The 72,089-nt window shown below is 44.1% G+C and overlaps 1 protein-coding gene across 1 annotated transcript; it reads left to right on the forward strand.

The window, feature by feature from the left end:
* The first annotated feature begins 34,675 nt into the window (after positions 1 to 34,675).
* Positions 34,676 to 37,374, forward strand: LOC125513845 (transcription factor LAF1-like). Its single transcript, XM_048679052.1, has 3 exons — positions 34,676 to 34,971; positions 35,198 to 35,327; positions 36,463 to 37,374. The coding sequence occupies exons 1-3, from the start codon at positions 34,836 to 34,838 to the stop codon at positions 37,058 to 37,060; spliced, it is 864 nt and encodes a 287-aa protein (XP_048535009.1). The 5' UTR covers positions 34,676 to 34,835; the 3' UTR covers positions 37,061 to 37,374.
* Positions 37,375 to 72,089: the final 34,715 nt, after the last annotated feature.

The raw sequence follows: 72,089 nt of genomic DNA on the forward strand, positions 1-72,089 counted from the left end.
TGGCCCCAATTGCACATGCAATTTCTTTGCTGAAAGCTTGCAGCGAGACGGATAAGGTGATGGTATATAGGACTTGGATACTCATTGCCTTGGCAACAGTCCTATGCCCACGCACTGCGAATATGATAAACTTGAGTACCTGGTAGTGGTGTCCCGGATTGGAGTAACTCATCACGACGTCTCCTAGCCAAGTGGGCTGGGCCAGTGACCCCCATGTTGGTTCACCAATGGGCCACATTGAGGCGGTCCGTGCCATATAAAAGGAAGGCTCCCGAAGACTTGACATATACTCTAAGACATTTGATGTTGTCTACTACATGTTCTCCTTGTACGTAACCGACTAGGTTGTAACCCCCCCCCCCCAGCACCTATATAAACCGAGGGGTAGGGTTCATATACGACACACAACGAACTCGCGGTAGATCACCTACACTTTGTATGCTATCCCAAATCAATACAAATACGAGCATCTCTAAGGAGAGCCAGACTTCCTTAAAATCCCATGACGTTGTTACTATTGTGTCGAGACTACTAGTTCGGGATCCCCTACCCAAGATCAGTTGGATTTAACTCCATCACCCGGCTTCCCTTCTAGACTTGGCTTCGATGGGTGATCGCTTGGGATGAGCACTTTTTGGCAGCAACCATTGAGGAGGTTGCAGTGTTCCTAGAGAATAAGTGAAATCATGCAACTTTGAAAAAAAACCTTCGGAGTTTCAGATTAGCTCGTGTTTGCCTACGCTAGTGGTGTGCATCATTTTCATGCTGAAAAATAGTTGTTCCTTTTGTTGCAAGCACCGTATATATGGTATATCTCACGCCCCTATTGCCTAATACTAGTTTTGATCTATGCTTTTTTGTCGCAGGTCAACTACATGGATCATCTTGATATCCTGGCTGGCCTTCCAGAGCTTGTTATAAATTATTCCATGTCGAGGATCCATGATGTATGTTAAAAGGATTTTATTTGGGTGGATAGAGTTGATAAGAACAAGTTGACTTTAACCCAGTCCTTTAATACGTCTCCAACGTATCTATAATTTTTTTATTGTTTCATGCTATTATATTATCAATCTTGGATACTTTATATGATTTTTTGTGCTATTTTATATCATATTTTGGGACTAACCTATTAACCCAGTGCCTAGTGCGAGTTGCTCTTTTCTACTTGTTTTTTATTATCAAAAAATTGGTACCAAACGTAGTCCAAACGCTACAAAACTTTTTGATAATTTTTTCTGGACAAGAGAGACCCTAGAAACTTGGGAGGAGACCACACGATGATCGAGGAGATGGCAAGGCAATAAGGCGCGCCCTGTTACCTTGTGAGCCCCACGAGGCTCCATTTGGCCTAATTCCACTTCTATAAATTGTCAAATATTGGGAAACCAAAGGAGAGCCATCTGAAACCCTTTTTCCGCCACCGCAAGCTTCTATTCTTCTGCGATCCCATGTGGAGGCCTTTTCCGGTACTCTGCCGAAGGGGGAATCTATCACGAAGGCTTTGTACATCATCCTTGTTGCCTTCTGATGATGCATGAGTAGTTCACCACAGACCTACAAGTCCATAGCTAGTAGCTAGATGGCTTCTTCTCTCTCTTTGATCTTCAATACCAGGTTCGCCTTGATCTTCTTGGAGTTCTATCCAATGTAATCTTATTTTGCGGTGTGTTTATTAGGATCCGATGAATTGTGGGTCTCATTATTCGTTAAAAGTAATGGAGTCTTTTCTGAACTTTGTTATGCAGGATTTTTATAGCTTTGTATTTCTCTCTGATCTATTCGTTTGATTTTGCCAACTAGATTGATTTATATTTAGTGCGAGAGGTGCTCTATGATGGGTTCAATCTTGCGGTGCTCTATATCCCAGTGATGGAAGGGGACAAGACACATATTTGTATTTTTTCCATTAAGGATAAAACGACGGGGTTTATTCATATGACTGGGTTTACTTTGTCTACAACATTTCATCTTACTTAAGGTGTTACTCCATTTTTCATGAACTTAATACCATAGATGCATGCTGGATAGCGGTCGATTGGTGGAGTAATAGTAGTAGATGCAGGCAGGATTCAGTCTACTTGTCTCGGACATGATGCCTATATACATGATCATTGCTGTGAATACGTCATAACTATGTGCTTTTCTATCAATTTCCCAACAGTAATTTGGTCACCCACCATATGCTATGTGTTCGAGAGAGAAGCCTCTAGTGAAAACTATGCCCCCCTGGTCTACCTTTATCATATCATAAAATCCAAAATACATTTACTGCAATTTTACTACTTTTATTTTACTTTGCAATTTATCCATCTACCTATACAATATTTAATTCTTGCAAGTAATGAGTTCAAGGGGATTGACAACCCTCTTGCCCGCGTTGGGTGCAAGTATTTGCTTTTGTGTGTGCAGGTGTTGTTCATGAGGTTTTGCGTGATTCTCCTATTGTTTAGATAAACCTTGGTTCTCACTGAGGGAAATACTTATCTCTACTGTACTACATCTCCCCTCCTCTTCGAGGAAAATCCCAACGCAGCTCACAAGTAGCAAGAAAAAATTCTAGCATCGTTGCCAGGGAGACATCATCAAAACCTATCAACTACCTATAAAAAACTATCATCTACTTGCTCTACTTTTTATTTGTCTTTTTATTTACCTTTGCCTCTCATTTTCATCTCCTCCACTTCTCATAAAAATACAAAAACACAAAAATATTTGCTTTACTAGTTTGTTTGCTTGTTTGCTTGCTTTGTAGCTATGTCTCAAGAAAGTACCAAATTGTGTGAATTTTCAAAAACTAATAATAATAATTTTATTAGTACTCCAATTTCTCCTCCCTCCACTAGTGCGGAGTCATATGATATTAATGTCGCTTTGCTAAATCTTGTTATGAAAGAACAATTTTCTGGAAATCCTAATGAGGATGTTGCATCCAGTCTTAATATTTTCATTGAATTATGTGATATGAAAAAATAAAAACATGTAGAGAATGATATTTTAATGTTGAAATTACTTCCTTTCTCGCTAGGAGATCGTGCTAAAACTTGGTTTTCATCCTTACCTCGAAATAGTATTGATTCATGGGATATGTATAAGGATGCTTTTATTGCCAAGTATTTTCCTCCCACTAAGATTATTTCTCTTAGAAATCAAATTATGAACTTTAAGCAACTTGATCATGAACATGTTGCACAATCTTGGAAGAGAATGAAATTAATGATTAGCGATTGTCCATCTCATGGTTTAAGATTATGGATGATTATACAAAATTTCTATGCGGGACTAAACTTTGTTTCTAGAAATCTTCTAGACTCAGATGCAGGTGGTACTTTTATGGAAATCACATTGGGAGAACCTACAAAATTCCATGATAATATAATGGCAAATTACTCCCAATGGCACACCGAACGAGCTCCAACGGGTAAGAAGGTAAACTCTGTTGAAGAAATTACTGCTTTGAGTGATAAAATGGATGTTGTTATGAAAATGATTTCTAGTAAAAATGCTCATGTTGATCCTAATGATGTGCCATTATCTACTTCGATTGAGCAAAATAATGATGCTATTGATGTGAATTTTGTCTTTAGAAATAATTTCAACAACAATGCTTATAGAGGTCATTTTAATCCTAAACCATATCCCGGAAACTCCTCTAATAATTATGGTAATTCATATAGAAATTCTTATAATAGTAATAATAATAATAGGATACCTACAGATCTTGACAAAAGCATTAAAGAATTCATTAGTTCTCAAAAGATTTTCAGTACTATGGTAGAAGAAAATTTGAATGAATTAAGTTGATGATATGGCTAGAAACATGGATGGAATTGGTCATGATGTGGAAACTCTTAAATCTAAAATTTTGCCACCTAATCATGATATTAATGAGTCTATTAAATTTATCTATGTCTCCATTAATGAAATTAAAGAGAGAATCGCTAGGTAAAGAGCTAAGCAAGAATTCCTAGAAAAGGCTATTCCAACCGGTTTTTACCGTAATCATGATGCAGATATTAAAATGAATGGTGTCTCGCCAATTGAATATTTGTTTAGTAATGTAAAACTCAATGAAAAAGGGACTGGAGATGAGTCAACTTTAGCTAGAAGGCATCCCAATCGTTTGGAGGGTGATGATTTTAATGATAAAAATAATAAAAGTGGGTTTGGAGAGGTCAAGACTTTAACTAGTGATGTGCCCACTACTTTGGATTAGAAGGCATTTAATTATGATAGTTCTTTAATTGGGTGTATTTCCTTGTTTCAATCCATGATAAATTACCCAATGCTTACGAACAAATAAAGCTTTCACTAAACATATTGTAGAAGCTATGATGAAGCTTATGAAGAAAAGCTAGAGTTGGGGGCTTCAATACCTAGAAAATTGCATGATGAATGGGTACCTAATATTAAAGTAACGATTAAATATTATGAATGTAATGCATTATATGATATAGGTGCTCGTGTTTCAACTATACCAAAATCTTTATGTGATGTGCTAGGCCTTGTTGATATGGATGAATGTTCCCTTAATTTGCACTTAGAGGATTCAACTATTAAGAAACCATTTGGTAGAATAAATGATGTGCTCATACTTTCTAATAGAAATTATGTACCTACGGATTTCATTGTGCTGGATATTGAATGCAATCTGTCTTGTCCTATAATACTTGGTAGGCCCTTCCTACGAACCAAAGGTGCTATTATTGATATGAAGGAAGGAAATATAAGATTAAGATTTTCATTAAATAAAGGGATGGAATACTTACCTAGAAAGAGAATTACGCTGGTGCGCGTCGGTGCTATACAAACGATTTTAACCCCTTTCCACGACGGCATTCGGAACCGTCGCCTAGTGAGTGACGGCGATAGGGGGTCCTTCCCACACGACCCAAAAACTGTCGGGGATATTCCCTCCTGGCACACACGCTCGGCAAAATGAGGTCGTGGGCAACCGGCGAGCGCTCAAATATGGAAATACGTACAGTAGAGCTAAAAATACAATTATATATACAGATGTTTTCGGTCGCAAGTACATCCCACACAGTTAGTCCCCGCTAAACATTTTCGTTCATATGTACATCCCACACAGTCGCTCCAAGGAAAACGTTTCCGTTCACAGGTACATCACACACAATTTTTCCCGTTAAATCATTTGCGATAGCGTTGCCACTACGCATGATATTAACAATTTTATTGTTTGCGTTATTGAATGCATCACACACGGTGCGTAGAAGAAACTGTGTGGCAAAGGTTGTCCATCACACACAGTTTTTATGTGGTAAATGTTTGCGCAAGGTGGCCTAATGCAAACAGTTTTCAAGAGGATGTCGTGTGTGTAGTGGAGATTGATCGCACACGTACTAGATCCTAGAAACGTTTCTGATCTCTATGTCTATCGTAGACGTTTCGCTTTCGCAAACCGCGTGCAGTGTGATCCCTAATTAATCCCTAATTTAAAATTCACATGTTTTGAATTTGAAAGTAGGCAATCACTTATTTCATATCCAACCATGTTTATTACAAATGTAGGTTCAACCACGAATGCATAATTCGATGCATAGGTACATATATTAAAGAACTACAGAAGCACCAAGTAAAGAATGATGAACCACAGCTGTAGTGAAGACTGTAAAGAGAGAGGCGAAAGAGATTCTGGTCGCTGGAGAAGGTGAAGCAGAATGCCCATATTGTGCCCTCCTCCATGTGTAATGCGCGCACGACTCTAGGCCAACCCCTTGTGATGGCTGCTCGTCCATCCTTCACTGTCTTCATTACGACTCCTCGATGCTCATTGTAGTCTGGATGAAATACTTTAACCTTCATTGCGTGTCCACCAATCATGTACTTTGCAAGGTAATCTTGAGTGAACTACTTCGAGAACCACTACGAAAAAAAAGAATCATACATTGTTGGCTAACAGCTCATTATGGGCAGTAAAAGGAGAAGGCTGCAGAGTTTGTAGTTGCCATCCCACAGCTCACTGTTGTGTTGGATAGAGCATAAACAAATAATTTGCTTGCCACCATTCGTATCTTTTTGCTAATAATCCTTATCAGTTTCCTCACTTGATGCTTGTTCATGAATATGTCATTGCCCCATACGCAAAAAGGGTCGATGCGTGGACCCTTGCCAAGGGCATATGTACCTACAAGCAACAAGTCAATATTAGAAGCTAACAAGTGTCTAGGCCTGGATCTATATGCACTACATTATGGAATGACGAGGGGAGTACAAGCCAAGGGATGAAGCTAATCTCGGCGGAAAATGGTGGCCACTCCTGTTGTTGTCCTGCATAAGTAGTGGAAAGGCATGATAAGTACAACAACCTTAACATCAAACAAATATAGCAAAGGTAAACAACATCATCTTCAAATGATAGATTGAATGTGTTGGTTTCATCATGCTATTAAAGCAGATATAAAATGGAAGGCAATGTTACCAACAGCAGGCTTAACAGCCATCAAATATTGTAGTTCAAACTGGTATTGTTGAAAATGAATAGAACATAGGTAATGCTTAAACATCACACTGGATAAATGTGTAAAACTGAAATAAAGGGCATGTGTTAACTACACCAGGAATAACTGGAACCAAATATAGCCGTTCAAACTGGTATTGATGTAGTCGAGCGGCACCGTTCCGACTTGCACATAATGAACAACACATTGTGAATGACTGAAATAAACAAGGCATAAATGACCAGTATAACAACCAAATATCGACATCAAAAACTTGATAGAGTCTCACTACAACCAACCTACCAAGAAAATACAGATAAACAGGGCATATGCTTGAAAACTGGACAAATGCTCACTACAACCAACCTAACAAGCAAATACAGATAAACAAGGCATTTGCTTGATAACTGGACAGATGCTAAAAAAGCAACCTAACAACCAAATACAGATAAACAAGGCATCTGCTTGATAACTAGACAGATGCTCACTGGAACAAAACTAAGAACCAAATACATATAAACAAGGCATCTGCTCGATAACTAGAAAAATGCTCACTCCAACCAACCTAACAACCAAATACAGATAAACGAGGCATCTACTCACTATAAACAACCAAATATAGCCATTCGTGAAACTGAAGTGGACAATTCATACTTAAACATCACATAGCCCTATTGAATAATACATTTTTGCATAACTGAAATAATTAAACACGGCACAGTTAAAGCACCGCACGACAAATTCTACTACAACAAAGGGTACGGGTTGGCAAGCTAGAAAAGGTAAGATTTGTTGATAGAATGTTGCCTCACATTTCATGGACGGGATCCTTCCAGTTGGAAGAGCACAGACCCATGGTGCACTCTCTGATGTCACGGATGGGCTGTTTCACCTTGGAAGAACCTTCCTGGGTACCCTCCTCGTGGTCGTGGTCGATGAGATCTGAGTTGGCAATCAAGGATCTCAAGCCGCCGCCGTAGAACGTGTCCTTCAGAAATGACAAAATGGGCTCGATGGCGTATAAAGCTCACAAATCCTTGACCGCTTGGCGGAGGAGATCAGCGGCAGGGCCGTCGAAGAGATCGACGGCGGTTGAACCAGAGGGGTTGGGGATGGACCACTTTACCTGTGACATGGCCCACGTGAAGTTGTCGCTGTGGATGAGCTTGATGTCGTAGCCAACTTTCCCGAGATACAGTAATATGCTAGCTCACTGACATGAAGCCTTCGGCATGGCAACGTAGTCAACGTCTTCGCCGGATTCCGTGGCGATGTGTTGCTCCGGGATCGATAGGTCGGGACGAACGGCGGCCACCTCGCCAACATCCGCCGGAGGGCCATGATAAACCTCTTCTTGGCCGAACGCTCGTCGGGCTCCCCGGGATACGTGGTCGAGCTTAGGCTGTGACACTCTGGAGCAGGGGATGTGGATCTGGCGGGGAGGGACACCGCATGCCTCATCTAAAAACTCGGGGGAGTGGGGCGACGGTATGGGAATCGCTAGGTAACCTGAACTTTATTATCTAAGCTAGGAGGAACGGGCAGACCGGCAGGGGTTGGCGGCGGCGCCAGCAGCGGCCGCGAGCTAGGGTTGGGGGGGGGGGGGGGGGGGGGGGGGACTGTGGAGGAGGATGTTTGAGGATACGCCGCGGCTACTGAAAATTTAGTATTGGTGGGTGAGATGGTGGTGGACGAGGGAGGGCGACGGTTCAAATGCCTCGGCTACTGTAATTTTACTATAAGGTTGGTGTTGGAGGAGTGTGGGCGGCGGTTGAAGTACGGCGGCTACTAAAATTTGGGTAAAGGAATTGATGCGGGGCTGCCCAAGATCGCACATGGTCCAATAACAATATGCGTGTATGATAATAAGGAAAAGTGGCCCGGAACCGCCGATTTTTGCAACGGTCAAGGTGGGTAGTTTGTTTTTATATTTCTAGCTAGTTGGTCTATCGCACACGGTTCGTCCTAATTTCCAAGTAAACTTACCCGCATTTAGCTTGCACAGATGGTGGTTTTACAATGGACTTGCATCACACACAGTTAAGCCAGTACCTCCACCCTTTGCTCGCGCTTGCGCGGTCGTGGTGATTTTACAACGCACTTGCATCGCACACGGTTGAGCCAGTACCTCCACCTTTGCTCACACTTGCATAGACGTGGTGATTCACAGCACACTTGTATAGCACACGGTTAAGATATTATACCCGTGTCTGTTGAGCGTCATCGGAGTCTTTGCAGCAAAAAATAACGTTAGAGAGGGTCAAAAGACAGCCACATTAGCATGTGGCCCAAATATATATGAGTGAAAAGGGTGGTCTACGATGTTCAAAATTCCAATGAACAACTTTGACCGCGTGGGCCCACGGTTGGGCGCGTCGTCGAAGATCGATGAGAGGGGCCAGAAGTCAAGAACCACCTAGAAGTGGCCAAATATATGTAGGAATATTGGGGATGTTTAAAACTTTAAATACACAATGCATAACTTTGGTGGCACCTGCCTCGCAAACCTGGAAGCACCCTTGGATATATATATATATATATATATATATATCTGTGTGTGTGTATGTATATATATAATGACATAATGTCGTACCTAGCTAGGGTGCTTGGCCCACCACCTCCCACTTCGTGTCAGCGGGGTGGATGCACGTAATGATCGATACTTTGGTCATACATGCATGTCGCCATGACCTACCATAAGACGGACCAATGAATCTATCGTTTTGTCAAACGACAGCTGGTGTTGTCGATAAACCGCTTGGGCCAATAGATTGAACCATCATAAAAATTGCACGAGAGGGACCACAAAACCAGCACCTCTTGCATGCGGCCCAAAATGATGTACGTTGGGAAGGGGTGATGTGTGTTTTCAATATAGAATAATGTACAATTTAGATGTGGTGCCTACCTCTCGATACAGACAACAACCATGAAGGCAAGGTAGTTAAGGACGAGATACGCAGGGTATGATGTAGGTTGAACCCAGCAATTCGAGCCTGCGGGAGGGAATCCTGACAACGCATGAGCTCGAGCTTTGGTTGAGCGACATGTGACGGTGACCGGCCCTAACACGAACTAGGAGGAATCCATTCATGGCCAACACATACCCCTCATTATCGGTCAAAGGGGTGATATATATACATTCGGGGAGCCCACAGATATGTGTGTCATCACAAAAAACCGCACAAGGGAGATGTGGTCGATCAGAAGACCCCGTATACACTACATGTGCCCCGAAAATATGTATGGGTACGGTGGTGTGTGATGTGTTTAAATCCCAAATGCACAACTTCGATGGGCCACCAACTACATTACAAACCGAACACCATACCCGACTCCAAGCCTGGTTCTATACGTACGATGTCAGTTTCCCAACTTCGAGGCGGCGGGGGGGGGGGGGGGGGGGGGGGGGTCATCCCACGCATGCGCTCAAACTTTATTTGGTCTAGCATGGGACACATCTATATCTATACCCCTATATAGTGTGCGAATAACTTTGAAAGTTGGTCGTTGGATGAAGCCAATCCGATGGTATGGAGATGGCAAATCCAAGCACTACTGGCCATTGGATATCATCTACATTCCACCATATTCTACCACATGTACAATCTAGAAGACTCCATGGTTGAACTTAAGCATAATGCACAAACCTCAAAACACAAGCACTTCTCCTTTGTTCTCTAGAACCTTCCATATCTTAATTGCCCAAACTTTTTTTCTAAATGAATTCTCACTTTTGTATTTACTTTATGCTTTACAATGCACAATTCCATGAATCTTAAAATAGATTTTTTTATAAAACTAATTGATTTTGGATGAGATGAACTATAAGAATTAAACGAACATCTACATCATGCATATATGACTCAAAGCTTACATGCTATAGTGTGGTATTTATTCATAATTTGGTTACCAAATCTCATGCGTGCAATGCACGTATATCTTACTAGTATCAATAGGAAACAATCATGGTCAAATCCTTGTCGTTGTTGGGTCAAAGGGATAGATTGTGTCGGCCCCCCTAATTGTCGGTAAAGGATAGTATATATACCTCGGGGAGCCCATAGATATGTGCCGCGTCTATAAGCCGCACAAGGGAGACATGCTCAAGAAGAACACCTTGCCCCCTATACCATGCATGCAACTTGAAAAAGGTTTATATAATCACCATGACAAGTCAAGTCAGTCTTTCTTTAATTTTTTAGAGGAAAAAATAACCCAAGAAACATAGTAGGTTTATATAATCGCCATGACAGGTCAAGTCAATCATTCTTTAATTTTTAGAGCAAAAAATAACCCATAAAAACATAGTCTACAAATTAGCAAAACAAGGATCCCAAGGTTTATATAATTGCCATGATAGGTCACTATAGAGATATAATATATCTCTATAATGACCGTGTCATGGCATTTAAATGAAGCTTGAGATATCCAACTTCCCACCGGGTCACCCATCCTTGGACTACTCCAGCCCGAGCATGCTTAACTTCTGCGTTCTATTTGACTAGGCTAGCGGATGGGAAGCCGACCCTTGCTGATAAGAATTGCCTCCTTGCCATTAAGGTGTATCACGATGGTCACCCTATGGGACCTACTCCCTCCTATCACACACATTTGTGCGTTTAGAAACTATGTGGGATATTTACATGGCCGGTGTGTCGCCTCTAGCCTTCTATGAGCACTGACACTGGTAGCGGGAAAACGATGGGAGAAGAGGCGGGAAACCGATGAGAGGAGTGGCAAGAAACGGTAGCCTGTTTAGAAAACCTAGTAGAGAAGGAAGCGTGAGCTAGCACAACACATGCGCATAGTGCTTACCCATGTACTGCATGTGATGTCGAAAGGGCTCAGAATTGTTGTTCGATCTGGGAGCATCCAACGGTGCACACATACGATCCATGGGGTTTGGGTTCTGGCCAATAAGAATGCACGACTCAGATCGCGCGCGCAGCAGGGGGAGGGGCATCGGCCACGGTTTGGTAGGCACACGGCTTTCATAAGTGAACCGTGTGCTATTTGAAAACATTTCGTGAGAAGAATCTCGGTTTTTAATTCCCCGTAAATCCAAAACTAACCCGAAAATAATGAAACCTGGCATGGTGTCACGACATGGCACATATATGTCGATGAATTTTTTTCGTCCATTTTGGCGCAAGTTTTATTACAAGCCCCTTACAAATCGGAGCTTCTCTCAAAGAAGCCTCGTGGTTCCGATAGGGAAACGTGTCCCCTTGTGGGCGAAACGTAATCACTGCCTCTTTTCGCCTTGTATTTTCTTCCACGGGCAACATGGAACGACAAGATATCCGTGCTGAAATTTAAACTTATGCAGGGTTTGTTTGGCCTTTTTATACACTAATTGAGTTTCCTAGGCATTTAATGTTCATAATTCAAATCTGAACTTCAAATACATGCTCTGGTTCACCAAAATGGCTAGAAAATTTATACATGTGTCCTTGGGTGCATGTTTAGGTCCGATGCCAGGAATGGGAACGAATTACAACCGTACCCGCGTCCTGGCTCGTCCTCAAACATTTGGAATCTCGGTTTTTAAATCCCCGTAAATCCTAAACTCACCAGAAAGTCATCAAAGGTGGCATGAGGTCACGTCATGGCACATATATGTCGTGGTAAAACATTGTCCAATTTCGGCCAAGCTTTATTACAAACCTCTTACAAACCGGAGCTTCTCTCAAAGAAGGCTCGTGGTTTCGATAGGGAAAAGTGTTCCCCTTGTGGGCGAAATGTAATCACTGCCTCTTTCCGCCTTGTATTTTCTTCCACGGGCAACATGGAACGCATGATATCCATGCTAAAATTTAAACTTATTTAGGGTTCGTTTGGCCTTTTTATACACTAATTGTGTTTCCTAGGCATTTAATGTCCATAATTCAAATCTAAACTTCAAATACATGATCCATTTCACCAAAATGGCTAGAAAAATTATACATGTGTCCTTGGGTGCATGTTTAGGTCCCATGCCAGGAATGGGAACGAATTACAACCGTACTGGTGTCCTGGCTCGTCCTTAAACATTTCGAATCTCGGTTTTTAAATCCCCATAAATCCAAAACTCATCAGAAAGTCATCAAAGGTGGTCGTGTCACGTCATGGCACATATATGTCGTGGTAAAAACATTGCCAATTTGGGCCAAGCTTTATTACAAACCTCTTACAAATCGGAGCATGTCGCAAGAACCCTCGTGGTTTCGATAGGGAAACGTGTCCCCTTGTGGGCGAAACAATAATCACTCCCTCTTCTAGCCTCGTATTTTCTTCTACACATGACACGGAACAACGGGGGATTCACGCTGAACTCTGAAATTATTCAGGATTCGTTTGACCTTTTTTGTTCATTAATTGAGTTTTCTAGGCATTTAATATCCATAATTCAAATCCGAACTACAAATACATGCTCATGTGCACCAAAATGGCTAGAAGAACGTACATGTTTCCTTGGGGTGCATGTTTAGGTCCCATGGAATGAATGGGAACGAATTCAACCGTCTCGCCGTCCTGGCTTGGCCACAAACATTGCGAATTTTAGTTTTTAAATCTATATAAATCCAAAACTCACCAGGAAATCATGAAACTTGGCATGGTATCACTACATGATACATATAATTGTCCAATTTGGGCGAAGCTATATTACAGGCCTCTTACAAACTGGAGCCTGTCGCAACCCTCGTGGTTCCGGTAGGGAAACATGGCCCTCTTGTGGGAAAAACGATAATCGATGCCTCTTCTCGACTTGAACTTTGTTTTCTACAGGCAACATAGAATAACAGGAGTGTCAGGCTGAAATTTGAAACTATTCAGGGTTCGTTTGGCCATTGTATATATTACTAATTACTAAGTTTCTACGCATTTAATGTAGTCCATAAGTCAAATTTGAACTAGAAGCACATGCTCCAGTGAAGCAAAATGGGTGGGAAATCATACATGTGTCATTGGGTGCATGTTTAAGTCTCATTTAAGGAATGGGAATTAATTACAAATTTGTCGTCGTCCTGAAACATTGATAATCTCGGTTTTTAAATCCTAGTAAATCAAAAACTCACCCCAAAAACATGAAACTTGGCATGGTTTCCTGACATGGCACATATATGTCGTGGTAAAAAATCGTCCAGTTTGAGAAGAGGCGCACACATTAGTAGCCAACGAATCCCTTTTTGAAAGAAAAAGCTAACACGTTAATATCACAAACGATTGTATTATACTAACCGTGTCAAAATTTAACCATACTCGGGGGCGTGTGTGCAGCTGTTTGATTAGACGGGATGAGCATGAGAAGTCCGCCGTGCAGGCTCGACAAGACGTGTGCGAGCAGTCCGCCGTGCAGGATCGACGGGACGCGTGCATCCTGTCCACCTCGCAGGCTCGACAGGACACGTGCGAGCAGCAAGGCCGCCCATGCCCACCGGGAAGCGAGATCTTTGACCTCCATGCACCAGCCGCCGCCCGCCTTGCTCACAACTTCTCCATTAATGGGTTAATTAAAGCACCTGGACGGAGGGTGTTTTCTTGTGATCCCATGGCAGCATTTGTTTTGTTCGTGTTTTCAACTCGTATTCCACCCTAATTTAAATTGCCACACAGATAATACGATCACAAATAAAATGGCAACGGATAATACGACGACAAATTTACAATGACGCAGATAATAATTGTATTACATATTCCAGATAATTTAAAATGCCACATGCGGCAAAGCTCGGAAGACACGGGGGCAAGAGAAGGAGGAAATTGCAGACAACGATCTGGGTCGCTACTGTCTCTAGTCGTTGATGGATCGCCGGGCAACGACATCCTCCAGCTCCTTCTTTAATTCCTCATGAATTTGCTTGAAAGCAGCCACAGATTCCTCCACCTCCTGCTCGCGCTCGATCCGGAGCTTCCTCCAGTCACCCATATGTTCCTCGGCGACCGCTGTTAGCGTCATCCCCGAGGCACTGCTCTGCTCATGCAGCATCTTCCAGCCGGCGGCCTCCTCCTCCTTCTCGGAGAGCGCCTTGAGGAGCTTCGCATTGGCACCCATGAGTTGCTCAATGAGGTCGGTCGCCTGGTCAACTGAGGCATCGCTGATCATGAGCAGTTTCATCAAGCCGTCGACCAGCTCCTGCTGCATAGTGACGCCAGCAAGAATGTCGTCGTCGCCGACGAAGGACTTTAGGTACGTCGGCTCGTCGTGATGGCCAACGCCGCGAATGTGCTTGTGAGAGCCCTCATGTGCCCGTGAGAACTCGTTCGAGGGCTCCGCGGTGCGCCAGGACATCTCTGCTGTGGCAGCGGCTGCGGCTTCACGGCGGGACCTCTCTAGTGCTTCCGCAGCCTTGGTCTTTGCTGCCTGGTTATATGTTGATACGTCTCCATCGTATCTACTTTTCCAAACACTTTTGCCCTTGTTTTGGACTCTAACTTGCATGATTTGGATGGAACTAACCCGGACTGACGTTGTTTTCAGCAGAATTGCCATGGTGTTATTTAGGTGCAGAAATTAAAGTTCTCAGAATGACCTGAAACTCCACGGAGATTATTTTTGGAAATAATAAAAAATACTGGCAAAAGATCAAGGCCAGGGGGCCCACACCCTAGCCACGAGGGTGGGGGTGCGCCTGCCCCCCTGGGCACGCCCCCTGCCTCGTGGGCCCCCTAGAGCTCCTCCGACCTCAACTCCAACTCTATATGTTCGTGTTCGGAGAGAAAAAAATAAGGGAGAAGGATTCATCGCGTTTTACAATACGGAGCCGCCGCCAAGCCCTAAACTCTCTCGGGAGGACTGATCTGGAGTCCGTTCGGGGCTCCGGAGAGGGGAATCCGTCGCCATCGTCATCATCAAGCCATCTCTAAGTTCAGGTCTTGAGTGATATCCTCCCCTCCGCGGGTATCCGGTTTGGAGGGATCGGGAATCCAGACGTAGCTAGTCCTTAAGATAGATGAAGGGTCTCCGCACTGTCCCTCTACCACAGCAACGTGATGGGTGGCTTGGGGAGAGTTAATCTCTCTCAGATCAGGTTTAGGCCCAATCTGGTCATAATCTGTAGCGACTCCCAGGGCGGCGATGCGATCCAAGAGCTCGTTTATTGAGGAGAGCTCCATTGGATCTAACTTCTCGGCGAGTTCCGAGCTGACATGAAGATTGTTTTCGATGGCTCGAGGGGTCATCGTCGGCGCAGAAGCCGAATAGGCGGTCATAAAAAAACCACCTAGCCGGAGGGTTTGGCCGACAGCCAAAGCTCCCTTAGCAACGGTGCCGTCTTTAAAGACGGGGCGAGGCATCCTTCCTGATGGCGACGACACAGAGGAACTCTCAATGAAAGCACCAATGTTGGTGTCAAAACCGGCGGATCTTGGGTAGGGGGTCCCGAACTATGCGTCTAGGCCGGATGGTAATAGGAGGCAAGGGACACGAAGTTTTACCCAGGTTCGGGCCCTCTCGATGGAGGTAAAACCCTACGTGATGCTTGATTAATATTGATGATGTGGGTAGTAAAAGAGTAGATCTACCACGAGATCGGAGAGGCTAAACCCTAGAAGCTAGCCTATGGTATGATTGTTGTTCTGTATGTTGTCCTACGGACTAAAACCCTCCGGTTTATATAGACACCGGAGAGGGTTAGGGTTACACAAAGTCGGTTACAATAGTAGGAGATCTACATATCTGTATCACCAAGCTTGCCTTCCACGCCAAGGAAAGTCCCTTCTGGACACGGGACGAAGTCTTCAATCTTGTATCTTCATAGTCCAGGAGTCCGGCCGAAGGTATAGTCCGGCCATCCGGACACCCCCTAATCCCCTCAATGAGACCTAAGCGTTATTGTGAATATGGTTAGTTCATAATCTTTGCTGAAAACTTGAATGCTGGCTTTACATATTTACAACAACAAGAGCAAACAGAGTTTGTAAAAGTTTTTCTTTATCACTTTCAGTTTGTCAACTTAATTGCTTGAGGACAAGCAAAGGTTTAAGCTTGGGGGAGTTGATACGTTTCCAAACACTTTGGCCCTTGTTTTGGACTCTAACTTGCATGATTTGGATGGAACTAACCTGGACTGACGTTGTTTACAGCAGAATTGCCATGGTGTTATTTAGGTGCAGAAACAAAAGTTCTCATAATGACCTGAAACTCCATGGAGATTATTTTTGGAAATAATAAAAAATACTGGCAAAAGATCAAGGCCAGGGGGCCCACACCCTAGCCACGAGGGTGGGGGTGCGCCTACCCCCCCTGGGCATGCCCCCTGCCTCGTGGGCCCCCTAGAGCTACTCCGACCTCAACTCCAACTCTATATATTCGTGTTCGGAGAGAAAAAAATAAGGGAGAAGGATTCATCGCATTTTACGATACGGAGCCGCCGCCAAGCCCTAAACTCTCTCGGGAGGGCTTATCTGGAGTCCGTTCGGGGCTCCGAAGAGGGGAATCCGTCGCCATCGTCATCATCAACCATCCTCCATCAGCAATTTCATGATGCTCACCGCTGTGCGTGAGTAATTCCATCGTAGGCTTGTTGGACGGTGATGGGTTGGATGAGATTTATCATGTAATCGAGTTAGTTTTGTTAGGGTTTGATCCCTAGTATCCACTATGTTCTGAGATTGATGTTGCTATGACTTTGCTATGCTTAATGCTTGTCACTAGGACCCAAGTTCCATGATTTCAGATCTGAAACTATTATGTTTTCATCAATATATGAGTGTTCTTGATCCTATCTTGCAAGTCTATAGTCACCTACTATGTGTTATGATCCGGCAACCCCGAAGTGACAATAATCAGGACCACTTCCGGTGATGACCGTAGTTTGAGGAGTTCATGTATTCACTATGTGTTAATGCTTTGGCCCGGATATGGTTTAATTCTCTTGATCCTGGTTGTGTGCGTAGTCCCTAGGATATGATTTATTACTTCTCTGCTAAATATTTCCCTGCTCATAAGAAACAAGCTGCCTTAAGGGACATATATAATTTTGTGCAAATTGAAGAAGAGAGTCTCCCACAAGCTTGGGGGAGGCTTCTCCAATTACTTAATTCTTTGCCTGATCATCCTCTTAAGAAAAATGAAATACTTGATATCTTTTATAATGGACTAACCGATGCTACCAGAGATTACCTGGATAGTTGTGCTGGTTCTGTTTTCAGGGAAAGAACACCGGATGAAGCTAAAATTCTATTGAATAATATGTTGACAAATGGAAATAATTAGACACTTCCTGAGCCAACTCCCGACCCTGTTCCTAAACCAACTCCAAAGAAAAGAGGTGTTCTATTTCTCAGTCCTAAAGAGATGCAAGAGGCAAAGAAATCTATGAAAGAAAAGGGTATTAAAGCTGAAGACATTAAGAATTTACCTCCTATTGAAGAAATACATGGTGTTAGTTTACCGCCTGTCATAGAAATGCATAATTTTAATCCATCTCCTATTGAAGAAACACATGGTCTTGATAACCCGACACAAGTAATAAAGGTAAATTCTCTCTATAGATATGATAAAACTAAAATCCCTCCTACTAAGTATGCTAGCCAATGTTTGGATGAGTTTGATAACTTTATGGTTAAGCAAGAAGACTTCAATGCTTATTTTGGTAGACAATTGAAACAAAATGCTTATATGATTGAACACTTGGGTAATTATATGTCTAGAGTTAAAGGTGAACTTAAACTCATTAGTAAACATGCTTCTATGGTTACCACTCAAGTAGAACAAGTACTTAAACCTCAAAATGATTTGCTCAATGAATTGAATAGTAAGAATAGTGATTTTGCTGTTAGAGTGGCTACTAGAACTGGTAAGATGACTCAAGAACCTTTGTATCCGGAAGGCCACCCTAAGAGAATTGAGCAGGATTCTCAGAGAAATAATATAGATGCACCTAGTCCTTCTAAAAGGAAGAAAATGAAAAATGATAGGACTTTGCGTGCTTCTAGTGAACTTATTGCTGAAACACCTGAGAATCCAAATGATATTTCTATTTCTGATGCTGAAACACAATCTGGTAATGAACATGAACCTAGTAATAATGTTAATGATAATGTTCATGATGATGCTCAACCTAGCAATGACAGTGAAGTAGAAACTGAACCTTCTGTTGATCTTGATAACCCACAATCAAAGAATCAACGTTATGATAAGAAAGACTTTGTTGCTAGGAAGCACGGTAAATAAAGAGAACCATGGGTTCAGAAACCCATGCCTTTTCCTCCCAAACCATACAAGAAAAAGGATGATGAGGATTTTGAGCGCTTTGCTGAAATGATTAGACCTATCTTTTTGTGTATGCGATTAACTGATATGCTCGAAATGAATCCTTATGCTAAGTATATGAAAGAAATTGTCACTAATAAAAGAAAGATACCGGAAGCTGAAATTTCCACCATGCTTGCTAATTATACTTTTAAGGGTGGAATACCAAACAAACTTGGAGATCCAGGAGTACCCACTATACCATGCTCCATTAAAAGAAACTATGTTAAAACTGCTTTATGTGATCTTGGAGCCGGTGTTAGTGTTATGCCTCTCTCTTTATATCATAGACTTGATTTGAATAAGTTGACGCCTACTGAAATATCCTTGCAAATGGCTGATAAATCAATTGCTATACCTGTCGGTATTTGTGAGGATGTGCCTGTTGTGGTTGCAAATGTTACTATTTTAAAAGGACTTTGTTATTCTTGATATTCCCGAGGACGATAGTATGTCTATTATTCTTGGAAGACCCTTTTTGAATACTGCAGGGGCTGTTATTGATTGCAACAAAGGCAATGTCACTTTTCATGTTAATGGTAATGAGCATACGGTACACTTTCCGAGGAAACAACCTGAAGTTCATAGTATCAATTCTATTGGAAAGATTCCATCGATTATTTTTGGAGGTTTTGAATTTCCTCTCCCTACTGTCAAAAAGAATCATGATATTCTAATTATTGGGGATGTGCATATCCCCGTTGAGGTAACTTAGTGTTATTCGAAATTTCTCCGGTTCCATGTTATTCGGGATGAGTTTGTTAACAAGACTTGATCAACCTTGTTAATGGATTCCTTTTGATGATCATGAGATGGATGAAGTTAGAAAGCACAACCTTCTGTACCCTCCTTTTACTTTTGTTATTTAGCTAAAATAAAGTAAAAATAGTATTTTCTGTCTATTATCTGAATTATCCGTGCAATATAAAAATACCCCAAAAATAAAAGTTCTCCAAATGCCCTAAAATTTAAATATGATTTTTTTCTGGAATATTTGCAAATATTTGGCACTAAGAACACAACACCCCCTGCCTCGTGGGCCCACGGTGGCCCTCCTCCACTTATTCCTGCACCCACACACTTCTTCTTCCTCCCAAAAAAATCACCATCCAGCTCAAGCACGAGTTCTAGCTCATTTTGCTGTGATTTTCGATCTCCTTGCTCAAAGCACCTCCCACAAAACTACTTTGGGGGATTGTTCCTTGGTATGTGACTCCTCCATTGATCCAATTAGTTTTTGCTCTAGTGCCTTATTCATTGCAAATTTGTGCTGCCTAGGTGACCATGTTCTTGAGCTTGCATGTCAAATTTATATGGTTCTAAGTAGTTCTAAACTTCTAATGCATGATATAGGCTCTAGGCACTTGTAGGAGTAGTTGCTATCAATTTTGTTGAGCTTGGTTCACTTTTATTTGAAGTTACTAAAAATTTCAAAAAAAATCAGAAAATAATGAAGAGATTTTTGAGGGGCTCATCGAGCCGAAGCTCGAAGGAAAAGCAAAGTGAAGAAGCAGAGAGGCCCAAATATAATCTGCCTTGCACCGCGGAGGTTCGGCCGTGTGAATGGCCTTCCGATGATTTCTTGAGAGCAACCAGGATTTATGATGATTTTTATGAATTGGCTAAGAATGCAAACCTCACCGACTTCCTCCGTGACCAATGCGAACAGTATCTCTTAGTCACCAATACTTTTGTGCAAAACTTCTACTATTATCCTAAGGAATCACCTCCTTCAGTAGAGTTTCATTTATATGATGTGGTTAAGAAGATGTCACTATATGAATTTTGCAGGGTTTGCAAAATACCTTTTGAGGGTAGCTTAGAGGAACCACATCGTACAGATGTGGACGGGTTTATTGACACTATTACCATAGGGGAAACTAGGAAGGTTTCCAATGTAAGAATCACTAGCATACATTTTCCTGTTTTACACTACTTTGCAATATTTGCTAGTCGTTGCTTAATTGGTCGCCGAAACTGTGGAAACCTTAGTGTTCCTGATATTATTATTATTTTGTTCCATGGTTTATTCCGTGATGACTCTGTTAGTATGGGTGGTATTATTGCTAAACGATTAAGTCTGAAGGCTGGCATTCGAGCCGAGTCGAGCCAGCTCGGCTCGACTCGCTAGAGCTCGTTTCGTTAACGAGCTAGCTCGACTCGACTCGTTATTATTAATGAGCTCAAATCCAAGATTGGCTCGACTCATATAACTCGCGAGCTGGCTCGTTTAGCTTGTTAAGCTCGTTAAATATATGAACATAAAACCCTCAAACATTATAAAAATTATTATGTATATATTAAACATATATATCACTAAACAATGGTAATTTCCTTATAATGCATGAGTCTCCTAGGCGGTTGGGCCTTCAACGGCTAGGCCTTGTGTTGTGCGCCTGGGACATAGGGTGCTGAGTGGCTGATCTTTTTTTATATTGGAAGTAGCTGATATTTTGTACCAAGTCTAACGAGTTACACGAGTACTCGTGAGATTGGCTCGTTTAACTTGGTCTATAAACGATCTTAAACTAAAGCTCGGCTCGACTCGTTATTCTTCGAGTTCGAGTCGATTCGAGCCGAGTCACGAGCTACTCGTTTAGCTCACAAGCTTCGAGCTTTTTTCCATACAAAGGGACCCATCTTTGGAGATGTCTATGCTTCATGCCTTGCTGCATACTATAACATACCTATTAGGCACTATGAAAAAGAAGAAAAATTGCTGCCTACTGTTTATTTAGATTATAAGAGTATGGTAGCGCATAATTTTATTGTAAAGAATAGGGAAAGGGAGCTTAAATAGAAATTGTTCTTTGATAAACATCATCCTGAGACTATCACCTTGCCTGCTCCTTCCTTGTTGGATTTATCTACAGACCAGTATCTCGTTCCGCTGGAGGCTATTCACGCCTACCGGAACCCTACATCAGCCATAGAGCCAGAGTCGGAACCACAATTTGATCCTCCACGACAGTCTAATTACCAGTGGGATCCGGAGATGATTGCCAAGCAGTGGCAATCAGAGTCTTGTTCTTCGCAGTACAACCCCAACTATTACTTTGGATATCCGCCAGGCCAACCATGGCCATAGACCAACTTAGGCCAAAAGCCTAAGCTTGGGGGAGTACGTATTTCTCACCGACATTACATTCATGTTCACACACTAATTGCTAGATGTCGGTGCTCATACTTTTTCACTGTAATATCCATGCTAGTTTATTTTCTCTTTTTATACTTCCTTCTTGTGTGTTTGATAAACCTTAAGAAAAACCAAAAAAATAGTTGTAGCTTTTAACTAGCTTACTTTCCATGCTTTTAGTAGTAATTAAAAAGAAAACCCAAAAAGATTTCCTGTTCTTCTTTTGCTTGTTGGGAGCTTTCCCGTGTAAATAGTTTTATTTCTTTTCTTTTCTTTGAGGGTCGATAGGAGAAGACCATAATTAAATTGTTAAAGTGGCTCTTATATGCATTATTGTTGATCTGACAAAAGAGCCCATATTGCCTTGTCTTCTCCTGTTTATTGAATGCTTGCAGATTCCAGCTTAGTCTAATGCACGTGCACTATTATCATTATTCACATCTTCGGCCGTGCAAGTGAAAGGAAATTATGACGATATATGATGGACTGATTGAGATGAGAGAAGCTGGTATGAAGTCGACCTCTCTTGTTTTTGTAAATATGATTAGTTCATCGTTCCTGATTCAGCCTATTATGAATAAACATGTTTGCAATAACAATTAGAGATTATAGTTGCTTATGCCATGCTTAATTAGCTGGGAGCTTATAATGGTTTACCTTGCGTGCCAACATTCTATTAAAATGGTTGTGATGTGGTATGATAGGGTGGTATCCTCCTCTGAATGATTTAAGTAACTTGACTTCGCACATGTTTACGCATGTAGTTGAAACAAAATCAACATGGCCTTCATGATATTTATGTTCATGGTGGATTATATCCTACTCATGCTTGCACTCAATGTTCATTAACTTTAATGCATGTTCATGGCTGTTGTTGCTCTCTAGCTGGTCGCTTCCCAGTCTTTTGCTAGCCTTCACTTGTACTAAGCGGGAATACTGCTTGTGCATCCAATCCCATAAACCCCAAAGTTATGCCATATGAGTCCACTATACCTTCCTATATACGGTATCTACCTGCCGTTCCAAGTAAATTTGTATGTGCCAAACTCTAAACCTTCAAATAAACATTCTGTTTTGTATGCTCGAATAGCTCATGTATCAACTAGGGTTGTCCGTATCTTCCATGTTAGGCGGGTTATTCTCAAGAGGAGTGGACTCCGCTCCTCACTCACGAGAAAATGGCTGGTCACCGGGATGCCCAGTCCCATGATTTATGCAAATCAAATCAAAATAATTGTAAACAAAACTCCCCCTGGGACTGTTGTTAGTTGGAGGCACTCGTTGTTTCAAGCAAGCCATGGATTGATGCTTGTTGGTGGAGGGGGAGTATAAACTTTACCATTCTGTTTGGGAACCGCCTATAATGTGTGTAGCATGGAAGATATCGCCATCTCTTGGTTGTTATGTTGACAATGAAAGTATGCCGCTCAAAATATTATTCATCTCTATTTCAAAACTGAGCTCTGGCACCTCTACAAATCCCTGCTTCCCTCTGCGAAGGGCCTATCTATTTACTTTTATGTTGAGTCATCACCCTCTTATTAAAAAGCACCCGCTGGAGAGCACCTCTGTCATTTGCATTCATTACTGATTAGTTTACACTGAGTATGACTTGACTGGATCTCTTTTACCATGAATTACAATGTCTAGTCGGTCCCTGATCTTTAAAGGTGCTCCGCATTTATTTTTGCGGTCTCAGAAAGGGCTAGCGAGATACCATCTTGTTATATCATATTATGATTGTTTTGAGAAAGTGTTGTCATCCGAGATTTATTATTATTGCTGGCTAGTTGATTATGCCATTGATATGAGTAAACATGAGACCTAAGCATTATTGTGAATATGGTTAGTTCATAATCTTTGCTGAAAACTTGAATGCTGGCTTTACATATTTACAACAACAAGAGCAAACAGAGTTTGTAAAAGTTTTTCTTTATCACTTTCAGTTTGTCAACATAATTGCTTGAGGACAAGCAAAGGTTTAAGCTTGGGGGAGTTGATACGTTTCCAAACACTTTTGCCCTTGTTTTGGACTCTAACTTGCATGATTTGGATGGAACTAACCCGGACTGACGTTGTTTACAGCAGAATTGCCATGGTGTTATTTAGGTGCAGAAACAAAAGTTCTCAGAATGACCTGAAACTCCATGGAGATTATTTTTGGAAATAATAAAAAATACTGGCAAAAGATCAAGGCCAGGGGGCCCACACCCTAGCCACGAGGGTGGGGGCGCGCCTGCCCCCCTGGGCATGCCCCCTGCCTCGTGGCCCCCCTAGAGCTCCTCCGACCTCAACTCCAACTCTATATGTTCGTGTTCGGAGAGAAAAAAATAAGGGAGAAGGATTCATCGCGTTTTACGATATGGAGCCGCCGCCAAGCCCTAAACTCTCTCGGGAGGGCTTATCTGGAGTCCGTTCGGGGCTCCGGAGAGGGGAATCCGTCGCCATCGTCATCATCAACCTTCCTCCATCACCAATTTCATGATGCTCACCGCCGTGCGTGAGTAATTCCATCGTAGGCTTGCTGGACGGTGATGGGTTGGATGAGATTTATCATGTAATCGAGTTATTCTTGTTAGGGTTTGATCCCTAGTATCCACTATGTTCTGAGATTGATGTTGCTATGACTTTGCTATGCTTAATGCTTGTCACTAGGGCCCGAGTGCCATGATTTCAGATCTGAACCTATTATGTTTTCATCAATATATGAAAGTTCTTGATCCTATCTTGCAAGTCTATAGTCACCTACTATGTGTTATGATCCGGCAACCCCGAAGTGACAATAATGGGGACCACTTCCGGTGATGACCGTAGTTTGAGGAGTTCATGTATTCACTATGTGTTAATGCTTTGGTCCGGTACTCTATTAAAAGGAGGCCTTAATATCCCTTAGTTTCTGCTAGGACCCCGCTGCCACGGGAGGGTAGGACAAAAGATGTCATGCAAGTTCTTTTCCATAAGCACGTATAACTATATTCGGAATACATGCCTACATTACATTGATGAACTGGAGCTAGTTCCGTGTCACCCTAGGTTATGACGGTTACATCATCGATCGCATCCGGCATAATTCTCTATCACCGATCCATTGCCTACGAGCTTTCCATATATTGTTCTTTGCTTATTACTTTTCTGTTGCTATTGTTATCATTACTACAAAACACCAAAAATATTACTTTTGCTACCATTACCTTTTACCACCGTTACCACTACTATCATATTACTTTGCTACTAAGTACTTTGTTGCAGATATTAAGTTATCCAGGTGTGGTTGAATTGACAACTCAGCTGCTAATACTTGAGAATATTCTTTGGCTCCCCTTGTGTCGAATCAATAAATTTGGGTTGAATACTATACCCTCGAAAACTGTTGCGATCCCCTATACTTGTGGGTTATCATATGTCCACCATAAACTCCTCCTACCGGTCATGACGGAATGACTTGACAGGAAAGACCAGTTTTGTGGGTGATGAGGAGAGGAACTGTGAAGTAAATTTTGAGCGGGTAGTTTTTATAGCCCGGTGCTAAGTGTGAACACATATTAGTTTGATAGGTTTGAACAGATTTGCAATTACTTATTGCGTTGTAATCTGCAATGTGACGAGAAACAAGGTGCAAATTTATTGATGGCAGAAGGTTGACCACGTGGTCGCTCGCCATTGAGGCGGCCGTGGCGCGCTCTGCTCACGTCTGTCCGCGCGTTTTGTTTGCCATTGAGGTGGCCGCGGCGCGCTCCTCTCTCGCGTCCTTGCGCGCTCTGCTCGCCGTTGAGGCAAATTTACAATGGCAACGGTTAATAATTGTCTTACATATTCAGGATAATTTAAAATGCCACATGCGGCAAGGCCCAGAACACTCATGACCTACATATTCATATAATTATAATAAAATATAAGCTAAAAGGCTGAGATGGCGGCCTTCCGACGATGGTCTTCTCAGACTCCATGATCAGCATAGCACCCTTGCGGCCGTTCACTCCAAGTGTCCCGACCCGCCTCCTCCTACGGAGCTGCTGGCGCTGGGAGGCTCTTGGGGCTACTGGGCCTCTTCCAGAAGAGCTTGACAGCGTGCAATCGCGTGCATGACAACTCCGCGGAATCACTCCATTTCCATGTGTCTGGCCTGGTACCAAATTCCGTCCATCACCTGCATCCTCAAGATATCACGTTGGCGATGGTCTACTTCGCCGGGGACGTCAACTCCGCCAAGGATGCGCTCAAGCTTGGCCACCACATCATCGGGATCGAGGTTGACACGACCGCCGCGTGCAATGATGAAGCCATAGGCTGCTTGTGTCTTGACTGAATCGCAGAGGTCCTCTACCCATTCCTTGCGGGGCATCAGGCTCTCGATGAGCACTCGTGACGTCGGCTCTTTCGGTGGGTCGTCGATCATGCCGCTGAGCATCTCTGGATCTTTTGCACGGTGGATGGCAAACTGCTCATCACACCTCCTCTACAATATGTCGTTTGTGCTCCCAAGGACTGTCACGCCGATATCGTTGTCGATGGGCCATGGTGTCTGCACCAGCTAATGAAGCTCTTGCTCCCCGACCTGCTCCGGCTCGTTCTCCTCGCCGAAGATGTAACGCAGGTAGGCGTCGACGTCGAAGCTTTGGTCGTTGCCTGGCATTCTTAGAATAACTAATGGTAGATGGGTGAGGACTAGATCTGCGTAGAGTTTCGCGGCAGTGCGTTGCCGCCTGGGTTATATGCAGCAAGCCATTAGCCGGTGGCAGGAAACCAATGAGGGAAGAGGCGTGGATTTTACAATTCACCCATGTGGAGCGCGGGAAGCATTCGGTGGAGCACGGGAATACTAAGTGGAGCACACACACAACCCGAATACCGTATCCGGTGCCACGTGTTATTATCACACGTGTTAACATAAGGAAACGTATGTGTAACTTACTAATCATCACACACGAGTACTCGTAGACACATCGTGTGTGATACTACTAGCCACCGCAAGCAACTAGTTTGCATTTTTCAAAGTTTTTTGTACACACAGAATCGCACACGAACTAACTGTATTAACCGTCTGTGTTGTAATTTTTCATCGCAAATAGTTCATTCGAGTCGGTTGCTTGCCACGTATCACACACATCTTGTTAAGTTGAACCATTTTTGTTGTGTTCACTAATTGAAAACAGTTCGTCCGAGTGAACCGTATGCCCTATATCACACACACCTTGATCTGACTGACCATTTCTGTTGCACTCCCTAATAGCAAACAGTTCATCGGAGCGAACTGTATGTCGTATATTGCACAAACATTGATATGGCTGCCGTTTATGTTGTTCTGCCTCATCGCAAACAGTTTGAACGGGTTAACCATGTGCCCTGAATCGCACACGCAACTAAAATCTGAACCGGGTTTGATGGCTCCGCTATCACAAACGTTTTGCACCTTTTTGACGGGTTTTTTACATCCCCGTTTGTGATTAATGCATTGCACACAGTTTCGTCAAAGGGTCTCTGGTCGTAGTATCGCGTTAGCAGCATCCTGCAGTAGTGTTAAGCCACCATATGAATCTATTATGAGGGCCACCAATGTAATTGAAGCTAAAGATGACAATACTCAGAACCATGCCTTACACCTGGCTAGGGGTGTAAAACAATAGAGCTTGTTGGGAGGCAACCCAATAGTTATCTTAAATTTTTGTTTTTTCTTTCTGTTTTTGAGTATTCGCACAATTATTGCTATTGTTATGATTGTGTTTTTTATGTTTTAATTAGTGTTTGTGCCAAGTAAAGCCTTTGGGATGATTTGGTTCATAGTTGGCTTGATTCTGTGAAAAAACAGAAACTTTTGCGCCTAGTATTAGAATTTTCATAATTCACTGGAATGTGATAAAATTCTGAATTTTATTATTGATATACAAATTTCCCACATTTTCCTAATTTTTCAGAATTTGTGGAGTTATAGAAGTATAGTGTTTGTTCAGATCATTACAGACTGTTCTATTTTTTATAGACTCTATTTTCTATTGCATTGTTTGCTTGTTTTAATGATGCTATGGATTATATCGGGGGGTATAATTCATGGTGAAGTTAGAACAATAGGTTTTATGCAATAATAATATATGAATGGGTTCATAACAGTACCTAAAGTTTATGATTTTATTATTATACTAACGAATCTCACAAGGTTTCTGTTGAGTTTTATGTGCAGAAGTTTTCAAGTTTTGGGTGATATCACGATGGATGAAGGAATATGGAGCGGCAAGACCCTAAGCTTGGGGATGCCCAAGGCACCCTGCTACTTGTGAGCTGTGTTGGGATTTCCTCGAATAGGAGAGGCTGATGCAGTACAGTAGAGATAAGTATTTCCCTCAGTTAAGAACCAAGGTTATCAATCTAGTAGGAGAACCACGCAACACCTCGTTAGCCGTATCGACACACAAGATACCACATCCTTGCACCCAACGTGAACAAGGGGTTGTCAATCCCTCGGTGGTTACTTGCAAGATTAAATTGTATGGTGATAGATAGATAGATCAAACAAAAATACAAAATAAAATAAATAAAGGAAAATTGCAGCATGGTATGTTTGGTTTTAATATATGATAGAAAATAGACCTGGTGGCCATAGTTTTCACTAGAGGCTTCTCTCTTGAAAATAGCATACAATGGGTAAACAAATTACTGTTGGGCAACTGATAGAAAAGCAAATAATCATGATGATATCCAAGGCAATGATCATGTATATAGGCATCAGGTCCGAGACAAGTAGACCGAAACGATTCTGCATCTACTACTATTACTCCACACATCGACCGCTATCCAGCATGCTGCTACTTCTTGAGCTTGCATTGATTTTTCCCTTGAAGAGGAAAGGGTGATGAAGCAAAGTAGAGATAAGTATTTCCCTCAGTTAAGAACCAAGGTATCAGTCTAGTAGGAGGAACACACAAGTCTCCAATAATTGCACCTGCACAAACAAACAAAAAGTTGCACCCAACGCGATAAAGGGGTTGTCAATCCCTTCACGGTTACTTGCAAGGATGACATCTGATAGTGATAGGTATAAAAGATAAGTACAAGTGTGAAATAAAATAAAATTGCATAAATTGCAGCTAGGTATTTTTGTGTTTTTTTTGTAGATCTGAAAATAATATGATAAAACATAGACCTGGGGGCCACAGTTTTCACTAGAGGCTTCTCTCTTGAAAGAAAGCATACAGTGAGTAAACAAACTACTGTTGAGCAATTGATAGAAAAATGCACAATTATGACAATATCTAAGGCAATGATCATGTATATAGGCATCACGTCCGAGACAAGTATATCGACTCCTGCCTGCATCTACTATTATTATTCCACACATCGACTGCTATCAGCATGCATCTAATGAATTAAGTTAACAAGAACGGAGTAACGCCTTAAGCAAGATGCCATGATGTAGAGGGATAGATCCAATCAATATGAACAACCCCATTTTTTATCCTTAATGGAAACCATACAAATACGTGTCATGTCCCTTTCTGTCACTGGGATTGAGCACCGCAAGATCGAACCCATTACAAAGCACCTCTCCCATTGCAAGAAAAATCAATCTAGATGGCCAAACCAAATCAATAGATTAGAGAGAAGTACTAAGATATATAAATCATGTATAAAAGAGTTCTAAGAAGACTCAAATAATATTAATAGATAATCTGATCAAAACCCACAATTCATCGGATCTAAACAAACGCACCGCAAAGAAGATTACATCGAATATATCTCCAAGAACATCGAGGAGAACATTGTATTGAAGCTCAAAGAGAGAGAAGAACCATCAAGCTACTAGCTATGGACTCGTTGTTCTGTGGTAAACTACTCACACATCATCGGAAGGGCGGCAAGGTTGATGTTGAAGCCCTTCGTGATCGAATCCCCCTCTGGTAGAGTACCGGAAAAGGTCCCCAGATGGGATCTCATGAAGATGGAAATTTGCGGTGGCAAAAAAGTTTTTTTGGTGTACCCTCTGGTCTTCGGGGAATATTTGGGTATTTATAGAAGAAGAATTAGGGTTAGCGGAGCCACGGGGGCCCACAAGCTTGGGGCGCGCCCCCTGAGCTTGTCGTCGCCTCATGGCCCTTCCGACCTCCTCCCGAAGCTTCCATGGTGTCTTGTGGTCCAAGAAAAATCGCCAAAAAGTTTCGTTCCATTTGGACTCCGTTTGGTATTGATTTTCTGTGAAGACAAAAACAAGGGGGAAATGACAACTGACACTGTGCGCTAGGTTAATAAGTTAGTCTCAAAAAATAATATAAAATAGCATAATAATGCATATAAAACATTCAAGACTGATAATATAATAGCATGGAACAATAAAAAATTATAGATACGTTGGAGACGTATCAAGCATCCCCAAACTTAATTCCTGCTCATTTCGAGTAGGTAAATGATGAAAACAGAATTTTTGATGTGGAATGATACCTAACATGTTTATCATGTAATCTTTTTTATGTGGTATCAATATTCCAATCCATAAGATTCAAAACAAAAGTTTAATATTGACATAAAAACAATAATACTTCAAGCATACTAAAAAGCAATCATGTCTTTTCAAAATATCATGGCTAAAGAAAGTTATCCCTACAAAATCTCAGAATCTTGTTATGCTCCCTCTTCTCAACACAAAGTATAAATCATGTACTACCCCGGTGTTAGCCAAGCAATTGGTTCATACTTTTTAATGTGCTTTAGCTTTTTCAACTCTCACGCAATATATGAGCGTGAGTCATGGATATAGCACTTTAGGTTTAATAGAAGGTGGTAGTAGAAAAAAAAAGAAGGGAGAAATTCTCACATCAACTAGGCAAATTAATGGGCTATGGAGATGTCCATCAATCGATATAAATGTGAGTGAGCAGAAATTGCAATGCAATGGATGCATTAGAGAAGTGTATTGAAAGCTCAAAAGAAAACTAAGTGGGTGTGCATCCAACTTACTAGCTCATGAAGACCTCGGCCATTTGAGGAAGCCATCATTGGAATATATAAGCCAAGTTCTATGATGAAAAGTTCCCACTAGTAATATATGAAAGTGACAAAATAGGAGACTCGCTATCATGAAGAACATGGTGATGCTTTGAAGCCCAAGTGTGGAAAAGGATAGTAACATTGTCCCTTCTCTCATTTTTTCTCTTGTTTTATTGGGTACTTTGGCCTCTCTTTTTTCTTGGGCTCATTTGGCCTTTTTTATTTTTTGTATTCCTCACATGGCACAATACTCTAATATTGATGATCATCACACTTTTATTTATTTACAACTCAATGTGACTAATACATAAGAACTCTATATGAATGCCTTTGGCAGTGTACCAGGATGTGCAAGGATCTAGTATAGCAAAGATATCAAAAAACGAAAAAGCCATTAAAATATCGTGCTAGTTATCTTACGATCATGCAAAGCAATATGATAATGAACGCTCAAGTCATGTATATGATGATGATGGAAGTTGCATGGCAATATATCTTGGAATGGCTATCGAAATGCCATAATAGATAGGTATGGTGGCTGTTTGAGGAAAGGTATAAGGAGGGTTTAATGCACCGGCGGAAGTTGCACGGTACTAGAGTGAGTAGCAAAAGTGGAAGGGTGAGAGTGCGTATAATCCATTAACTCAATATTAGTTATAAAGAACTCACATACTTATTGCAAAAGTTTATTAGCCCTCGAAGCAAATTACTACTACGCATGCTCCTAGGGGGGAGGTTGGTAGGAGTTAACCATCGCGCGTCCCCGACCTTCACGCATAGGAAGACAATCAAGGATAAATTGTGCTCCAACTTTATCACATAACAGGAAGACCATACGTGCATATGCTACATGAATCACAATTGTTAAGGCAAATATTCTTACTATTCCACAATTTACTGGTAGCATGACTAATATTACCATCTTTATATCTCAAAACAAATGCAAAAAATTAAACTTCTCATATATTCAATGATCTTCATGGAAGTTTTTATTATATCCCTTTTAAATACCCATCATATTAGGGCTAAATTCATAATCCAAGCAAATTGACATACTATTTATAAGACTTAAAATAATATAAGTAAAGCATGAGAGTTAATCAATTTTTTTAAAAAATATATAACCACTGCCGTGCTCCAAAATATATAAGTGAAACACTGGAGCAACTGCCTAGCTCAAAAGATGCAAATGAAGCTCACAGAGTATTCTAATAATTCACGTTTAATGTGTGTCCAACAAAAACGATTGTGGCAAACTAAAAAACAAATAAAGCAAAGACTCATCTACTAGTAATACACAACGCTTTAAAGAAGAAAAATAAAACATTGATAATCTCAACATGAAAAGAGGTACTCACTCCGTCATAGTTTACAAGGTGCACATCAACAATCTCTGTGACCAAGAAGACCCGTGACTGGATCTAGTTTCCTTTGCGCGTGACTGAAAAATACTCGCGCAATAATCCCCACAGCGCCTAATTACTTGAGAAGTTAATGCGTACTAACCCGAGCCAGTGAACCAGAAGTCCTCACGCATGCACTGGCGGAGACCGATTCCAGCGAGAAACGGATGGATTCCACCGCGCATGCTACTACGGTTTTTCTACCCCACGTACACACTGTATGGAGCGGTTACCATGCCATAATTAAGTGGCCATTACATGAGGCGCGCCTCAAATTCATCTGTTCGTGGAAATGCATGAGAATCAACGCGTCGTGTAAACTGTGACGGAGTATGGCAACTCTGGTAGGAGTAGGAGTAGAGTTGGTCTTACCCTGGCAATGCAATATCCACGAGAATCTTCCTTGGAGTGTGGTATGGAGAAAAGAAAATGAGAAGGGCGTTATCGAGGGGTTCCATCAAGGGGGGAAAAAGCTAATGCATGGCAGGACCACGCTACCATGACAGTGCACACTAGTACATCATCGTCATGGCACGGCTTCTCATTTTCCCTGTCGTGCCGCATGCACGGCTTATAAAATTGTTGCTACACCCGTTGGAATCAATCATGTCAAAGCTTCCGTCCGCCTCGTGCCTAGACGTGCATGGTCACGTCGCAGCGCACACGACGACGACACGAGGCATGCAGCTTAGCTTAGTGCAGCCCCCCTAAACCGCCCGTCTAATTAATCTCCAGTTCGGTGAGACCCAGCCCACATCCACATGCACATACGTCCGTCACCCCAGTTAACCATCCCATACGTAGACATCGACTGTTAGCGCCTCTGTTGGGAGACTAAGACCAGTCACCGATTCTTAACCATTGATAAGAACCGGTCTCGTGCCTAGTACTGGTAGTATACTGCATGCATGCACGTCTGCCGGGTCGAATTTCTCGTCCCTGTTCGACCAGCTGGGCTGGGCAGGCCCCATGCCCGACGACGGGCGGTGGCCACGTCCACGTACGCCGCGCGCCGATTTCCCCCGGGATATGCATATGCCGCTGGCCGCCGATCGGCTCCGTCGAGGGGATAACCTTTCCCTGACAGCCAGGCAGCAACTCTGCTCCGGGGCTGGCTACGGACAAACCCGGACGTCAAACACGCGCATGCGTATACACCCACGCACGCAGGGATCATCAAATGACAAGGCCACCGGCTGCATGTATGCCACCCATCTGACGACGCCCGTTCCCACTGACCGCCCGCGGCCGCGTCGTCGGTGCCCCGGAGCTGCGCCGCATGCGGCGAGGCCGCGTGGAAAACGCTGGAAGCCCCCGACGCTTTCGCCTTTTGCGGTGCGCGCGCGCGGGCACGGGCACGGGCACGGGCACGGACGGGACTGACCGACGCGCGCGCACACGCACGCGGCCGTGCATGCTCTGCTGCGTCGTCGGTTGAGCTTATAGCCAACCTAAACACGGACGAGGGATCGTCCAGTCGGTGCAGCACGAATTCACGGACACGCTTTGGTGATGTAGGGGCGCTAAATTGGGCGATGACACGCTGGGATCTTCTGGAGACCAACAGTCAAGTTTGACACTTTCAACCCTCATCATCATGGAGCGTTGATTGTATATAGCAGGGCTGCAGCTTGTTTCTTCTTTTGGACTTTCTGCGCGTCTGTGTTGAATGGTGATAGATAGATAGATAGATAGATAGATAGATAGATAGATAGATAGATAGATAGTGCCTGCTGTACTCTGCCCCGCTCCTCATTCTTGGCTTCCATTACAAGCAAGTCGCTCTCTTTCTGGTTCAAAGGAAAAGGGCCAGCCATAAATAGTTTTGCTTTCTAGACCGATCCTGGCTGCACTTTAGAACCAAGACATAGTAATCAATCCAAGTAAATCAAATGTGTCTTACTGATGTCTTGTAGCTGGCGCGGATGTTACCGTTTGATATTTGCCACTTACGACCTGACGAGGCGTGTCCTCCATAACAGTTTGAAAAACATACACCGGACGAAAGCAATGTCATCGCGGACGATTTGCCGGTTTTCCCCACTACTTGTGTACTCTCACCTTACTTATTTTCCACTTCATTGCCGATCGCAGCTGGCCTTGATTTTGATTCATTATCACGCTTCGTGGTCTCCTGATGTTCTTTAAAACCTCACTCTCTCACGCTCGTCTATTTAACATTTCAATAATGTGCAGAGCAAATGTAAACCATGATTTCTCGGAGTAGAAGGCATCAGCCGCCCTTAAGGCATTATTATATTACAATAATTTTTCTTAGGCGGCAATTGCAGTAGATTATAGCTCCTATTGTTTACAGATTTTTTTTTCTTTTCTAAAATAAAGTCAGTACATTAAAAACAGAAATTGCAAAATTGAGGTAGTGGTGATGATAACACGTAATTTGTTTATTTCCCAGACGACACAAACACACCCCCTTTCCATGGCTATAAAACTCGCACCTACTGCTCCCCTCTGGAAACGCCAGAACGCTCTCCTCCATCTCCATCCCAAGGCTTGAGCCCGAAGCCTCTGCCGCCGCTGCTGCTGCCTCCTGTAGACCCACCTCTCCGAGGTTTCGTGCCGCGCTGCGCCGTTCGTCCGCCTGCAAGCAAGCAAGCAAAGCAATGGGGTGTAAGGCGTGCGACAAGCCCAGGCCGAGCTACCGGAAGGGGCTGTGGTCGCCGGAGGAGGACCAGAAGCTGCGCGATTACATTCTCCGGCACGGCCACGGCTGCTGGAGCGCGCTTCCCGCCAAAGCCGGTAAGGCCGACCACCGCTCCCTCGTCCGCATTTGTAGAAGCACAGAAAGGAGGCATAATTCAGGAGAATTCGGTGCATTTGGGTCGACTGAATTTCGTCCTCTCTCCGGCCAGCTCGTCCGAATTGGCCTTGATTTGTTCGTGGGAGTGATTAGTTTCATCTGTCCCGAAAGGGAAATGCACATTGGCTGGCTGGTTCTGACTTCTGACCATGATTCCGCGCGCAGGGCTCCAGCGGAACGGCAAGAGCTGCAGGCTGCGGTGGATCAACTACCTGCGGCCGGGGCTGAAGCACGGCATGTTCTCGCCGGAGGAGGAGGAGACGGTGATGAGCCTCCACGCCGCCCTCGGCAACAAGTAAGCAGCCCCGTCCAGCACACACCATTTACCTACTTACTCTCTGCACTGTACTTTACTGCACGCAAATGATTGAGACGATCGATCGAAAGACACTTCTCCACGTCGTCTGTCTACTACTCCTAGATGCCGCTGCCATGTTTTCCTTTTAGGTTTCCCCCCGCACACACTAGGCGGGTGGTAGCACTCCCACCGTAGCCCACCGTTTGGACGTGAAAGGTACCAGTGTAATTGTCCCTGCTCGGCTGGCGGCAATCCCGTTCTAGAACACGCTAATTCGAGTCAAGGAAGGAAAGAAAAGAGGGAACGGGGAAGGGAGACCGGTGATGGCAGCCACCGGGGCCTTTTCCGTAGTGGAGTTGATGCTGACGCTCACGCTCCACGGACGCTCCAAATCCACCAGATTTTCCCCTCTGTCTGCCCGGTGCACATTGTGATGATTACACCTGCTTTTCGCTCCGATTATTATTAGCTTGTTAGTATAAAATATTTGTGGGCTTGGTTGGCCGGACGCTAAATGGCATACAGTCCAGTTGCGTCCTAGCGCAAGTTTGCTCAAAATCATTATCTATCTTGGAAAAAACATTCTTCTTTTTGTGAGTATATCCTCTGGCCGTTGCTGCAGAAAGCACCGCCGGCCCTGTTGAATTTAGCTGTACAGTGGAGCGGCGAGAGAGAACATGGCGTCGACTATTTGGACCAATCCTTGCGAGTTAGTAATGGAAACAGCTGCCTTGACGATCCCGACTGGCACGTAGTAGTGTGGCCTCGCGAGGAGATTAGATTCTTTATTGGGCCTTGCAATTATGTCCCCCGAAAAATATCCAACGATGATCGTCGGTGGTCCACAACTCCACATGAATAGACTACGTACACCACGCTCGTCCCTCTCACCCAAGTGGCACATTTTGTTTTGTTTTGCTTTGTTTATACTCCGAGCCACAAAAGGAGAAAAGAACGAGAAACTTGAGAAAGGGCGAAAGAAACGTCAAGTTGTCAATGCAAAAGCTGAAATCATTTTCCCGCCGACCGACAGAAACCAAAGTTTTTTTTATCTGACATAAACCAAAGTTAAGTGCACCGCAAGTAACTCGGGCCCGCTGGCTTAATTATTGACGCGAAACTTGTACCGCAGGTGGTCGAGGATCGCACGGCATTTACCGGGGAGGACCGACAACGAGGTGAAGAACTACTGGAACTCGTATCTCAAGAAGAGGGTCGAGGGCGGCAAGGAGACGCCGCCGGCGGCGAGCTTCGCCGCGGACTCGGACGGGTCCCAGAGCCCGAGCCCAGGGGAGTTCAGTGCGGCGCAGGAACGGCCGTCGAACTCCGGCTCGTCGGAGCCGCCGCACGAGTCGTCGTCGGCCGACTCGAGCTGCCTGACCGTGACCGAGCCTACCGCCTGCAGGGCCCACGCGCCCGTGGCTCCCAAGGTGATGTTCGCGGATTGGCTCAACATGGACTACATCGGTGGCCAGGTGGCGGCGGCGGCACCTGGCCCGGAAGCCGCGGGGGTGGTTGGCGCAGGAAGCGGCGATCATCGTCAGATCACGAGCCAGGGGTCCGCGCAGGTCGATGGGCCACCCGGCGTGGAGGACCCCCTGCACGGCGGCTTCGGCGACAGCGGCACCTGCTGGGAGTTCCTGGAGCAGTTCGACAGCATGGATCAGATGCAGGCCGGCGGCGGGTTCTGCGACCTGCTCTCCATGACCGAGTTCTTCGGCCTCAACTAGAGCATCGCCGCCAAGGGAGAAGGACTATAGAGTTTCTTGAAATTTGTTAGACATTTCGTCAGGTTTAAGGCGCGTTTGTAATGCTGCAGTGTAAATTATGGCCGTATATGCAATGTATGTATGTATAGAGCAATCGATTTGACAGCATGTATACTGGTGCATGTGCAATGCTGTCCGCTTTGGTTTGGTTCGGAGAGCAGAGCAGAGCACCGACAGTAAGATGGAAAGGGTTCAGGAAGAATGCACATGTTGTTGATTTGATATGCTCCTACTACTAGTTAAGGGTTAATATTATCTTCCCGGATCCCGCTTTAATAGAGCACTGTGAAGAGAAGTGCCAAGCTCCCTTCCACTTTAACAACTGTCAAGGGACCCTTGACCTTTCACGTTTTGGCTTTAAGCTGTGCCACTGATTAGTTTATCTTACAATTATTGAAGCCAGACCCAACTTGTTGTAAGAAATTCATGCATCGTCTTTCCTCCCAAAACCATACATCATGTTTGTGAGCTGTGACTATTTATACTAGGCTAATGATTTTTTCCGGTCGACCGGCTAAGAAGCTTCGGTCGGTCGACTCGCTCGCGAGGCTCTCTCCCCTACATAAGTCATGTGTTTTATCGAGCTCGCTCGCCGCTTAAGCTCTCCCTCGTTCGCGCGCCTGCCACCTACTGCCGCTCATTTCACGTTTTTTTCCTCTGCTGCCGCATCTCATCACCCAGCATTTGGCCCCGTCGACCTAAACAGGCACTCTCCCTTTAACCCTATCCCAAATCAGATATGGCTGCATGCTGAGAGGCAAGCCAGACAGTGTGTGGGCATCATACTTGGGAGGTCGAGGGGGGCTATGAGGGTGACGCCATCGCGTGCTGGAACCTGGTCGACACTGATGTTTTTTCACCGATGGGATGGTCGACTTGAAGGAAATATGCCCTAGAGGCAATAATAAAATTATTATTTATATTTTCTTATATCATGATAAATGTTTATTATTCATGCTAAAATTGTATTAATCGGAAACTTAGTACATGTGTGAATACATAGACAAACAGAGTGTCGCTAGTACGCTTCTACTTGGCTAGCTCGTTAATCAAAAGATGTTTAAGTTTCCTAACCATAAACATGAGTTGTCATTTGATGAATGGGATCACATCATTAGAGAATGATGTGATTGACTTGACCCATCCGTTGGCTTAGCACTATGATCGTTTAGTTTATTGCTATTACTTTCTTAATAACTTATACATGTTCCTAGGACTATGAGATTATGCAACTCCCGGATACTGGAGGAACACTTAGTGTGTTATCAAACGTCACAACTCAGCTGAGTCATAACGTAACTAGGTGACTATAAAGATGCTCTACAGGTGTCTCCGATGGTGTTTGTTGAGTTCGCATAGATCGAGATTAGGGTTTGTCACTCCGTGTATCGGAGAGGTATCTCTGGGCCCTCTCGGTAATGCACATCACTATAAGCCTTGCAAGCAATGTGACTAATGAGTTAGTTGCGGGATGATGCATTACGGAACGAGTAAAGAGACTTGCCGGTAATGAGATTGAACTAGGTATTGAGATACCGATAATCGAATCGCAGGCAAGTAACATACCGATGACAAAGGGAACAACGTATGTTGTTATGTGGTTTGACCGATAAAGATCTTCGTATAATATGTAGGAGCCAGTATGAGCATCTAGGTTCCGCTATTGGTTATTGACCGGAGATGAGTCTCGGTCATGTCTACATAGTTCTCGAACCCGTAGGGTCCGCACGCTTAACTTTCGATGACAATCGGTATTATGAGTTTATGTGTTTTGATGTACTGAAGGTAGTCCGGAGTCCCGGATATGATCACGGACATGACGAGGAGTCTCGAAATGGTCGAGACATGAAGATTGATATATTGGAAGGTTATGTTTGGACACCGAAATGGTTTCGGATGAGTTCCGGCAATTATCGGAGTACCGGGAGGTTACCGAAACCCCCCGGGGGGCTTAATGGGCCCACACGGGCTTTAGTGGAAGAGAGAGGAGAAGGCCAAGAGGAGGGGCGCCCCCCCCCAAGCCCAATCCGAATTGGGAGGGGGCCGCCCCCCTTTTCTTCCTCCCCTCTCTCCCTTCCTTCCCCCTCCTAGTAGGACTAGGAAAGGGGGGAACCTACTCCTAGTAGGAGTAGGATTCCCCCCTTGGGTGCGCGCCCAAGGTGGCCGGCCGGCCCCCTCCTCCACCCCTTTATATACGGGAGAAGGGGGCACCATAGACACACAAGTTGATTGTTTTGCCGTGTGCGGTGCCCCCCTCCATAGAATTCCACCTCGGTCATATCGTTGCAGTGCTTAGGCGAAGCCCTGCGTCGGTAACTTCATCATCACGCCGTCGTGCTGACGAAACTCTCCCTCGGCCTCAACTAGATCAAGAGTACGAGGGACGTCACCGAGCTGGACGTGCGCAGATCGCGGAGGTACCGTGCGTTCGGTACTTGATTGGTTGGATCGCGAAGACGTTCGACTACATCAATCGCGTTTCATAACGCTCCCGCTTTCGGTCTACGAGGGTACATAGACATACTCTCCCCCTCTCGTTGCTATGCATCTCCTAGATAGATCTTGCACGATCGTAGGAATTTTTTTGAAATACCGCGTTCCCCAACAGTGGCATCCAAGCCAGGTCTATGTGTAGATGTTATATGCACGAGTAGAACACAAAGGAGTTGTGCGCGTGGGTATATACATATTGCTTGCCGTCACTAGTTGATTCTTGATTCAGCGGTATTGTTGGATGAAGCGGCTCATACCGACATTACGCATACGCTTACGCGAGACTGGTTCTACCGACGTGCTTCACACACAGGTGGCTAGTGGGTGTCTGTTTCTCCAACTTTAGTTGAATCGGTTTCAATGAACAGGGTTCTTTCTGAAGATCAAAAAGCAATCAGTATACTACGTTGTGGTTCTGATGCGTAGGTAAGAACGGTTCTTGCTAGAAGCCCGTAGCAGCCACGTAAAACTTGCAACAACAAAGTAGAGGGCGTCTAACTTGTTTTTGCAGGGCATGTTGTGATGTGATATGGTCAAGATGTGATTATATAAATTGTTGTATGAGATGATCATGTTTTGTAACACTGTTATCGGCAACTGGCAGGAGCCATATGATTGTCGCTTTATTATATGAAATGCAATCGCCATGTAATTGCTTTACTTTATCACTAAGCGGTAGCGATAGTCATAGAAGCAATAGTTGGCGAGAGGATGATAACCCACAAGTATAGGGGATCACAACAGTTTTCGCGGGTAGAGTATTCAACCCCAAATTTATTGATTCGACACAAGGGGAGCCAAAGAATATTCTCAAGTATTAATAGTTGAGTTGCCAATTCAACCGCACCTGAAATACTTAATATCTGCAGCAAAGTATTTAGTAGCAAAGTAATATGGAAGTAACGGTAACGGTGGCAAAAGTAACAGTATTGGTTTTGTAGTGATTGTAACAGTGGCAACGGAAAAGTAACTAAGCAAAGATCAATATGTGAAAATCTCGTAGGCGATGGATCAGTGATGGATAATTATGTCGGATGCGATTCCTCATGCAACAGTTATAACATAGGGTGACAAAGAACTAGCTCCAGTTCATCAATGTAATGTAGGCATGTATTCCGAATATAGTCATATGTGCTTATGGAAAAGAACTTGCATGACATCTTTTGTCCTACCCTCCTATGGCAGCGGGGTCCTATTGGAAACTAAGGGATATTAAAGCCTCCTTTTAATAGAGTACCGGACCAAAGCATTAACACTTAGTGAATACATGAACTCCTCAAACTATAGTCATCACCGGGAGTGGTCCCGATTATTGTCACTTCGGGGTTACCGGATCATAACACATAGTAGGTGACTATTGACTTGCAAGATAGGATGAAGAACTCACATATATTCATGAAAATATAATAGGTTCAGATCTGAAATCATGGCACTCGGGCCCTAATGACAAGCATTAAGCATAGCAAAGTCATAGAAACATCAATCTCAAAACATAATGGATACTATGGATCAAACCCTAACAAAACTAACTCGATTACATGATAAATCTCATCCAACCCATCACCGTCCAGCAAGTCTACGAGGGAATTACTCACGTACAGCGGTGAGAATCATGAAATTGGTGATGGAGGAAGGTTGATGATGACGATGGTGTGACGCCCCTGATTCAATCGTACATTAATCATACACGCAAACGTGTAGGATCAAGATCAGGGACTCACGGGAAGATATCACAACACAACTCTACAAATAAAACAAGGCATACAAGCATCATATTACAAGCCAGGGGCCTCGAGGGTTCGAATACAAGAGCTCGATCATACATGAGTCAATGGAAGCAACGATATTGGAGTAAAGACATAAGTTAAACAAGATGCCATAAGATGGCTAGCACAAACTGGGATACATATCGAAAGAGGCGCATGCCTCCTGCCTGGGATCCTCCTAAACTACTCCTGGTCATCGTCAACAGCCTGCACGTAGTAGTAGGCACCTCCCGAGTAGTAGCAGTCGTCATCGACGGTGGCGTCTGGCTCCGGGACTCCAACGTCTGGTCGCAACAATCGGATATAGAAAGGGCGAGCAAAGCAACCGTGAGTACTCATCCAAAGTACTCGCAAGCAAGGAGCTACACTACATATGCATTGGTATCAATGAAAGGGGGTAGTATATGTGGATTAAACTGCAGAATGCCGGAATAAGAGGGGGGTAGCTAGTCTTGTCGAAGACTACGCTTCTGCCAGCCTCCATCTTGAAGCAGAAGAAGAGAGTAGATGGTAAGTTAACCAAGTATCACCGCATAGCATAATCCTACCCGGCGATCCTCCCCTCGTCGCCCTGTGAGAGAGCGATCACTGGTGTATCTGGCACTTGGAAGGGTGTATTTTATTAAGTATCCGATTCTAGTTGTCCTAAGGTCAAGGTACAACTCCGGGTCGTCCTTTTACCGAGGGACACGGCTATTCGAATAGATCAACTTCCCTGCAGGGGTGCACCACATTTCCCAACACGCTCGATCCCCTTTGTCCAGACACACTTTTCTGGGTCATGCCCGGCCTCGGAAGATCAACACGTCGCAGCCCCACCTAGGCACAACAGAGAGGTCAGCACGTCGGTCTAAATCCTATGCGCACAGGGGTCTGGGCCCATCGCCCATTGCACACCTGCACGTTGCGTACGCGGCCGGTGAGCAGACCTAGCAACCTCCATTACAAAGGAAGTTGTGTTACACGGTCCAACCCGACGCGCGTCGTTCAGTCGCTGACGTCACGAAGGCTTCGTTTGATACCACGACGTCGAGTGCCCATAACTGTTCCCGCGTAGTTGGTTAGTGTGTATAGGCCAGTGGCGAGACTCAGATAAAATACCCAGATCTTGTTAAGCATGTTATTTTGAAGTAACCACGAACGCCGACCAGGGCCAGGCCCACCTCTCTCCTGGGTGGTCTCAACCCGCCCTGTCGCTCCGCCACAAAGATCCACACAGAGGGCCGTCGGGAACATATGCCCTTTCAGCCCCCAATTTGTGAATCAACCGCGGGTACTCAACGAGCCGACCCGACTTTAGTCACAACATGTATCATGTGTATTATATATAATATATACCCGTGATCAACACCCAACGTGATCACGGCCCGATAGTATAGCATGGCAGACTGACAAGAATGTAGGGCCACTGATGATAAACTAGCATCCTATACTAAGCATTTAGGATTGCAGGTAAGGTATCAACAACTGTAGCAACAATGACAGGTTGTGCATCAGAATAAGATTAACGAAAAGCAGTAACATGCTACACTACTCTAATGCAAGCAGTAGAGAGAAGAATAGGCGATATCTGGTGATCAAGGGGGGGCTTGCCTGGTTGCTCTGGCAAGTAGGGGTCGTCAACAACGTAGTCGACCGGGGCACCAGCAACGGCGTCAGTCTCGTAGTCTATCGGAGAGAAGAGGGGGTAGAAACAATGAATACAATGCAAATAGATGCATATCAATGCATGACATGACAAGTAACGATGCTAGGTGTGCCCTAACGCAGTAGGAGGTGATACCGATGAAGGGGGGAAACATCTTGTAAAGTATCCCCGGTGTTTTGTATTTTCGGACAAATGAACCCGAGGGGGAAATTTACGTGTTTGCTATGCTAGGGATGTGTGGCGGACTAACGAGCTGCGTATCCGGATTCGTCTCGTTGTTCTGAGCAACTTTCACGTACAAAAATTTTCCATCCGAGCTACGATTTATTTTATATTAATTTTGAAAGATTTAAAACATTTTCAGGATTTATATAATTATTTTAATTCAACATTATCCAGAATAGTGCTTGCTGACGTCAGCATGACGTCAGCAGTCAACAGAGGTGTTGACTGGGTCAAACTGACATGTGGGTCCCACTGGTCATAGACCGTTGACTAACTATTTGTTAACATTTAATTAGTAGGTTAATTAGAGTTAATTAGTTAACTAAACAGTGTTAATTAAGATAATTAATCAATCAATTAAATAATTAATTCTTTTAATTATTATTTTTAACAACGTTCTGGGGCCGTGGGCCCCATGTGTCATAGGGCCACGGGGTTTAGCGGGCACCGGGTGTAGGGGGGGCGGGCATGGGCGCCCGCGGAGGACGAACCTGCCGGGGCGCGAGGCGAGGCCACCGGCGACGAGGAAGCCTACCGGGCGAGGCAGTGGGGGGAGGGGCGTCCGCGGGTGGCGCGTATGGGGAGGCCACGCGGCCGGGTGGCGCGGGTGGAGGCAGGGCACGCTGGGAGTGGCGGCTAGCGACGGGCGAAGCAGTAGGGCGGCCCACGACGGAGGAAGGGGCGGCCGTCGCCTGCGAGATGCGGCACGGCGCACATCTGTGTGGGAGCGCGTGTGGGTGCGGCGGCGAGGGGAGCAGAGGCGCTGCGCGACACGGCGAGCACGGGCACGCGGATGCAGCGGGGTGCGTGGCCGGGGGCCAGCGAGGTGGGGGCTCCGGCAGGCACGCGCGGAGGTGCCCGCGACCTTGGGCAGCAACAGCAGTGGGAAGCGCAGGCGGCGCTAGGGGCGTGGCCATGGGTCGCGAGCGGCATGGTCGGGCGTCACGGCCGCGGGCGTGGGCGCGCGAGCCGGGGTGTGGGGCGCACGCAAGAGGGAGGCTGCGGGCGCCTGCGAGAGGGAGGCTACGGGCGTGTGCGGTGGCGCAGAGCAGGGGTGCCGAGGGAAGGCGCGGGCGCACGCGCGGTCGAGCGGGCGCGGCCGTGGCCGTGGTGGCCGCGTGCGGCGCGGCGGCGGGGAGACGAGCGCGGCGGCGGGGCTCACCGTGGGGTGTAGGGAACGGGGCAACGGGGCTTGAAGAGGATGACGGGGACAGCGTGTCGCAGGGGAGGCAGGCCGACGAAGAGGAGGAGGCAGGCCGGCGAGGTCGCGTCTCGGGCGGCGGCATCCTGGCACGGCGCGGTGGGTGGCGCGGCGAGCCCTAATCCGATCTGGATCGGGGGGAGGGGAACAACGTGGGAGAGGAGTGGGGCGGATGGGGCGGTTAGGGTTTGGTAGTGGGAGAATAAGGAGTGGGGTAGGCTTGCCCGGTTGGGCCGACCTGGTGGCCACCTGGGCCACAGATGGCCCGGGGGTCTTTTCCTTCTTCTTTTTGTTTGTTTTCTGTTTTATTTTTTATTTATTTTCTTTTCTGTTTTATTTCAATTTAATTTATTTAGGAATTTTCTAAAAAATGAGTTTTCTCCACAATAATTACCAGTGCAATACTTGGCACCCACCGAACATTTTTGTTTCAATGTTTGAAAAAATTTATCGTTCGACTCGATTTTGAATTTCAATTTTGTATCGGTTTCGAATCAACCCGAGGTTATCAATAGTAATCGAGGTGATGTGGCATCATTAGCGGAGTTTTATTGTAGCTTAATTATCCAGGCGTTACAAAACTCCTCCACTACAAGAAATCTCGTCCCAAAATTTTAGGAGGTAGGGGGAAACAGTGCGGGGTATTCATCACGCAGGCGGTCCTCGCGCTCCCAAGTGGATTCATCTTCCGAGTGATGCGACCACCGGACCTTGAGGAATTTGATCGCCTTCTAACGTGTGCGGCATTCAGCTTGGTCGAGAAGGCGGACCGGATGCTCTTTATAGGAGAGGTCCTGTTGCAATTCAAGCACTTCATGATCCACTGCTTGGATTGGGTCCTTGAAGCAACGGCGGAGCTGTGACATGTGGAACACATCGTGAACCTGAGGAAGGTTCAGCGGAAGCTCCAGTTGATATGCCACTTTTCCATGCCTTTCGAGAATAGTTAATGGGCCAATATAGCGAGGAGCTAGCTTTCCCTGATCCCGAAGAGGTGTGCACCCTTCATTGGTGTAACTCGAAGATAAGCCTTTTCGCTAGGTTGATAGACCATGTCTTTGTGATGACGATCATACTGAGTTTTCTGACGTGACTGAGCAGTCTTGAGATTCTCGCGAATAATGCGGACTTGTTCTTCGGCCTGTTGGGTAATATCCGGACCGAAGAGTGGACGTTCCCCAGTTTCTGACCAGTTCAGAGGGGTTCGACACTTTTGTCCATATAACACTTCGAAGGGGGCCATCTTCAGACTAGATTGATAGCTATTATTATAAGAGAACTCGGCATACGGAAGAGATTCCTCCCATTTCTTGCCAAAGGAAATTACACAAGCTTGAAGCATATCTTCGAGAACTTGGTTGACGCGTTCAACTTTTCCTTGCGACTGAGGATGAAACGCAGTACTGAATGACAGATGAGTTCCCATAGCTTCTTGGAAACTTGCCCAAAATCTTGAGGTGAACAAGCTGCCACGGTCTAAACTGATAACCAGTGGAATACTGTGAAGTGAAACAATTCTGGACATGTAGAGAGTTGCAAGCTGACTAGCCGTAATTGTTTCTTTGACCGCCATAAAATGTGCAACTTTAGAAAGCCGGTTAATGACGACAAGAATAGCATCATTACCTTTCTGTGATTTGGGAAACCCAGTGATGAAGTCCATTTCTACATGGTCCCATTTCCATTCAGGAATAGTGATAGTCAGGAATAGTGATAGGTTGCAGAGTTCCAGCAGGCCTTTGATGCTCTGCTTTGATACGGCGGCAAACGTCACACTCAGCAACATAACGAGCAATGTCTTGCTTCATATTAGACCACCAGAATCTTTGACGGATGTCCTGGTACATCTTTGTACTACCGGGATGAATAGACAAAGGCGTATCATGAGCTTCTTTCATAACCTCCTGTGTCATATCCTGGCTTTCCTCTGAACATGGCACCACTATGTGGCCCTTGAAGTACAAGGTGCCATCATCCGCAATAGTGAAGAATGGGGGCTTTCCTTCTGCGAGGTAGCGCTTAATCTTGTGGGCTTGAGAGTCATACTTCGGTATCGTTTTGACGTTGTTCACGAGATCTGGTATAGCAACCAGGGTATTGAGAGAACCTTGGGTAACAACGTGGAGGTTCATCTTGCGGTACTCAAGGGGAGGGGGAGCGAGTGCACCCGGAGGAACGATATGGAGGTTTAGCTTTCTGAATTCTTCAACAAGCGAGGACTGAACTTTGTGAACCTGGACGTGGTTGCAGTAAGATTGCGGCTCAAGGCATCAGCCATTACATTAGCCTTGCCTGGTGTATAGGAAATGCCCAAGTCAAAGTACGCAACAGTCTCCATCCATCTCTACTGATGGAGGTTCAGGTATGGCTGAGTAAACAGATACTTCAGACTTTGGTGGTCAGTGAAGATCTCGCAACGATTACCAAGAAGGTAATGTCGCCACTGCTTCAGAGCATGGATGACAGCAGCAAGCTCGAGGTCGTGAACTGGGTAGTTTTCTTCGTGAGGGTATAGTTGACGAGAGGCATAAGCAATCACTCTGCGCTCGTGCATTAGGACACAGCCTAATCCTTGACGGGAAGCGTCGCAGTAAATGACGAAGTCCTTCTTAGTATCAGGTGGAGCAAGCACTAGGGCAAAAGTCAACTTGTCTTTGAGTGCCTGAAAACTTTCCTGACACTTGTTTGTCCATTGTAACTTGATACCCTTATGCAACAGGTTAGTCAGAGGCATGGCGATCTTGGAGAAGTTCTCGACGAATCGACGACAATAGCTGGTGAGGCCGAGAAAACTTCTGACTTGCTTGAATTTCTTCGGAGGAGTCGAATCGAGAATTGCCTGGACTCATTCAGGGTTGACGGCAATACCATCCTTGGAGATGACATACCCGAGATAGGTTACTTCGGGAAGCCAGAATTCACACATCGAATACTTAGCGTAGAGTTGATGCTCTCGAGGCTTTTCCAGATCAAGACGAAGATGTTCAGCATGTTCTTCTTTGTTCTTGGAAAATACAAGGATATCATCCAGATAAGCCACGACGAACATGTCGAGGTAATCCATGAATATATAGTTCATCAGACGAGAGAAGGTGGCTGGAGCATTCGTTAAGCCGAATGACATGACGGTGTACTCATATGATACATATCGAGTCACGAAGGCGGTCTTTGGGATATCATCTTCACGAACACGGATCTGGTGGTAACCCAACCTCTAGTCGAGTTTGGAGAACACTGATGAACCAGCCAGTTGATCATAAAGATCATTGATCCAAGGGAGGGGATATTTGTTCTGAATAGTGGCTTAGTTAATAGGACGATAATCTTGGACTAATCGGTTTGTCCCATCCTTCTTCTTAACAAAGAGAGAAGGTGCTCCCCAAGGAGAGCAACTAGGGCGAATGAAACCTTTGCGAAGAGATTTGTCGATTTCCTCCTTAAGCTCAGTGAGTTCATGCGGCGACATCTTGTAGGGTCGTTTGGCTATAGGGGTGGTGCCTGGTTTCAAGTCGATGATGAATTCGACAGCTCTAGCAGGGGGAATCCTTGGAAGTTCTTCCGGAAAGACGTCTCGGAATTCATGAACGACGAGAATGTTTTCAATGCCCTCGAGTGGTGCAGCATTCAATGCATAAAGCCGTGGCTCGACATTCTGAACCAGATGAGCCTGGTAAGTAACTATTTCATCAGAAGGGTGTAGCAGATGGACGGTCTTAGTGGCGCAAACTATAGAAGCAGTATGCGCTTTCAACCAATCCATTCCCGGAATGAGGTCGATGTTAGACGACTTCGGGATAATGGGAGAGGCATAGAATTCTAGCCCTTCGATTTCCACAGGGACGTCGATGCCAACCACGGAGGTTTGACATTGTCCCACGGGGGTTTTTACCACTACCGAAGTGTTCATCTCCTCACATCTAACGTCGTGCTTGTATGCAAAATCTTCTGACATGAATGAATGTGATGCTCCTGAATCAAATAAAACAGATGCAGGTACTGAATTTACAAGGAGTGTACCCATCACAGTAGCAGGCTGGTCTTGAGGTTCATTGAGATCAACGTGGTTGGCATGAACACGACCATAAGACCTAGCATTGGTGTTGCAGGGATGGTTGCTTCCACGGCCAGCTGCGGGAAGGGCCAGTTGATTCTGGTTCTGAAAGCAGTTGCTGACGAGGTGACCTGGTTGACCACACTTGTAGCACAGACCATTTTTGGGAGTGGGAACAGGAGCTTGGGGTGGTGGAGCTGGAAGTCTTGGCTGCCTAGTTGGTGGGGGAGGCAGACGCGGTGCAACATAGGACTGTCTTGAAGCAGGTGCAGTTGGCTGGTACATGCTGTTGGGAATCCATATCCTACGCTTCTGCGAGGACGGGCCCGAAGATGAGTCCGTGTCACGGTTGCGCCTATGAGAGCTCTGGTGTTCTTGCAGACCAGTTTCGACATTGATGGCCTTGTTCACCAAGGTGGCGAAATCAGCAAAGTCATGCACTAGAAGTGAGAGCTTGATGTCAGCTTGAAGGCCATCACGGAACTTCTCCTGTCTGCGTGCATCAGTTGCAATATCTTCTTCAGCATAGCGGGATAAATCCAGAAACACCCGCTGATAAGCTTCGACAGTTTTGTTGCCCTGAGTGAGGCTACGGAACTCACGCTTCTTCCGGTCCATGACTCCCTGAGGAATGAAGCGGGCATGAAAAGCGGCTTGGAAATCTGGCCAGGTGATGATTGTTCTAGCTGGCAGAGTACGCATGTGGTTGTCCCACCATTGAGCAGCGGGTCCTTTTAGGAAGAAGGAAGAAAATGTGACATAGCTGGCAGGGGCTACATCAGCAGACTCCATCTCATAGGTGATGTCACGGAGCCAGTCCTCAGCATCCAGAGGCTGAGGTGAGCTGCGGTACATAGTTGGGTTGAGGTGCATGAAATCCTGCAGAGTCACCTGGGCTAGCTGTTGGTTCATATTGGGGCGAGGAAACTGAGCCATAATATTCTCCATGAACTGGCGATTCAGCTCGAACTGTTGCATCATACCAGCCATGTACTCAGGCGGTGGTGGGGGATGGCCACCACGACCACGACCACCTGGTCTAACCATCCTACTAAAATATAACAGCGGTAGTTCAACATTGAGAAATTTGCAAAGACAAGCATCATTCACGATGAAGCATGCACAATGAAAGAAGCACGATAGAAACTACGTAGTAGTCGGCATATCTTACAAAAGGGATCATGCATAGAGTTCGATACACATAGTTCAGTACATAGACTAAAGACGTCATAGGCGGCACGCAGGCTCGCGGCAAATGCATCTAACACTAACAAGCAAGACTACATCAGTCCTAGAAGGAACTGTGGAGGTAGGTGTAGCCTGACAGCTGGTAGTGACGCGATGGGAAGTCCTCCACGTCAGTAGCCTGGGGTCCACGGATACTCTAGTGTAGAACCCGATGCTCATGTGGCAGAAGAGGACCAAGTGCGGGAGAGTAGCCTCCCACATCTGGCCAGCCGACACCCTGGGGCATCACGGTCCTAGCAGGGTAGATCACAGAACGCGACAGATCACCAGATCGGACAAGGGGGTGCAACAACGTCAGAGCACGGTAAAGGTGCTGACGGGTGGTGTACAACTCGTGGCAAAGAGCTCGAGTAGCTCTATCCAGCCCATCAGCATGCAGAACCAGGTTCTGATGGTAGAAGGGCTCTCGGGTGATGGTGGAGTAGGTAGCAGTGTAGTATCCCTCCGCACCAAAATCGGATGCGATAGCAATATGCCTGAAAGGGGAGGTGTCCAACTCCCGATACTCTCCAGAAGATGTGTCAGAGCGGCATAAGCGGCATCATGGACTGCCATGTCGATAGTCACTCCAACACCATGAGCAGTATGCAACACGGTAGTGGAGTCATATTCCCGAGAGTAGAGGTGGACGATGGCACGGTACTGCTCCTGGTTAAAGTCCTGGTACTGCTCGTACACGGTGTACTCAGGGTGCCAGCGATAACCCAGATAGGTCATCATCTCAGCTAACACAGCAGGTGATTCTGAGACACCAATGGCCGTCGTGTGGCGCACGACCTGCCTCGTGGGTTCCATCTAAAAACAAAGATGTTTCAAAGGAGTCAAATGACAGTGTGGATAATGTTCAATATACTACTCTAAGGAATAGCTAGGGCTTATCCAACTTTGGGGTGAACATGGTAACGGGATCCTAATGTTAAAGTTAGTAACTTCGTTTAACCCGAGTAGAAGAGAGTTCAGAGTCCCAGAGTAAAGATCGAGGAGTAAAAGATCCTAATACCACCCAAATGGCGATGTGGGCCCATAAGACACACAACCATGTTAGTAAAAAGTTTTACAATGTCTAGACTCGACTTCGGCTAAGGAGTGTGGAAGGGGGATTCCTACAGGCAATCGGCTCTGATACCAACTTGTGATGCCCCCGATTCAACCGTACATTAATCATACACGCAAACGTGTACGAGCAAGATCAGGGACTCACGAGAAGATATCACAACACAACTCTACAAATAAAATAAGTCATACAAGCATAATATTACAAGCCAAGGGCCTCGAGGGCTTGAATACAAGAGCTCGATCATAGACGAGTCAGCGGAAGCAACAATATCTGAGTACAGACATAAGTTAAACAAGTTGCCATAAGATGGCTAGCACAAACTAGGATACATATCGAAAGAGGCGGATGCCTCCTATCTGGGATCCCCCTAAACTACTCCTGGTTGTCATCAGCGGCCTGCACGTAGTAGTAGGTACCTCCCGAGTAGTAGCAGTCGTCATCGACGGTGGCGTCTGGCTCATGGACTCCAACGTTTGGTCGCAACAATCGGATATAGAAAGGGGGAAAAGGGGGAGCAAAGCAACCGTGAGTACTCATCCAAAGTACTCGCAAGCAAGGAGCTACACTACATATGAATTGGTATTAATGAAAGGGGGTAGTATATGTGGACTGAACTGCAGAATGCTGGAATAAGAGGGGGATAGCTAGTCCTGTCGAAGACTACGCTTCTGGCAGCCTCCATCTTGAAGCAGAAGAAGAGAGTAGATGGTAAGTTAACCAAGTATCACCGCATAGCATAATCCTACCCAGGGATCCTCCCCTCATCGCCCTGTGAGAGAGCAATCACCGGGTTGTATCTGGCACTTGGAAGAGTGTATTTTATTCAGTATCTGGTTCTAGTTGTCATAAGGTCAAGGTACAACTCCGGGTCGTCCTTTTACCGAGGGACACGGCTATTTGAATAGATCAACTTCCCTGCAGGGGTGCACCACATTTCCCAACACGCTTGATCCCCTTTGTCCGGACAAACTTTTCTGGGTCATGCCCGGCCTCAGAAGATCAACATGTCGCAGCCCCACCTAGGCACAACAGAGAGGTCAGCATGCCGGTCTAAATCCTATGCGTGCAGGGGTCTGGGCCCATCGCCCATTGCACACCTGCATGTTGCGTATGCAGCAGGTGAGCAGACCTAGCAACCTCCATTACAAAGGAAGTTGCGTTACGCGGTCCAACCCGGCGCGTGCCGCTCAGTCGCTGACGTCACGAAGGCTTCAGCTGATACCAGGACATCGAGTACCCATAATTGTTCCCGCGCAGTTGGTTAGTGCGTATAGGCAAGTGGCCAGACTCAGATCAAATACCCAGATCTCGTTAAGTGTGTTATTTTGAAGTAACCACGAACGTCGACCAGGGCCAAGCCCACCTCTCTCCTGGGTGGTCTCAACCTGCCTTGTCGCTCCGCCACAGAGATCCACATAGAGGGCTGTCGGGAACGTATGTCCTTTCAGCCCCCAATTTGTGAATCAACCGCGGGTACTCAATGAGCCGACCCGACTTTAGTCACAACATGTATCATGTGTATTATATATAATATATACCCGTGATCAACACCCGACGTGATCACGGCCCGACAGTATAGCATGGCAGACTGACAAGAATGTAGGGCCACTAATGATAAACTAGCATCCTGTACTAAGCATTTAAGATTGCAGGTAAGGTATCAACAACTGTAGCAACAGTGACAGGCTATTCATCAGAATAGGATTAACGGAAAGCAGTAACATGCTACACTACTCTAATGCCAGCAGTAGAGAGAAGAATAGGCGATATCTAGTGATCAAGGCGGGGGGCTTGCCTGGTTGCTCTGGCAAGTAGGGGTCGTCAACAACGTAGTCGACCGGGGCACCAGCAACGACGTCAGTCTCGTAGTCTACCGGAGAGAAGAGGGGGAAGAAACAATGAATACAATGCGAACAGATGCATATCGATGCATGACATGACAAGTAACAGTGCTAGGTGTGCCCTAACGCAGTAGGAGGTGATACCGACGAAGGGGGAAAACATCCGGGAAAGTATCCCTGGTGTTTCGCATTTTCGGACAGATGAACCAGAGGGGGAAAGTTGTGTGTTTGCTATGCTAGGGATGTGTGGTGGATGAACGGACTGCGCATCCGGATTCGTCTCGTCGTTCTAAGCAACTTTCATGTACAAAGTTTTCCCATCCGAGCTACGGTTTATTTTATATTAATTTTAAAAGATTTAAATCATTTTTAGGATTTATTTAATTATTTTAATTCAACATTATCCAGAATAGTGCTTGCAGACGTCAGCATGACGTCGGTAGTCAACAGAGATGTTGACTGGGTCAAACTAACATGTGGGTCCCACTGGTCATAGACTGTTGACTAACTATTTGTTAACATTTAATTAACAGGTTAATTAGAGTTAATTAGTTAACTAAACCGTGTTAATTAAGATAATTATTTATTTATTTATTTTAATTATTATTTTTTAAACAAACGTTCTAGGGCCGTGGGCCCCATGTGTCATAGGGCCAGGGGGTTTAGCGGGGCGGGCATGGGCGCCCGCGGAGGACGAACCCGCCGGGGCGCGAGGCGATGCCACCAGCGACGGGGAAGCCTGCCGGGCGGGGCAGTGAGGGGGGGGGGGTGGCCGCGGGCGGCGCGTGTGGGGAGGCGTGGTAACCCACAAGTATATGGGTTCACAACAGTTTTCGAGGGTAGAGTATTCAACCCAAATTTATTGATTCGACACAAGGGGAGCCAAAGAATATTCTCAAGTATTAGCAGCTGAGTTGTCAATTCAACCACACCTGGAAACTTAATATCTGCAGTAAAGTGTTTAGTAGCAAAGTAATATGATAGTAGTGGTAACGGTAGCAAAAGTAATATCTTTGGGTTTTGTAGTGATTGTAACAATAGCAACGGAAAAGTAAATAAGGGAAGAACAATATATGGAAAGCTCCTAGGCAATGGATCGGTGATGGAGAATTATGTCGGATGCGATTATTCATGCAATAGTTATAACATAGGGTGACACAGAACTAGCTCCAATTCATCAATGTAATGTAGGCATGTATTTCGAATATAGCCATACGTGCTTATGGAAAAGAACTTGCATGACATCTTTTGTCCTACCCTCCCGTGGCAGCGGGGTCCTATTGGAAACTAAGGGATATTAAGGCCTCCTTTTAATAGAGTACCGGACCAAAGCATTAACACATAGTGAATACATGAACTCCACAAACTACGGTCATCACCGGGAGTGGTCCCGATTATTGTCACTTCGGGGTTGCCGGATCATAACACATAGTAGGTGACTATAGGCTTGCAAGATAGGATCAAGAACTCACATATATTCATGAAAACATAATAGGTTCAAATCTGAAATTGTGGCACTCAGGCCCTAGTGACAAGCATTAAGCATAGCAAAGTCATAGCAACATCAATCCCAAAACATAGTGGATACTAGGGATCAAACCCTAACAAAACTAACTCGATTACATGATAAATCTCATCCAACCCATAACCGTCTAGCAAGCCTACGATGGAATTATTCACGCACGGCGGTGAGCATCATGGAATTGGTGATGGAGGAAGGTTGATGATGATGATGGCGATAGATTCCCCTCTCCGGAGCCCCGAACGGACTCCAGATCAGCCCTCCCGAGAGAGTTTAGAGCTTCATGGCGGCTCTGTATCGCAAAACGCGATGAATCCTTCTCTCTAATTTTTTCTCCCCGAACACGAATATATAGAGTTGGAGTTGAGGTTGGTGGAGCACCAGGGGGCCCACGAGGCAGGGGGTGCGCCCAGGGGGGTAGGCGCGCCCCCCACCCTTGTGGACAGGGTGTGGGCCCCCTGGCCTTGATTCTTTCGCCAGTATTTTTTATCAATTCCAATAATAATCTCCGTTGATTTTTAGGTCATTCCGAGAACTTTTATTTCTGCACAAAAATAACACCATGGTAATTCTGCTGAAAATAGCGTTAGTCCGGGTTAGTTCCATTCAAATCATGCAAGTTAGAGTCCAAAACAAGGGCAAAGGTGTTTGGAAAAGTAGATATGACGGAGACGTATCAACTCCCCCAAGCTTAAACCTTTGCTTGTCCTCAAGCAATTTAGTTGATAAACTGAAAGTGATAAAGAATAACTTTTACAAACTCTGTTTGCTCTTGTTGTTGTAAATATGTAAAGCCAGCATTCATGTTTTCAGCAAAGATTATGAACTAACCATATTCACAATAATATTTAGGTCTCATGTTTACTCATATCAATGGCATAATCAACTAGCGAGCAATAATAATAAATCTCGGATGACAACACTTTCTCAAAACAATCATAATATGATATAACAAGATGGTATCTCGCTAGCCCTTTCTGAGACCGCAAAACATAAATGCAGAGCACCTTTAAAGATCAAGGACTGACTAGACATTGTAATTAATGGTAAAAGAGATCCAGTCAAGTAATACTCAATGTAAACTAACAGTAATGGATGCAAATGACAGCGATGCTCTCTAACTGGTGCTTTTTAATAAGAGGATGATGACTCAACATAAAAGTAAATGGATAGTCCCTTCGCAGAAGGAAGCGGGGATTTGTAGAGGTGCTAGAGCTCGGTTTTGAAATAGATATGAATAATAGTTTGAGCCGTATACTTTCATTGTCAACATAACAACCGAGAGATCTTCATATCTTCCATGCTACACACATTATAGGCGGTTCCCAAGCAGAATGGTAAAGTGTATACTCCCCCACCACCAACAAGCATCAATCCATGGCTCGCCCGAACAATGGGTGCCTCCAACTAACAACAATCTTGGGGGAGTTTTGTTTGCAATTATTTTGATTTGATTTGCTTAAAGCATGGGACTGGGCATCCCGGTGACCAGCTATTTTCTCGTGAGTGAAGAGCGGAGTCCACTCCTCTTGAGAATAACCCGCCTAGCATGGAGGATACAGACAACCCTAGTTGGTACATGAGCTATTCGAGCATACCAAACAGAATGTTTATTTGAAGGTTTAGAGTTTGGCACATACAAATTTACTTGGAACGGTAGGTAGATACCGTATATAGGTAGGTATGGTGGACTCATATGGAACAACCTTGGGGTTTATGGAGTTGGATGCACAAGCAGTATTCCCGCTTAGTACAAGTGAAGACTAGAAAAAGAGTGGGAAGCGACCAGCTAGAGAGCGACAACAGTCATGAACATGCATTAAAATTAATCAACACTGAATGCAAGCATGAGTAGGATATAATTCACCATGAACATAAATATTGTAGAGGCTATGTTGATTTTGTTCCAACTACATGTGTGAACATGTGCCAAGTCAAGCCACTCGAATTGTTCAAAGGACGATACCACCCTATCATACCACATCACAACCATTTTAATAGCATGTTGGTACGCAAGGTAAACCATTATAAACTCCTAGCTAATTAAGCATGGCATAAACAACTACAATCTCTAATTGTCATTGCAAATATGTTTCTTTCATAATAGGCTGAATCAGAAATGATGAACTAATCATATTTACAAAAACAAGAGAGGTCGAGTTCATACCAGCTTCTCTCATCTCAATCGGTTCATCATATATCATCATTATTGCCTTTCACTTGCACGACCGAATAGTGTGGATAATAATAATAGTGCACGTGCATTGGACTAAGCTAGAATCTTCAAGCATTCAATTCAAGAGAGAAGACAAGGTAATATGGGCTCTTTGTTAGGTCAAAAATAATGCATATGAGAGACACTCAACATTTTCATTATGGTCTTCTCCTCTCGACCCCCAAAGAAAATAAACAAAACTATTTACACGGGAAAGCTCCCAACAAGCAATAGAATAACGAGAAATATTTTTGGGTTTTCTTTTTAATTACTACTACGGGCATGGAAAGTAAACTAACTAAAAGCTACAACTAATTTTTTTGGTTTTTCTTAAGGTTTATTAAGGCACACAAGAAGAAAGCTAAAAGGAAATAAACTATCATGGATGATACAATGAAAAAGTATGAGCACCGACAACTAGCATGAGTGTGTGAACATGAATGTAATGTCGGTGAGAAATACATACTCCCCCAAGCTTAGGCTTTTAGCCTAAGATGGTCTATGCCCATGGATGGCCTGGTGGATATCCGAAGTTGAAGTTGGGGTCGTACTGAGATGCATCAGCTATTGCCTGACGAGCTGCAGCTTGGAGGCGAGCTGCCTCCGTCCTCCTCTCATACTCGGCCGCCTCCTCCCTAGTTATAACATATCTTCCTTTTTCCTGAAAGTCAAAGAAGGAAGGAGCAGGGAGAGCGACGTGATAGGTGTGTCGTCTGTAAAAGATTAGTCAGTACTGGAGGAACTGATTGTTCCTCTCAACAAACTGATGATGAACCATGGCATTATAATCTAAATAAGCATGAGGCAACTCAATATCATCTCCATGTATGGGTATCTCAAGAAAATCAGCTAAATGGGTTGCGTAAATTCCACCAAAGAAATCTCCATTAATTTTGTTATTATGCAACCAACGTGCAACAATGGCCGCCAAGTTATATTGTCTATCTCCTAATACAGCACTCTTGAGAACACTAAGATCTGGCACACACATGGGACATGCCTCATCCATACTATTTATGCATCTACCTATAAAGAGAGCAAAATAATGTATAGCGGGAAAATGAATGTTCCCTATGGTAGCTTGTGTGATTTCCCTAGATTCCCCCATAGTTATACTAGCAAGAAAGTCTCTATATTCAGATTTGCGAGGTTCACTAACATTAACCCACCGTGGGAGTTTACAAGCAGTGTTAAAATCTTCTAAGTCCATGGTATAAGATTTATCATAAAGATCAAACATGATAGTTTGAGAATTGCGTGATGATGAAAATTCAAACCTTCTCACAAAGGAATCAGTGAGGTAGTGGTACTGACGGCACTTATCTGCCATGAAGCTCTCAAGATCGGCGTTACGCACATATGCGTCAAATTCCTCCTTGATTCCTTCTTGGACCATGAAATCTTCTGACAGCCATTCACAAGGCCGCACTTGAGCATCCCTCGGTGGTTCATCGTCCGGCTCACGCATTGCGGGCCTGGGTCCTTGCTTCCTTGAAGAACCACCTTGGTACATTTTCCTAAACATATTTCCTCCTCTGAAAAATTTCTGAAATTTTTAGTAACTTCAAAATAAAAGTGAACCAAACTCAACAAAATTGATAGCAACTACTCCCACAAGTGCCCAGAAAGTATATCATGCATTAGAACTACTTGGGACCATATAAATTTGACATGCAAGCTCAAGAACAGGGTCACCTAGGCAGCAAAAATTCCAATGAAGAAATCACTAGAACAAAAACTAATTGGACCATTGGAGGAGTCACATACCGAAGAACAATCCCCCAAAGCAGCTTTGTGAATGGAGCTTTGAGCTAGGAGATCGAAAATGGCAGCAAGATGAGCTAGAACTCGTGCTTGAGCTGGTTGGTGATTTTTTTGGGAGGAAGAAGGAGTGTGTGGTGGCTAGAATAAGTGGAGGGGGCCACCAGGGGCCCACGAGGCAGGGGGCGCACCTTGGACCCTCGTGGCCAGGTGCTGGCTCCCCCTGATGTGTTCTCAGTGCCAGATATTCTCAAATATTCCAGAAAAAATCATATTAAATTTTCAGGGCATTTGGAGAACTTTTATTTTCGAGGTATTTTTTATTGCACGGATAATTCAGAAAACTTACACAAATTACTATTTTTGCTTTATTTAATATAAATAACATAAAGTAAAAGGAGGGTACAGAGAGTTGTGTTTTCTAAATTCACCCATCTCATGTTCTTCAAAAGGAATCCACTAACAAGGTTGATCAAGTCTTGTTAAAAAACTCATTCTGAATAACATGGAACCGGAGAAATTTCGAATAACACTATGTTACCTCAACGGGGATATGCATGTCCCCAACAATAAGAATATCATATTTCTTCTTGACAGTAGGAAGAGGGAATTCAAAACCTCCAATAGTGATTGTAGAAATTTTTCCAATAGAATTGATACTGTGGACTTGAGGTTGTTTCCTCGGAAAGTGTACCGTATGCTCATTACCATTCACATGAAAAGTGACATTGCCTTTGGTGCAATCAATAACAGCCCCTGCAGTATTAAAAAAGGGTCTTCCAAGAATAATAGACATACTATCGTTCTTGGGAATATCAAGAATAACAAAGTTCGTTAAAATAGTAACGTTTGCAACCACAACAGGCACATCCTCACAAATACCGACATGTATAGAAGTTGATTTGTCAGCCATTTGCAAAGATATTTCAGTAGGCGTCAACTTATTCAAATCAAGTCTACGGTATAAAGAGAGAGGCATAACACTAACACCGGCTCCAAGATCACATAAAGCAGTTTTAACATAGTTTCTTTTAATGGAGCATGGTATAGTTGGTACTCCTGAATCTCCAAGTTTCTTTGGTATTCCACCCTTAAAAGTATAATTAGCAAGCATGGTGGAAATTTCATCTTGCGGTAGCTTTCTCTTATTTGTAACAATATCCTTCATATACTTAGCATAAGGATTCATTTTAAGCATATCGGTCAAACACATACGCAAAAACATAGGTCTAATCATTTCAGAAAAGCGCTCAAAATCCTCATCATCCTTTTTCTTGGATGGTTTAGGAGGAAAAGGCATGGGTTTCTGAACCCATGGTTCTCTTTCTTTACCGTGCTTCCTAGCAACAAAGTCTCTCTTATCATAACGTTGATACTTTGATTGTGGGTTATCAAGATCAACAACAGGTTTAATTTCTACATCATTATTATTGCTAGGTTGAGCATCAACGTGAACATCCTCATTAACATTATCACTAGGTTGATGTTCATTACCAGATTGTGTTTCAGCATCAGATATGGAAATATTATTAGGATTCTCAGGTGTGTCTACAACAGGTTCACTAGAAGCATGCAAAGTCCTATCATTTTTATTTTTCTTCCTCTTAGAAGGACTAGGTGCATCAACGTTATTTCTCTGAGAATCTTTCTCAATTCTCTTAGGATGGCCCTCGGGATACAAAGGTTCCTGAGTCATTTTACCACGTCTAGTGATAACTCTAACAACATTATCATTTTTCTTATTATTTAATTCATTGAGCAAATCATTCTGAGCTTTAAGCACTTGTTCTACTTGAGTGGTAACCATAGAAACATGTTTACTAATAAGTTTAAGTTCACCTTTAACACTAGCCATATAATCACTCAAGTGTTCAATCATATAAGCATTATGTTTCAATTGTCTACCAGCATAAGCATTGAAGTTTTCTTGTTTAACAATAAAATTATCAAACTCATCTAAGCATTGGCTAGTAGACTTATTACGAGGAATATCACCTTCATCAAATCTATGGAGATAATTTACCTTTACTACCTGTGTCGGGTTATCAAGACCGTGTGTTTCTTCAATAGGTGATGAATTAAGACCATGTATTTCTTCCACAGGAGGTAAATTCTTAACATCTTCAGCTTTTATACCTTTTTCTTTCATAGATTTCTTTCCCTCTTGCATATCTTCAGGACTGAGAAATAGAATACCCCTTTTCTTCGGAGTTGGCTTAGGAGTTGTTTCAGGAAGTGTCCAATTATTTTCATTAGTCATCATATTATTCAATAGCAATTCAGCTTGATCAACAGTTCTTTCACTAAAAACACAACCAGCACAACTATCCAGGTAATCTCTGGAAGTATCGGTTAGTCCATTATAAAAGATATCCAGCATTTCATTTTTCTTAAGAGGATGATCAGGCAAAGCATTAAGTAATTGGAGAAGCCTCCCCCAAGCTTATAGGAGACTCTCTTCTTAAATTTGCACAAAATTATATATTTCCCTTAAAGCAACTTGTTTCTTATGAGTGGGGAAATATTTAGCAGAGAGGTAGTAAACCATATCCTGGGGACTACGCACACAACCAGGATCAAGAGAATTAAACCATATCTTAGCATCACCCTTTAATGAGAACGGAAATAATTTAAGGATATAATAGTAGCGAGTTTTCTCATCATTAGTGAACTGGGTAGCTATATCATTTAATCTAGTAAGATGCGCCACAAGAGTTTCACATTCATAGCCATAGAAAGGATTAGATTCAACCAAAGTAATTATATCAGGATCAACCGAGAAATCATAATCCTTATCAATAATAAAGATAGGTGAAGTAGCATAAGCAGGATCATATTTCATTCTAGCATTCAGAGATTTTTCTTTCAGCTTAGCTAATAGTTTCTTAAGATCACTTCTATCATTGCAGGCAAGAAAGTCTCTAGCAGTTTCTTCATCCATAACATAACCCTCAGGCACAACAGGCAATTCATATCTAGGGGGAGAATCTTCATCATCACTTTCATCAATATTATCAGTTTCAATAATTTCATTCTCTCTAGCACTAGCAAGTTGTTCATCAAGAAATTCACCAAGTGGCACAGTAGTATCAAGCATAGAAGTATTTTCATCATAAGTATCATGCATAGCAGAAGTGGCATCATCAATAACATGCGACATATCAGAATTAATAGCATAAGCAGGTTTAGGTGTCACAAGCTTACTCAAAACATAAGGTGAATCAAGTGCAGAGCTAGATGGCAGTTCCTTACCTCCCCTCATAGTTGAGGGGAAAATCTTAGTTCTTTCGTATTTCAAGTTCCTCATAGTGACTAGCAGATATAAATCCCAAGTGACTCAAAGAATAGAGCTATGCTCCCCGGCAACGGTGCCAAAAACTGGTCTTGATAACCCACAAGTATAGGGGATCGCAACAGTTTTCAAGGGTAGAGTATTCAACCCAAATTTATTGATTCGACACAAGGGGAGCCAAAGTATATTCTCAAGTATTAGCAGCTGAGTTGTCAATTCAACCACACCTGGAAACTTAATATCTGCAGCAAAGTGTTTAGTAGCAAAGTAATATGATAGTAGTGGTAACGGTAGCAAAAGTAATATCTTTGGGTTTTGTAGTGATTGTAACAATAGCAACGGAAAAGTAAATAAGGGAAGAACAATATATGGAAAGCTCCTAGGCAATGGATCGGTGATGGAGAATTATGTCGGATGCGATTATTCATGCAATAGTTATAACATAGGGTGACACAGAACTAGCTCCAATTCATCAATGTAATGTAGGCATGTATTTCGAATATAGCCATACGTGCTTATGGAAAAGAACTTGCATGACATCTTTTGTCCTACCCTCCCGTGGCAGCGGGGTCCTATTGGAAACTAAGGGATATTAAGGCCTCCTTTTAATAGAGTACCGGACCAAAGCATTAACACATAGTGAATACATGAACTCCTCAAACTACGGTCATCACCGGGAGTGGTCCCGATTATTGTCACTTCGAGGTTGCCGGATTATAACACATAGTTGGTGACTATAGACTTGCAAGATAGGAACAAGAACTCACATATATTCATGAAAACATAATATGTTCAGATCTGAAATCATGGCACTCGGGCCCTAGTGACAAGCATTAAGCATAGAAAAGTCATAGCAACATTAGTCTGAGAACATAGTGGATACTAGGGATCAAACCCTAACAAAACTAACTCGATTACATGATAAATCTCTTCCAACCCATCACCGTCCAGCAAGCCTATGATGGAATTACTCACGCACGACGGTGAGCATCATGGAATTAGTGATGGAGGAAGGTTGATGATGACGATGGCGATGGATTCCCCTCTCCGGAGCCCCGAACGGACTCCAGACCAGCCCTCCTGAAAGAGTTTAGGGCTTGGCGGCGGCTCCGTATAGTAAAACGCGATGAATCCTGCTCTCTAATTTTTTTTCTCCCCGAACACAAATATATAGAGTTGGAGTTAAGGTCGGTGGAGCACCAGGGGGCCCACGAGGCAGGGGGGCGCGCCCCCCACCCTCGTGGACAGGGTGTGGGCCCCCTGGCCTTGATTCTTTTGCCAGTATTTTTTATTAATTCCAAACATAATCTCTGTTGATTTTCAGGTCATTTTGAGAACTTTTATTTCTGCACAAAAATAACACCATGGCAATTCTGCTGAAAATAGCGTTAGTTCGGGTTAGTTCAATTCAAACCATGCAAGTTAGAGTCCAAAACAAGGGCAAAAGTGTTTGGAAAAGTAGATACGATGGAGACGTATCAAGGCCACGAGGCCGGGCGGCGCGGGCGGAGGCGGGGCACGCCTGGAGCGGCGGCTAGCGACGGGCGGAGCAGCAGGGCGGCCCACGGTGGAGGAAGGGGCGGTCGTCGCCGGCGAGATGCGGCACGACGCACAACTGTGTCGGAGCACGTGTGGGTGCGGGGGCGAGGGGAGCAGAGGCGCGGCGCGACACGGCGAGCACGGGCACGGGGATGCAGCGGGGTGCGTGGCCGGGGGCCAGTGAGGCGGGGGCTCCGGCGGGCACGCACGGAGGTGCCCGCGACCTTGGGCAGCAGCAGCAGTGGGCAGCGCAGGCGGCGCCGGGGGCGTGCCCATGGGTCGCGAGAGGCATGGTCGGGCGTCGCGGCCGCGGGCGTGGGCGTGTGAGCGGGGTGTGGGGCGCGCGCGAGAGGAAGGCTGCGGGCGCGAGCGGTGGCGCGGAGCAGGGGTGCCGAGGGGAGGCGCACGTGCATGCGCGGTCGAGCGGGCGTGGCCGTGGCCGTGGTGGTCATGGTAGCCGTGGCCGTGGCCGTGGTGGCCGCGTGCGGTCCGCAAGATGCAAGTTTAGAGAGCAATCATCAAAATTACGGAAATCTAGCAAATCATATAAAGTCTTGGGAATAGTAGAGACACTAGCACCCAAATCACACAAAGCATAAAACTCATGATCTTTAATTTTAATTTTAATAGTTGGATCCCACTCATCATAGAGTTTTCTAGGGATATAAACTTTCAACTCAAGTTTTTCTTCATAAGATTGCATCAAGGCATCAACAATATGTTCGGTGAAGGCTTTATTTTGACTATAAGCATGTGGAGAATTTAGCACGGATTGCAACAAGGGAATACAATCAATTAAATAGCAACTTTCATAATTAAATTCCTTGAAATCCAATATAGTGGGTTTAGCAACATCTAGATTTTTATTTCTTTCAAGCCCACTTTCATCAATTTCTTCATTAAGATCTAAATACTCCGAATTTTTAGAACGCCTTCTAGGTAATGGAAGATCATATTCAGTTTCATCAAGATTCCTATTGCAAAATAAAGATTTAATAGGAGACACATCAATAACTTTTAGATCTTCATCTTGATTTTCATAGGTATTGGAAGAACACGCTTTAATAAAGGCGTCTTTGGAAGCACGCGTCCTAGCGGTTCTTTCCTTGCACTCATCAATGGAAATTCTCATGGCTTTGAGAGACTCATTGATATCATGCTTAGGAGGAATAGATCTAAGCTTTAAAGAATCAACCTCAAGAGAAATTCTATCAACGTTTCTAGCCAAATCATCAACTTTAAGCAATTTCTCCTCAAGAAAAGCATTAAAATTCTTTTGTGAATTCATAAACTCTTTAACACTATTCTCAAATTCAGAGGGCATCTTATTGTAATTTCCATAAGAGTTGTTGTAGGAATTACCATAATTATTAGAAGGATTACTAGGATATGGCCTAGGATTAAAATTCCCTCTATAAGCGTTGTTACCAAAATTATTCCTACCAACAAAATTCACATCCATAGATTCATTGTTATTCTCAATCAAAGTAGACAAAGGCATATCATTAGGATCAGAAGAAACACTCTTAGTAGCAAATAATTTCATAAGTTCATCCATCTTTCCACTCAACACATTAATTTCTTCTATCGCATGCACTTTTTTATTAGAAAATCTTTCAGTATGCCATTGAGAATAATTAACCATAATATTATCTAGGAGTTTAGTAGCATCTCCTAAAGTGATTTCCATAAAAGTGCCTCCCGCGGCCGAATCTAAAAGATTTCTAGAAGAAAAATTCAATCCGGCATAAAAAATTTGTATGGTCATCCACAAATTCAAACCATGAGTAGGGCAATTACGTATCATTAATTTCATTCTCTCCCAAGCTTGTGCAACATGTTCATGATCAAGTTGTTTAAAGTTCATAATATCGTTTCTAAGAGAGATGATCTTAGCAGGAGGAAAATACTTAGAGATAAAAGCATCTTTGCACTTGTTCCATGAATCAATACTATTTTTAGGCAAAGACGAAAACCAAGCTTTACACTAGTAGAAAAAGGTCCTGTTGTCCCGGTTCGTAAGGGCCTTTTGTCCCGGTTCCTGAACCGGGACTAAAGGGTCGGTACTAATGCCCTGTCCCTTTAGTCCCGGTTCAATCCAGAACCGGGACAGATGGGCCTCCACGTGGCCTGTGCGCAGAGCCCAGGCAGGAGGGCCTTTGGTCCCGCTTGGTGGCACCAACCGGGACCAATAGGCATCCACGCGTCAGCATTTCTGTGGCTGGGGTTTTTGTTTTTTTGAAAGGGGGGGGTTGGGGGTTTTGGGGGGTTAATTTAGGTGTTTCATATATTGTGTTAGCTAGCTATAATTAATAGAGAGAAGTGTCCTCTCTTATGTCCGTGCTTGGTCGACGCTACGTACTATACATACGTATAGAGAGGACTAGACAAGCTAGCTAGCTAGTAAGCAAACGAAGGAAACAGAAGATCGTCATGAACATATATGCATACAGAGAGAAGTGATATCGACCACCTCTCCTTCTCCGAGAGATTGGTCGAACAAGAAGTTCTCGTATATCTATCCGACACTACCGGCTACATATATACAATAATTATCTCTTACAAATATAATCTCCTAACATACGGACTCATGGTCCACATAGTATTCTCCGTCTTCAGCGATCACGTGGTCAAGAAAGAATGCCGCCAATTCCTCTTGAATTGCTCGCATGCGAGCTGGTGCTAGGAGTTCATCCCGCTTCCGAAACATCTAATTTGAAGAAGGGGGTCAATACACACATATATATATATATATGAATGAAAGTCAACACAAATGATGGTAATAAAATAAAATTGTGAATGTTGTTATTTACACACTTCATATTGTTCGTCAGTGTAGCCCCGCTCACAGGTCGTGTGGCGAATGGACTCGCAAATGTAGTATCCACAGAAATTATTCCCTTGTTCCTGCCACAACCACTTTACAAGAAATAGAGGTCAATCAAACTGATAAGCAAGAATGCCAAATGGTATTGATGAAACTAACGCTTGAATCAATAGGAGATGCGCGGAACATGCTACTATAGTACGTACTTTTGGGTGTCTAAATTGCAGCTTCTTCGGGAGTCCCGGAGCTTTTTTGGTGAACTTTTTCCAAACCCTGCCAGACAAAGAAAACAATTACTTGATATATCAGGAAATGAACAAAGTTGCTGATGTGGTGGATAATGATCGATTTAACTTACTTCTCGAGCATTTGAGTCATGTCCGCATAGTCCTGGGGATCTTTTCGTCTTGAGTCTAAGACGGTTACTAGTCCCTGCTCAAGCTTAATCTCTAGGAGAATATAGTGGAAACTGCACACACATGCATAACTCATCAATTACATTACTATAACCTTGACTAATATATAAGGGAAACCGAATACGCACAAGACAGTAACACTCACTTGAAGTTGTAAGGAAAGAGTATTATATCTTTGTTTTCATTTATTACCAATGATCGTAGCAAGTTGGCCTCGGTATCTGCGGGATGAAATTTAACCTCAGTTTCATCTATGAGATATGTGTTAATGAACCCAATATCACCGACTTGTCTTTTCTTCAATTCGGCGATCTTTAATCTGCATAATATAGTGAGGATAATTATAAATACATGCAATGAAAGAGTTGAGCTATATAGAGAGACTTAATGACAGAAGTAGTACTACTTACAGACAGTAGCAGGTGACCGTTGCTTTATCGAGGGCCAATTGATTGAAAAACTGAAAGAACTCCTCAAATGGAACAGGCAACAGATTAATTCCAACGAGGTCATGCTCCTTTTTAACTCTCACATACAAAGTACTCCTCCCCCCCAGACTCTCTGCAGATTTTCAAGTACCAATCATGCAATCTTCGCATCATCGTTGATAGAGATCTTTCATCTTTGACGAGAGGCTTCCCGTACTCGTATCTTTGTATCTGCACCTCCATGAAATCATAATGTACATTGTCGGGCAGGTAATCTCCAAGATTGCTATAACCGGGCACCATCCTCGGATCATTAGCGACGATGTCGCTAGGCACCTTGAGCGGGGGGCACGATTGCTTCGCTTGTTCGCTGAGCTGTGCAATTTGTTTCCCAGGTTGTCGTTCTTTCAGCCTTTGATCACTGACAATACTTCCCGACCGCTCCGCTTCGACAAATTCCTTTCCAATAATGCGCTCATAGTTTCCTTTCGGCGGAGACTTGGGTGGTTTTGTCAGGGCAGCCAGAGTGCGCTTCACTTTCACCGGATCTACCTTCTCCTCCGGAGGTGGATGTTTCTTTGCTTTCACCCCTTCAAAGAAGTTCCTCACTTCTTCTCGCGCAATCTCGGCATTCTCCTCCGGGGTCCTCTCGTATGGTAACTTCTCTGGAGTCTTCAGAGAAGGACCAAATCTGTATGTCCTCCCGCCTCTGGCTGTACTGCTAGATGCCGGCAGAGCAGACGGAGCGGTTGTCTTCTTTACTTGCTTACGAGGCGGAGGAGAAGGACTGCGACGCGCCGGAGCAGCCGGAGCGGCGGCAGGTCTCTTCCGTCCTTGCTGACGAGGCGGAGAAGGAGGAGGCTGGCTGCTCGGGCGCGCCGGCGCAGGCGGAGAAGGAGGCGGAGTGCCGCCACGCGCCGGAGAAGGAGCCGGCCGAGTGCCCTGATCGTCACTCGCTGGAGGAGGAGGCGGAGTGTCCTGACTTGCCGGAGGAGGAGGAGGAGGCGGAGGTGTCCAGTTCGGAAAGTTGATGAGCTCCTTCCGCCATAGGCATGGAGTCTTCTGAGCAGAACCCAGCCTAGTCTCCCCTTCACCGGTAGGGTGGTCAAGCTGGAGGTCCTCAAATCCCTTCGTTATTTCATCCACCATCACCCTAGCATATCCTTCTGGAATCGGCCGACAGTGAAAAGTTGTGCCGGGTTCAGTAGGATAAATAGAGCCAACAGCCGCCTTGACCTTCAAATTCATCCATTGCGTCATAAGGTGGCAATTTTGAGACTCCGTGATAGCATCCACGGGTTAGCTGGCAGGAGCCGTCAAGGCATGCTCCGGCTGAAGCAGCTCGGTGGAAGCCACGCTGCTTCTCCGCTGAGATGGCGGGGTAGCTTCGAGGGAAGCTTCGGCAGTTCGTTTGCTGCGATTTGCTTCTCGTTCCTCTATCGCTTGTACCCATTGCTTGCAGCGCCTGCATTTGGGTCTGCTGCACTTTTTTCCTCCTCTCGTGGCATTTGTGACCGCCTGCATCCGGAAACCCAACCTTCCACGGAATGGAGCCTGGCGTGCCTCGTGTCCGTCCAGGGTGCTCAGGATTCCCGAGGGCCATTGTGAGGTCGTCGTTCTCTCTGTCTGGAAAGAACGTCCCTTGCTACGCTGCTTCGATATACTGCTGAAGCTTCTTGACTGGTATGTCCATTTGATGATTCGTCCAAATGCACTTCCCTGATACAGGGTCCAAGGTTCCGCCAGCCCCGAAGAACCAAGTCCGGCAATGGTCTGGCTAGTTAATTGTCTCTGGTTCGATCCCTTTATCAACCAGATCATTCTCAGTCTTGGCCCACTTAGGCCGGGCTACGAGGTAGCCACCTGACCCCGTGCGATGGTGATGCTTCTTCTTCGCAGCATTTTGCTTGTTTGTCACCGACATCTTCTTACTCTTTTCCGATGTCTTGTGGGCCACAAATGCGGGCCAGTGATCTCTGATCTTCTCATATCTGCCCTTGAATTCTGGTGTCTCTTTATTTTCGACAAACTTATTCAGCTCTTTCTTCCACCTCCTGAATAGTTCTGCCATCCTCTTAAGAGCAAAAGACTTGATTAATTGCTCTTTAACTGGCTTCTCCGGATCATCCTCTGGCGGTAGGGTGAAATTTGACTTCAACTCAGTCCAAAGATCATTTTTCTCCATATCATTGACATAAGACACCTCAGGGTCTTCTGTAGCCGGCTTTAACCATTGCTGGATGCTGATCGGGATCTTGTCCCTAACCAAAACCCCGCACTGAGCAACAAATGCGCTCTTTGTCCAGAGGGGTTCAATCGGTTGGCCGTCAGGCGCGATTGCTATGATCTCAAACTTTTCATCCGAGCTCAACTTTTTCTTCGGGCATCGTCTCTTTACCGACGTTGTGCTCGATCCGGAGGGCTAGAAAAAAGAACAAAGACTTAATTAATATGTGTACATACCAAAACAATGAATGCATCAATTAGCTAGTCAGCAGAAGCTTAACTAATATATATACCTGGCCGGACTCGGTTCGGTCACCGGAGACGTCATCACAGTCTCCTTCTTGCACCGGCATTGGGTCACCGGAGCCGTCCTCACGGTCTCCTTCTTGCACCGGCCTTAGGTCACCGGAGCCATCATAATCATAGCCAGCTGCTTCCAGACCATCGGTGTTGTTGAGAAACAACGAGCAGACGGCATCACTTCCTCGTGCGATTATGTCCCCCAACAACTCTTCTTGTACTTCGTCTCGGGCGGTGTCCATAGTTTCTACAAATATTGACAACATGGCAATTATTATTCAAACATGACAGATGGATATATTAGTGGCAAACGTAGAACTAATATTAATTAGTGGCCTCGACGCTACTTCTCTAGGGTTTGGGGTGGCCTCGACGCTGCTTCTCTAGGGTTTGGGGTGGCCTCGACAACGCTTCAAGGATAAAAAAATAAGAGGAAGAAAAAAAAGAGGAGAAGAAAGAATAGAGGAGTAAGAACTCCTCTATTCTTTCTTCTCCTCTTTTTTTCTTCTTCTTCCTCTTTTTTTTATCGGGAACGAGGGTCGTCGAGGGTCACCGAGCGGTAGAGGAAACCCTAAATAGCAAGTATCGTGGGTGTGAGATACATGTGGCCGTCGGTGTCGGACACTACATCCACGTCCCACAAGTGATTTCTTTGTTTTAAAATTTGATTTTTTTTGTTTTCTTCTTGCTTTTAGGTCCCACAACTAAATACTTATAGTTTTTTAGTGATTTCTTTTTGCTTTTAGGTCACAAAAATTATAAACTTTCTGTTAGTGCCATTAGTTTTAAAATTTGATTTTTTTTGTTTTCTTCTTTTGTTTTCTTTTTTGCTTTTTCTTTTTTTATTTGTACTAAATACTTATAGTTTTTTAGTGATTTCTTTTTGCTTTCAGGTCACAAAAATTATAAACTTTCTGTTAGTGCCATTAGTTTTAAAATTTGAAATTTTTTTGTTTTCTTCTTTTGTTTTCTTTTTTGCTTTTTATTTTTTTATTTGTACTAAGTACTTATAGTTTTTAGTGATTTCTTTTTTCTTTTAGGTCACAAAAATTATAAACTTTCTGTTAGTGCCATTAGTTTTAAAATTTGAATTTTTTTTGTTTTCTTCTTTTGTTTTCATTTTTGCTTTTTATTTTTTATTTGTACTAAATACTTATAGTTTTAAAATGTATGTGAATCACTAGTTTATGAATAACTTTACTATGAAGTTAGATTTTTGAGTGATTCTTTTTCCTGCTACTTAATATTACAGTGTTTTACCATTATACTCTATTTGGTAATTTTAGGTTATTTTTAATATCTGTTTTAATCAAAAACAAATATTGTTATTTTTTGCTATTAAATTCTTTTTGCTATTAATGTGTTGAACAAAAAATACTTTCTGAATTTAAGTTGCATAAATTTTATATAAGTTTAGTTTCAAAAATACTAGAGGTTTATAAAAACTTTTTAGTTGATTCCTTTTGCTTTTTTGAGCTATAAGACCCTGAAATTGAAAAGCATTTCAAATGAACTCCGAAAAGGTTGAAAGTTGGCATGGTATCATCATTTCACCCACATAGCATGTGCAACAAAGTTGAGATGGTTACGGGAAAAACTGGATGCACTTCGTGTACAAAACGGACAATCTCTTTCGAAGTATCAGGGTTTCGGACGAAAGATCATCTGTTACAAAGGGATTTCATTTTCTTGAACTTATTTGAACTCCATATTTTTTTTCTGTGTTCAAAATGCACCATTCAAAGCCACATCATCAATTTTCAACCCTTTTTGACTTCATTTGTTATTTTTCATGCATTTACTGATTTTTTGAGCTATAAGACCCTGAAATTGAAAAGCATTTCAAACGAATTCCAAATGAACTCCGAAAATTATAAACTTCTGTTAGTGCCATTAGTTTTAGAAAAATTATAAACTTTTTGTTAGTGCCATTAGTTTTCAAATTTGAATAGTTAAAATTTGAATTCTTTGAAATTTGTGTGAATCACAAGTTTGTGATTAACTTTACTAAAAAATGAACATAGATGCACCTATAGAGAAAATTCGACCTAAATTCAAAGTTTTCAAATGAACTCTGAAAAAGTTGGCATAGCATACTCGTGTGTTACAAAGTTGGCATGGTATCATCATAATAGTTGCGGGAGAAAGTCTTCACTTTTTCTTCGCTTGTGTCATTTGCTTATTCCGCCGTAACCATGGATAATCTTCATCGTTTATCAGGATGCTTGGGTCAGCCTTGATATTGAAGGGAGGAATTTCATGAAACTTTTCATAATCTTCAGACATGTCTGTCTTGCCGTCCACTCCCAGGATGTCCCTTTTTCCTGAAAGAACTATGTGGCGCTTTGGCTCATCGTATGATGTATTCGCTTCCTTATCTTTTCTTTTTCTCGGTTTGGTAGACATGTCCTTCACATAGATAACCTGTGCCACATCATTGGCTAGGACGAATGGTTCGTCAGTGTATCCAAGATTTTTCAGATCCACTGTTGTCATTCCGTACTATGGGTCTACCTGTACCCCGCCGCCTAACAGATTGACCCATTTGCACTTAAACAAAGGGACCTTAAAATCAGGTCCGTAGTCAAGTTCCCATATGTCCACTATGTAACCATAATATGTGTCCTTTCCGCTCTCGGTTGCTGCATCAAAGCGGACACCGCTGTTTTGGTTGGTGCTCTTTTGATCTTGGGCGACCGTGTAAAATGTATTCCCATTTATCTCGTATCCTTTGTAAGTCAATACAGTCAAAGATGGTCCCCTAGACAACAAGTACAACTCATCACAAACAGTGTTGTCGCCTCTGAGACGTGTTTCCAACCAACTGCTGAAAGTCCTGATGTGTTCACATGTAATCCAGTCGTCGCACTGCTCCGGGTGTTTGGAGCGCAGACTGTTCTTGTGTTCATCGACATACGGGGTCACCAAGGTAGA

This window comes from Triticum urartu, chromosome 6, assembly GCF_003073215.2.
Source record: "Triticum urartu cultivar G1812 chromosome 6, Tu2.1, whole genome shotgun sequence".
NCBI lineage: Eukaryota > Viridiplantae > Streptophyta > Magnoliopsida > Poales > Poaceae > Triticum > Triticum urartu.

What these genes read in the sequence shown, in the direction of transcription:
- LOC125513845 (XM_048679052.1), top strand. Translation starts at nt 34,836, where the DNA reads ATGGGGTGTAAGGCGTGCGACAAGCCCAGGCCGAGCTACCGGAAGGGG. An exon ending in CGCGCTTCCCGCCAAAGCCG is followed by an intron (nt 34,972 to 35,197) that starts GTAAGGCCGACC and finishes TTCCGCGCGCAG; the next exon opens with GGCTCCAGCGGAACGGCAAG. An exon ending in CACGCCGCCCTCGGCAACAA is followed by an intron (nt 35,328 to 36,462) that starts GTAAGCAGCCCC and finishes CTTGTACCGCAG; the next exon opens with GTGGTCGAGGATCGCACGGC.